The sequence below is a fragment of the Cherax quadricarinatus genome, unplaced genomic scaffold (assembly GCF_038502225.1).
Source record: "Cherax quadricarinatus isolate ZL_2023a unplaced genomic scaffold, ASM3850222v1 Contig85, whole genome shotgun sequence".
NCBI lineage: Eukaryota > Metazoa > Arthropoda > Malacostraca > Decapoda > Parastacidae > Cherax > Cherax quadricarinatus.
In genome coordinates this window covers 215653-269609 of record NW_027195111.1, presented here as the reverse complement: position 1 = coordinate 269609, position 53957 = coordinate 215653, and the positions used below count along the sequence as shown (strand labels likewise).

Below are 53957 nucleotides of genomic sequence, written 5' to 3'. Positions count from 1 at the left end.
GATTAGAGGAAGATTGAGGCAATCAGTCCCAACTGGTCGGTTCTCCGAACTATCTATCTAAATAATTTACTATAATCAATCTCACATAGACCTCTTATGACCTCTGAAATAATTGTTTAGTGCTACAGCTCATAGGATGAGTTGAAATATACAACAAATTAGCGTTTATAATAATTTTATTCGTTAAAAACAGCGCAGAAGGAGCGAAATAACGTGAAAAAATTTAGTAGTTTATACGGCGGCAGGTGTCAGTGGCCCTATATACCAACAACAATAACAACAGCATGGTCGATATACCACGTTATTTATCCTGAAAATAACCCTTGTAGAGGCTGTAGATCTTCAAGTACAGTGTTGCTACGATACTAGAAGTAGTTATCGTAGTCCAGGATAGTACTAGCAATGGTTAGTAGAGTACCCCTACGGGTGTACTACTTACTACCGCCCCGGTGGGTAAAGCTCCCGCTTCACACACGGAGGGCCCGGGTTCGATTCCCGGGAGGGTGGAAACATTTCGACACGTTTCCTTACACCTGTTGTCCTGTTCACCTAGCAGCAAATAGGTACCTGGGTGTTAGTCGACTGGTGTGAGTCGCATCCTGGGGGACAAGATTAAGGACCACAATGGAAATAAGTTAGACAGTCCTCGATGACGCACTGACTTTCTTGGGTTATCCTGGGTGGCTAACCCTCCGGGGTTAAAAATCCCAACGAAATCTTATCTTATCTTACTTCTACTACTACTTACTACTGCTACTACTACTACTTACTACCTTCATCCACCACCACCACCACCACCACCACCACCACCACTTCATACCACCACCACCACCACCACCACCACCACCTCACCACCACCACCACCTTCACTCACCCTCACCTACCACCACCACCACCACCACCCTATCACCACCACCACCACCACCTCCACCACTCACCACCACCACCACCACCACCACCACCTACCTCCACTTACCACCACCCACTCACCACCACCACCACCACCGCCACCACTTCACCACCACCACCACCTACCACCACCTACCTACCTCACCACCACTTCACCTCACCACCACACTCACCACCACCACTCATCATCCACCACCACCACCACCACCACCTACCACCACCACCACCACTCACCACCACCACCACCACCACCACCACCACCACCCCACCACCACCACCACCACCACCACCACCACCACCACCACCCCTCTACAACACCCAACCCCCACCACCACCACCACCACGCTACAACACCCAACCACCACCACCACTGCGGATATTTTTTCCCACAGTTTCAGTTGTCCGCAGTTTACTCTGGCCCAAAAATAACCCTTAATTTTGGTTAATAATGACCCCAGAGTGGAAAACTATTGATGGTGACACATCTTCAGAACCTAAGAGAAGTTGTGAAATGTTTTCTATCAGTTAAAAAGTGCTACTTCTCCATCTATTGTGCCTAATTTATCAAACTTTATCAAACTTAGCGATGCACTCATTTACCGACGCCTCGGACTTACAACGAGCACTCTAACCAGTATTTATGCCTAAACAATGTATATTAGAGCTGATTTCCTCAATTCTGTTTATTACAATATACAGAACACTACTGTATAAACATTTAAAAATATACCAGAAATGTTATAAATGGTACAAAGGTGACATTAAAACAATATCAAAGATGGTTGACACAAACTCACTACCATTATAGTATGATCCTCACTTAGCGATGAATTCGTTTAATGATGTGGTCTCAGGAATGGAACTCTTGTTAAGTGAGGAGAGGCTGTATATAGGATTCGCTCCGGAATGTATCACCCGGGGATATGAGGTAACTACTGTAATTGAAATAATGTGGATTTCAATGTAGTGCCAAATTAATTAATGCTAGTTTCCCCCAAACTTCTCAAACCTTGTACAAAGATTACATATACATAATGCAAAAAGTACAAATTTAAATAATGTGACCATTCCATGGGATCCATTATTCACACTAATTGAGACCTGGCTATGTACTGTTATTTTTTATTTTTCATTGTGGATATTTTTATTTGTTTGGTTTATTAAACCGGAGGATTAGTAATACAAGTGAACGTATTGAAGTCAGGATGTCACCAAGAATTACTTGGCTTACTGCCAGTAATATCCTTTAACAAATTAGAAAATAAAATGTGGGTCGTAAATTGTTCCACCTACATTTTAGTAATTTTTTTAATATTTATGTTTTTACAGGAAGAAGCAGTGGAGCTTACCCCTGAAGAGCTAGAGCTTCCTCCCTGCAAGTACGAATACCTCGACCATCCTGCAGACGTTCAGATCCACGCATGGGGTGACAGTCTGAGAGAAGCTTTCGAGCAAGCTGCTGTAGCTCTGTATGGCTACATGACCGAGATTGATAAAGTGGATATTACTGGCCGGCAGGAAATTGAGGCAGATGGACATGACATAGAAAGCCTACTGTACAACTTCCTCGATGAGTGCTTATATGTATTTTCTGCCGAGGAATTTTTCGTAGCACGTAAAGTGGTTGTCACGGAATTCGATAAGGAGGCTTTCAGCATCAAAGCCACATTATATGGAGAAGAATTCAGCCTGGAGAAACACCCGCAGGGTACCGAAGTTAAGGCCATAACCTATGCCAGCATGCAGGTGTACGACAGTGGACAGCAACACGAACTCTTTGTTATTATTGATATCTAACTGTGTAAAAAAAATTACATAACGATTCCTCACAGATTTCGGAAGTTTACCTATGTTTATTTTGATTGTGGGTACAATATTATTTTTTCTTGTTTCCCAATAATTATTTTTTCCAATTTTTAATCAGTACAATAATCATTTACATCAAGCAAAAAAGTACTTAAAATTAATATTTGAAAACAAATCTTAATATAAAAATGGACATAAAAGGTAGCTGTGTATATGTATTTTCTAAATTCTCATCTAATACATCATTTTACGTACTATATAATAATATTTCCATACAAACCGTAAAAGTAGAATACAGTGCCTACATTTTTATGTATTAAAAGTTTTCCCTTTAAAGTCTTCAGTCATATTGGGAACACTGATTCCCTTTAGATCAATTTTTTCTTGTAAAAGTAAATTTTTTTATATGCAATAAATTTGTTCTCATGTGGAAGTTTCTTCCCTTTAGGCCAAGTTACTAAACCTGTGCAAAAAATTTTTCATGTGATATGTATTATCAAAATTTTTTCAAAACATCTTGACAGGTGGCAGATTTACAAACCATATTGACAGGTGGCAGATTTACAAACCATATTGACAGGTGGCAGATTTACAAACCATATTGATAGGCAGAAGATTTACAAAACATTTTAACTGGGGGTAGAGTGATTTATATGTTTCTGCACTGTTGTTAATATATCCAAGTTAGTCAGTGTTAAGTAAAAGGAGAAGTGTACGACTATTGCAGCATTTTACTGTGACAAACTTCCTGGAGAGTGAAACGTTGCCACAAATAAAATGGCGCAATAGTTGCATTTGTGTCTTTTTACCAGACGTATTGTTGGCAATTCTACCGAAAGTTTTTCTTATTACATTTAGTAATATATACAGGAGAAGGGGTTGCTAGCACCTTTCTCCCAGCATTGTAGGTGCCTCTTACGACATGCATGGCTTACTGAGGCAGAAATCATGTACTTAACAATGATTGATGATTGAGTATAGAGGACTTGATTCCTGGAGATGGGAAGTACAGCGCCGGCACTCTGAAGGAGCGGTGTTAAAGTTGCAGTTTTATAACTGTAGTGTAAGTGTGTCTCTGGCAAGACAGTGATGGAGTGAATGATGATGAAAGTTTTCCTTTATCTGGCAACCCTTCCTTGGTGGGAAATGGCTATGTTAATAATAATAAAAATAGAGCTAATTCTCCACCAACCATTGTGCCATATACTCATCAAGGGACAGCCATGGGGCCGGACTGCTCTGTCGTTGTACTGTGTTCTTTCCTTACACACAGTGTTCACCTCCCTCTTTCTCTCCCTCTCACTGAGCATCATGTTATGGGTGGAGTTCTTCTCTTTATCATTTCCTCCCTACCTATTGCAACCCTTTCTTGTAAACTTCATTGATTAATCCTAATGTTTATATGGTGTATCAGTTGACCAACCCCTGGAACCAACCTCAACTCTGGTTAACACAATCTAAGTTTCGGTTATCTAACCTAACCCACCTACTTCTTATCACTGCTACTATTTCAGTACATACATCTTTGTTTCCTTTCTGCAGTATACAAAATGTAGATTACATTTAATAAAATATTGTTAAGCATAAAAGAAAGCTGAATATGAGGATTATATTTGAATATTGGCAGTTTGGAGGGATATGTTGTGTATCTTTATACGTATATGCATCTAAACTGTTGTGTTCTGAGCACCTCTGCAAAAACAGTGATTATGTATTAGTGAGGTGAAAGTGTTGAATGATGATGAAAGTATTTTCTTTTTGGGGATTTTCTTTCTTTTTGGGTCACCCTGCCTCAGTAGGAGACGGCCGACTTGTTAACCCTTAAACGGTCCAAACAGATCGACGTTCAGATTCGTAGTGCTACAAAAGTAGATCTTTTTTTTACATATTTTCAAATATAACAAAAAAAATGTAGATAAAAGTTTTTTTACACATTTTCAAATGTAAAACAAAAAAGAAGATCTACATTTTTTTACATACTTTCAGATGTTGAAAAAACGTATGTATACGTTTGGACTGTTTACGGGTTAAAAAAAAATTGAGGAAATAATAGAGAACTACAGTAGGCCTACTGGCACGTCATGTAAAGTTGAAAGGCTAATAAGTAAGAATAATTGATGGTACAGGATGGCACTGTGTATATAGCATCTTTTTGGTGTTCTACATTTTCGTTGGCTTCAGACTGAGCCATTGTTCATTATGTTCCACCAGCCGGTGATTCACTGATGGATGGAACAATGGCTCAATTGAAAGCAAATGAAAACATGGAACACTAAAAAGAGGTTCTGTATATGTAGGTATCTCCTGCATTTGTCACAATATAACTTGAAGGCCTTATCGTGGTTGTTTACAAAAACGGGAGTGAACAATCACTGCAGTTTGAATAAAATGGTAATTCAGCAGTTTTTTGCTGATTAGTTTGTTGTGTTATTTGTTAATATTTTTTTAATGTTGAACATTCTTACCTTTCCCAATGCCTTGGCAACTATTGTGTGAGATAATGTGTGTATTTGCACTTTTTATTCATCATTGTTTGAGATGAAGTACTATATATTTTGTATACGAACACAAATTAATTTGTAATAAACAGTTGTCAGTGAATAAAAAGAAGGGTGGATGAGAGGCTTGAACCTCGGTCCGTAAATTGACAGTCCGATGCTTGACCGTTTAGGCTAACCCGAGCCTCTGTTTATTCGTTATTGGTTGTGATCACGATTATGAGAAGTCAAAATCATTTTTATTTTATGAGGCATTTACTGTATATTGCTACTACATGTACAGTGGACCCCCGCATAACAATTACCTCCGAATGTGACAGCAATGGTAGACAGCAACCACCCAGGGAAGTACTACCGTCCTGCCAGATGACTGTGAAACAAAAACCTGTAACTGTTTTGCATGATGGTAGGATTGCTGGTTTCTTTTTCTGTCTCATAAACACGCTAAGATAACAGGGATATCTTGCTACTCCTACTTACACTTTGGTCACACTTCACAGACACGCACATGCATATATATATATACATACATCTAGGTTTTTCTCCTTTTTCTAAATAGCTCTTGTTCTTTTTTATTTCTTCTATTGTCCATGGGGAAGTGGAAAAGAATCTTTCCTCCGTAAGCCATGCGTGTCGTATGAGGCGACTAAAATGCCGGGAGCAATGGGCTAGTAACCCCTTCTCCTGTATACAATTACTAAAAAAGAGAAGAAGAAAAACTTTATAAAACTGGGTTGCTTAAATGTGCGTGGATGTAGTGCGGATGACAAGAAACAGATGATTGCTGATGTTATGAATGAAAAGAAGTTGGATGTCCTGGCCCTAAGCCAAACAAAGCTGAAGGGGGTAGGAGAGTTTCAGTGGGGGGAAATAAATGGGATTAAATCTGGAGTATCTGAGAGAGTTAGAGCAAAGGAAGGGGTAGCAGTAATGTTAAATGATCAGTTATGGAAGGAGAAAAGAGAATATGAATGTGTAAATTCAAGAATTATGTGGATTAAAGTAAAGGTTGGATGCGAGAAGTGGGTCATAATAAGCGTGTATGCACCTGGAGAAGAGAGAAATGCAGAGGAGAGAGAGAGATTTTGGGAGATGTTAAGTGAATGTATAGGAGCCTTTGAACCAAGTGAGAGAGTAATTGTGGTAGGGGACTTGAATGCTAAAGTAGGAGAAACTTTTAGAGAGGGTGTGGTAGGTAAGTTTGGGGTGCCAGGTGTAAATGATAATGGGAGCCCTTTGATTGAACTTTGTATAGAAAGGGGTTTAGTTATAGGTAATACATATTTTAAGAAAAAGAGGATAAATAAGTATACACGATATGATGTAGGGCGAAATGACAGTAGTTTGTTGGATTATGTATTGGTAGATAAAAGACTGTTGAGTAGACTTCAGGATGTACATGTTTATAGAGGGGCCACAGATATATCAGATCACTTTCTAGTTGTAGCTACACTGAGAGTAAAAGGTAGATGGGATACAAGGAGAATAGAAGCATCAGGGAAGAGAGAGGTGAAGGTTTATAAACTAAAAGAGGAGGCAATTAGGGTAAGATATAAACAGCTATTGGAGGATAGATGGGCTAATGAGAGCATAGGCAATGGGGTCGAAGAGGTATGGGGTAGGCTTAAAAATGTAGTGTTAGAGTGTTCAGCAGAAGTTTGTGGTTACAGGAAAGTGGGTGCAGGAGGGAAGAGGAGCGATTGGTGGAATGATGATGTAAAGAGAGTAGTAAGGGAGAAAAAGTTAGCATATGAGAAGTTTTTACAAAGTAGAAGTGATGCAAGGAGGGAAGAGTATATGGAGAAAAAGAGAGAAGTTAAGAGAGTGGTGAAGCAATGTAAAAAGAGAGCAAATGAGAGAGTGGGTGAGATGTTATCAACAAATTTTGTTGAAAATAAGAAAAAGTTTTGGAGTGAGATTAACAAGTTAAGAAAGCCTAGAGAACAAATGGATTTGTCAGTTAAAAATAGGAGAGGAGAGTTATTAAATGGAGAGTTAGAGGTATTGGGAAGATGGAAGGAATATTTTGAGGAATTGTTAAATGTTGATGAAGATAGGGAAGCTGTGATTTCGTGTATAGGGCAAGGAGGAATAACATCTTGTAGGAGTGAGGAAGAGCCAGTTGTGAGTGTGGGGGAAGTTCGTGAGGCAGTAGGTAAAATGAAAGGGGGTAAGGCAGCCGGGATTGATGGGATAAAGATAGAAATGTTAAAAGCAGGTGGGGATATAGTTTTGGAGTGGTTGGTGCAATTATTTAATAAATGTATGGAAGAGGGTAAGGTACCTAGGGATTGGCAGAGAGCATGCATAGTTCCTTTGTATAAAGGCAAAGGGGATAAAAGAGAGTGCAAAAATTATAGGGGGATAAGTCTGTTGAGTGTACCTGGTAAAGTGTATGGTAGAGTTATAATTGAAAGAATTAAGAGTAAGACGGAGAATAGGATAGCAGATGAACAAGGAGGCTTTAGGAAAGGTAGGGGGTGTGTGGACCAGGTGTTTACAGTGAAACATATAAGTGAACAGTATTTAGATAAGGCTAAGGAGGTCTTTGTGGCATTTATGGATTTGGAAAAGGCGTATGACAGGGTGGATAGGGGGGCAATGTGGCAGATGTTGCAAGTGTATGGTGTAGGAGGTAGGTTACTGAAAGCAGTAAAGAGTTTTTACGAGGATAGTGAGGCTCAAGTTAGAGTATGTAGGAAAGAGGGAAATTTTTTCCCAGTAAAAGTAGGCCTTAGACAAGGATGTGTGATGTCACCGTGGTTGTTTAATATATTTATAGATGGGGTTGTAAGAGAAGTAAATGCGAGGGTCTTGGCAAGAGGCGTGGAGTTAAAAGATAAAGAATCACACACAAAGTGGGAGTTGTCACAGCTGCTCTTTGCTGATGACACTGTGCTCTTGGGAGATTCTGAAGAGAAGTTGCAGAGATTGGTGGATGAATTTGGTAGGGTGTGCAAAAGAAGAAAATTAAAGGTGAATACAGGAAAGAGTAAGGTTATGAGGATAACAAAAAGATTAGGTGATGAAAGATTGAATATCAGATTGGAGGGAGAGAGTATGGAGGAGGTGAACGTATTCAGATATTTGGGAGTGGACGTGTCAGCGGATGGGTCTATGAAAGATGAGGTGAATCATAGAATTGATGAGGGAAAAAGAGTGAGTGGTGCACTTAGGAGTCTGTGGAGACAAAGAACTTTGTCCTTGGAGGCAAAGAGGGGAATGTATGAGAGTATAGTTTTACCAACGCTCTTATATGGGTGTGAAGCGTGGGTGATGAATGTTGCAGCGAGGAGAAGGCTGGAGGCAGTGGAGATGTCATGTCTGAGGGCAATGTGTGGTGTGAATATAATGCAGAGAATTCGTAGTTTGGAAGTTAGGAGGAGGTGCGGGATTACCAAAACTGTTGTCCAGAGGGCTGAGGAAGGGTTGTTGAGGTGGTTCGGACATGTAGAGAGAATGGAGCGAAACAGAATGACTTCAAGAGTGTATCAGTCTGTAGTGGAAGGAAGGCGGGGTAGGGGTCGGCCTAGGAAGGGTTGGAGGGAGGGGGTAAAGGAGGTTTTGTGTGCGAGGGGCTTGGACTTCCAGCAGGCATGCGTGAGCGTGTTTGATAGGAGTGAATGGAGACAAATGGTTTTTAATACTTGACGTGCTGTTGGAGTGTGAGCAAAGTAACATTTATGAAGGGATTCAGGGAAACCGGCAGGCCGGACTTGAGTCCTGGAGATGGGAAGTACAGTGCCTGCACTCTGAAGGAGGGGTGTTAATGTTGCAGTTTAAAAACTGTAGTGTAAAGCACCCTTCTGGCAAGACAGTGATGGAGTGAATGATGGTGAAAGTTTTTCTTTTTCGGGCCACCCTGCCTTGGTGGGAATCGGCCGGTGTGATAATAAAAAAAAAAAAAAATTGTACGTGTATGTTTGGGGGTCTGAAATGGACTAATCTACTTGACAATATTCCTTATGGGAACAAATTCGGTCAGTACTGGCACCTGAACATACTTCTGGAGTGAAAAAATATCGTTAACCGGGGGTCCACTGTATATGGCTATACAGGCATACCTCATTAATACGGCGCTTGCTTTAGAGCGCTTTGCTAATGCGGCGCTTTTCAATTATATTCATGTTTATTATTTCCAGTGCTTGTCTTGTTCTTAAGATGATTTTGGCAATTTAAAAAAAAAATATTTCTGCATTGATAATGTAAACATGTTTTTAGGCTTTTATATGTACTGACAAGTGAAAAAAAAGACTGATTCGCTTTAAGGTAATATTAGCTTTATGGCGATGGTCAGGAACTTTACCTGCCATATTAGTGAGGTATTCCTGTATTCTCAAAATTAAGTAACACCACTAGAAACAAGTGCAGTTTAACCCCACTGAATTCAAATTCAATTTTTTTATTTCTCTGCAAATTTTACAATGTGTGACATATAAAATACAGTGGACCCCCGGTTTACGATATTATTTCATTCCAGAAGTATGTTCAGGTGCCAGTACTGACCGAATTTGTTCCCATAAGGAATATTGTGAAGTAGATTAGTCCATTTCAGACCCCCGAACATACACGTACAAACGCACTTACATAAATACACTTACATAATTGGTCGCATTGGGAGCTGATCGTAAACCGGGGGTCCACTGTATTGTTAAACACAAAGAATGCCACTAACATGCCTGAGCATTTCAGGCAAATGGTGACTTAAGTTGTGTTCTTATGTCTCGGTCACATTCTCCAGGTCCTGGCAAACATTACAAGGTAAAACATATATTCAAAATTGAGACATAGAAAGTGTAGAATAAAAGGATCTGTAACTCTGTCTTTCAGTGTCTACCTCATAATTTTCACTGACGGGTCTGTCACAGGTGTTTGTGACCTGACGTGGTGTTGGAGAATGAGCAAGGTAGCATTTATAGATGCAGGAGAAACTGGCTAGCCAGATATGAGGCCTAAAGACAGGAAGTACAGGTGGTTTTCGACTTACAATGGGGTTATGTTCCGACGAACCCAACGTAAATAAAAAATATCACGATTCGAATATGAATATATGCTAAATAAATAACTGTCACTGAATGAGTAACTACACAAATAATTACTGTAACAAAATACCAGTATTGAAAAGTCAATAAATGAATACATGTTATGGACTTGCCACCTTCACAGTGGGTAATTATCTTAAATTTCTTCATCAAAGCGATTGCTTCTGCACCATCGTAAATTCAGATATCATAAGCTGAGAATTATTATTATAATCAAAAAGAAGAGCTAAGCCACAAGGACTATACAGCCATAAGCTGAGAAGAACCTTTACAATGCTTGTACTCTAGTGTAACAACAGTGAAGTCGGAGAGTTGTCTGAACTGTAATATCAACATGCTTCTGACAAGACAATGATTTGGTGAATGATGGTGAATGCTTCTGCACTTTCTTTTTAGGCCACCGTACTTTTATGCGAGACAGTGTATTAAAAAAAAATTAAGTTATTTGATGGTCTGAGTCTTAGAAGTCACTTAAGAGATAAAATTTTGTTGGAGTTTTTAATCGGAAGGTTGTCCACCCAGGATAACCCAGGGTAAGGAGGGTTAGCCACCAGTATAACCCAGGGTAGGGAGGGTTATCCACCCAGGATAACCCAGGGTAGGGAGGGTTAGCCACCCAGGATAACCCAGGGTAGGGAGGGTTAGCCACCCAGTATAACCCAGGGTAGGGAGGGTTAGCCACCAGTATAACCCAGGGTAGGGAGGCTTATCCACCCAGGATAACCCAGGGTAGGGAGGGTTAGCCACCCAGGTTAGGGAGGGTTAGCCACCAGTATAACTCAGGGTAGGGAGGGTTATCCACCCAGGGTAGGGAGGGTTAGCCACCAGTATAACTCAGGGTAGGGAGGGTTAGCCACCCAGGATAACCCAGGGTAGGGAGGGTTAGCCACCCAGGATAACCCAGGGTAGGGAGGGTTAGCCACCCAGGATAACCCAGGGTAGGGAGGGTTAGCCACCCAGGATAACCCAGGGTAGGGAGTGTTAGCCACCCAGGATAACCCAGGGTAGGGAGGGTTAGCCACCCAGGATAACCCAGGGTAGGGAGGGTTAGCCACCCAGGGTAGGGGGGGTTAGCCACCCAAAGTAACCCAGGGTAGGGAGGGTTAGCCACCGGGATAACCCATGGTAGGGAGGGTTAGCCACCAGGATAACCCAGGGTAGGGAGGGTTAGCCACCCAGGATAACCCAGGGTAGGGGTGGATAACCCAGGGAAGAGAGGGTTAGCCACCCAGGATAACCCAAGGTAGGGAAGGTTAGCCTCACAGGAAAACCCAGGGTAGAGAGGGTTAACCACCCAGGAAAACCCAGGGTAGAGAAGGTTAGCCACCCATGATAACCCAGGGTACGGAAGGTTAGCCACCCAGGATAACCCAGGTAGGGTTTATCCTGGGTAATAGAGGGTTCATTACGGCACCAGGTCCAGTAGCCCTATAACAATCAGCAGTACCAGGCACCATAATAGAGGGTTCATTACGGCACCAGGTCCAGTAGCCCTATAACAATCAGCAGTACCAGGCACCATAATAGAGGGTTCATTACGGCACCAGGTCCAGTAGCCCTATAAACCCTAACACCCTGACGGACTGGGAGGTTCTGGTGTCTCATTCCCGGGTAAAAAAAAACAACAATATTTTATCAGTAATCTTCTTATATATTTACTTTCAGGGATATTTTAGCAGGTCAACTTTTAACTTGTTGTTTGTTGCACTGCAAGATGAAGCAGTTGAAGGTTGTTGCAAGAGAGTTGTTGCAGTAAATGTGTTTATTAACCTTAATCCACACCCAACATGCGCTGTACTCACCTAATTGTGGTTGCAGGGGTCGAATCATGGCTCCTGGTCCCGCCTCTTCACTGATCGCTACTATAGCCCGTGTGAGTTTAGCGCTCCCCATGATGGATAATTGTAATCCACACGATTTATTTTTGTTAGTCAATTGTGTTTTAAGGTTTAATTAACCTGAGGGAGCGCTAAACCAGTATGGAGTCATGCAGAACCTAGGGGTAATCGGGTTTGATCCGAGGAAGAGGATCAATATCCCTTTGTGTTATTCGCAGGGAAGCACTAAACCCATATGGGCCATATAACACATGGGGGTGTAATTGGGTTTGATCCGAGGAAGGGGACCAAAATCCCCTTTCTTCCCTGAGCATCAAGGAACCCCCCCCCCTCGAGGAATTTTTTTATGTAACAAAATTTTTGTAATTCCCGCCCTGGTGCCGGTGAGGGACTCTTGATCCCAGGAACTGGATCTGTCCATAAATTGAATCTCACAGCTTTTCGCTCTACAGGGGCGGTGTGACCCGTACGGGTTTACTGCTGCTTTCTCTTTTACATTTTTTATTCTTTCCCCCCTTCATTTTTCTCTTCTTTTACCTTTTCTTTTCCTTCTTATTCTTATTCTTTTTCCTTCTTATTCTTTTTCCTTCTTATTCTTTTTCCTTCTTATTCTTTTTCCTTCTTATTCTTTTTCCTCTTCTTTTCCTCCTCCCTCTCCTCATTTCTCCCTTCTTTCCTCATACAGGCTCTTGATCTGTGGAACTGGAGCTTCACTCCACTCACTGGCCATCATGTTGGCCAAGTGGACGAATGAATCGATCTTGTTCCTCAGGGGCGGACAAAATATCTTGGGGGATGGATCCCTGGCTGGTCGCAGTATTATAATTATGGGGGAGCGCTAAACCCATATGTATTATACAGCACCTGTAGGGGGGGATGGAAGGTATTTAGACTTAATTCAGGGAACTGGAGCACAGATCCAATTCCCTAGATCAAGAGCCCCTCACCAGCATCAAGGGACCTCCCTTGAGGTGCTGGCTGGTCGCAGTACAGACTCTCCTCACTTAGTGACATACTCATTTACCAATGACTCGGACTTATGACGGTCTCTCTGACCAGTATACATACCTAAATAATAATAATAATAATAATAATAATATCTTTATTTACTACAAGTACATGTTATACAGACCATAGCTGACATCAGTGACATACTATTACCTGGAGTTTACCTGGAGAGAGTTCCGGGGGTCAATGCCCCCGTGGCCCGGTCTGTGACCAGGCCTCCTGGTGGATCAAAGCCTGATCAACCAGGCTGTTACTGTTGGCTGCATGCAAACCAACGTACGAGCCACAGCCCGGCTGATCAGGAACTGACTTTAGGTGCTTGTCCGGTGCCAGCTTGAAGACTGAGTATTTCGGGCAAATTAGGTCAGTTTTTTCCCAGGATGCCACTCACACCAGTCGACTAACATCCAGGTACCCATTTTACTGATGGGTGAACAGGGACAACAGGCGGAAAGAAACACGCCCAATGATTTCCTCTATTCCGTTTATTACAATATACGTACAGTACATTACTGTATAAACATTTAAAAATATACTGTACCAGAAATGTTATGAATGGTACAAAGGTGACATTAAAACAATATCAAAGATGGTTTACACAAACCCACTACCATTATAGTACGATCCTCACTTAGCCCCCAAAACCCTCTCCAGGTAAACTTCAGGTAGCCACAAACTCGTTTACCCACGTGGTCTTAGGAACGTAACTCCGTCATTAAGTGAGGAGAGTCCGTATTGTTATTTGCTTTAAAACCCACTTGTTTCACGGCTGCTGTAATACTAACTAGAACAAGTGATTGGTTGGGAATGATTGGTTTAGAGAGAAACTTGTTGTTGTAAATAAAATAAAATACTGATAAGTTGAAGAATTAGATGAATGCAACATCTGTGTCTGAAGATTATGACACATGTACAACATCTGTCCGAACATTATGGCACATGTACAACATCTGTCCGAACATTATGGCACATGTACAACATCTGTCTGAACATTATGACACACGTACAACAGTTAGGTATCTTTATTGGTGAAACGTTTCACCTACGCAGTAGGCTTCTTCAGTCGAGTACAGAGGCAGCATTAGTAATGAAATAAAGATGATGTAATCAGTCCATCAACCTTGGAGAAAAAGTATATGAGGTAGTCAGCCCCTCAGCTTGTAGAAGAGTTCACCTCCGTGGAGCAATTTTGAATTTTTTTATTTAATATTTTTACTCATTTCTTTTAGGCCTAGTGCTCTGTTTCATTTAATAAATGATAGTGTAAACATATTTTTAGGTTTTTATATGCATTGGCAACTGAAAAAAAGCTGTGATTCGCTCTAAAGTGATATTTGCTTTACGGCGATGGTCTGGAACTTGACCTGCCATGTTAGTGAGGAATGCCTGTACTGGGACCTGAATTGTGTATAATATTCATAAAACACGAAGTCTTCAATTTCCAAACACATTGGGACCTTATGTATTGAAAATTAGACATGTGCAACATCTGGGTATCTTTATTGTAGATGTTTCGTCATCCAGTGGCTTTATCAGTACTAATTCTAGGACATAACTGGAAGACAGTAGGACAGTAGGACTATATACAAAAGATGAGGTAATCAGTCCCTCAGCCTTGGAGCTGGTGTGAAGAGCACCGTAGTCGTGAAGATTCTGGAGCAGTGACAAGAAGACTGGTGCTTATACAGTGGACCCCCGGTTAACGATATTTTTTCGCTCCAGAAGTATGTTCAGGTGCCAGTACTGACCGAATTTGTTCCCATAAGGAATATTGTGAAGTAGATTAGTCCATTTCAGACCCCCAAACATACACGCACAAAGGCACTTACATAAATACACTTACATAATTGGTCGCATTCGGAGGTGATTGTTATGCGGGGGTCCACTGTATACTGGTGTCAGGTGGAAAGGGACAGGTAGCAGACGAGGGCATGGTCACTGGTAGGCAAAACGTTTAAAATAAAGATACCCAGATGTTACTCATGTGTCTAACATCATATGAATGGTATTGTGTACCATTCATATACACCTGTATTGCACATAAGGATGATATTATACACAATAATGACATACACAATACAGAAGATTCTCAGCATGTTTGTAAGTCGAGGAGCTATTGTAGTAATAATAATAATAATAATAATAATAATAATAATAATAATAATAATATGCTATATAAATGTACATCTAATAGAATATATTATCCACAGGTTAATAGGGAATGCTCCGAGGCTGTGACATGCGGAAGTGTTGACATCCGTTGCCTGAATTAGTTAGTGCCTGAGAAGAAGCTACCCATTGTGTAAACAATTATACATTAGTCTGTGTAGTTGAATTGTCAGCGTGACGAACGATGGACGAGTATAATGGGCTGGAGAAAACTTTTGTTGAACACCACAAGGTTCAGCTAGAGTCGTCGGGTGTTCCTCGTTATTTCTGGCCAACTCTCTTAAGGAAGCTTCAGGGGCAAGTGAGTCTTTATTTCATGTATTTCATGAAGTTGTAGGTAGTTTTCAATGTAGAAAATTCAAAAACTTATTCAGGATGAACAGTAAATTGCCTTCTGTGATAATTTTTTGTTTTAGTCACATGGATAACTAAAGTATAATGAATGTAATCATTCTTTGCTTTAACCACATGAATAACTAAAGTACTATATTGAACACTTGCCATTGCTCACTAAAAACCCACATCGAGAAACACTCAGAATATTACTTGATCTGTGTATTTCAATCCCCTTCTGGTATCCTCTTCAAGTAAACTAACAAAATAAACAGTTTCCTTGTGTAGTATATAAAATATACTTTACATGTAATAAAATATTGTTAAGCACAAAGAAAGCCACCAAATTAAGATGAATATTTTTTGTTTCAGCATGATACAATGTACAAAGGTGAATGACATTCAGGTGTACATGCAGAAAGTCCCTTAATATGCAGAGTATTTCACGCAAACTCAAGACTTACTTAAGGCTCATAAGGCAATGAATAAGATAATGAATACAAGAGAATTGAATATCCTATTAGTACATGCTATATGGCTTTTATCGAGCAGCATTTCGGGCAGCTTAATCCTAATGCTTCCAGCCTGTTTAAGACTATTTAAGACCACTTTAGACTAGTAGTGTTGAGTGATTTGTACAGTCTGTTATGTAATAATGTTGGTAGAATTACCGACAATATGTAAAGTAAAAGGACACAAGTGCAACTAATGTGACATTTTATTGTGGCAACGTTTCTCTCTCCAGAAGCAAGAATCCTCCTGAAAACAGTAAACCCTGCCATCACATAGTCTCCTGTTATACTACACAAAGCACATTACAGAGAGTGAACACTGAAACAAGCTGCCTCTTTCCAGTCTATATTTGTCCAACCTAATTTTATGTTACCCAAGTAATAGCTTTTATATCCTTTTACTCATGTACGAATTAATTGCTCTACCATATTGTATTACTGCTACTACTACAACTTTTGTCACTACTACTACTACTACCACTAGTGAACATCGAAATTGTACCTCACAAGTATTGCACCTCACTCTGAGCCTTTATATACCCTCTGTGTCCATATACTGTTTGTATCGGCTTGACAAAGTTCCTGGAAAGCGAAACATTGCCACAATAAAATGTCACATTAGTTGCACTTGTGTCCTTTTACTTTACACAGTCTATTATACCAGTTTCCACAAACTTTTTTCTTAAGAGTAACCTGTGACTACAAAATCCATGAATATCACAAAATTCTCTCCATATATTGGAACTTGTTTCTGATTTTTGCTTATTTTGTTTCACGTGCCACATGTCTACGTGTATAATAACATTCATAAGAAAACCACATGAAAAGAAAAGATTTGAATATTGGAAATATCAATGGATAGTTTTAAATTTACTGGGTATACCTGGTATACTTGGAGTATACCTGTATATTTGGTATATGTGAAGTATACATGATGTATACCTGAAGTATACCGGGTATACCCAGGAAATTTAAAATTCCATTGGATTTCCATTTGTTTTTTTAACACAATGGTTGTCTCTGAGGCAGGGTGACCAGAAAAAAGAAACACTTTCACCATCATTCACACAATAGAGGATATATGACTTGTGTGTTCATGTTCACTATACGAGATTCATTGACCTTTGCATGATGGATCAATGATATGAGCAATGTTGCAACTACGGCATCAAATATATTTTTCAGGTTTATGATGCCGGAGAGTATTTCCAGCTGTGCCAGCTAACGTATGCTGATGGCGAGAATGACCAGAGTGATCCACTCTGGCAAGTTATTATTACGAAACCTGAAGGAATAATGGCCACCGATCCAGAAAAGTACGCATCATATCATTTATGTAGAAGCAGTGTATTATAATAACATACTGTAATAATAATAATATATCTTTATTTACTACAAGTACATGTACAGTACAAGGTATACAGACCATAGCTGACATTAGTGACATACTACATGTACTATACAGAAAGTCGCTTGTTGTGCTGAGCATTTCCCGCAAATTTGGTCAGCGTTGTCCCAGGATGCGACCCACACCAGTCCACTAACACCCAGGAGCTCATTTTATACTGATGGGTGAACAGGGACAGAAGGTGTTTTATGGAAACACATCCTAATGTTTTCCAGCCGTACCGGAGATTCTAACTCCGGACCTCAGTGTGTCAGCTGAGTGCATTAGCAATCGAGTACAATAAGTCCTCAACTTAAAAACACATTGGGGACCTTTTGAATTGTGTATAATAATTATATTATGCACAATAATGATATACACAATACAGAAGATTCTCAGTATATTTGTAAGTCAAGGACATACTATATTTGTGCATGTACTGGTGGTCCTTGACTTACAACGGGGTTATGTTTTGACAAATCCATCGTAAGTAAAAAATATCGTAAGTCGAACATGAATAAGCTATTCTAAATAAACAGGTAAATAATTACTGTCACTGAATAAGTAGTAAATAAATAATTACTGTAAATACCAGTACTGAAAAGTAAATACTGTAAATAAATACAAGTTTATTATATTAGCAGTTTGGAGGGATATGTTGTGTATCTTTATATGCTTCTAAACTGTTGTATTCTGAGCACCTCTGTAAAAACAGTGATTATGTGTGAGTGTGGTGAAAGTGTTGAATGATGATGATAGTATTTATGGACCCCCGGTTAACGATATTTTTTCACTCCAGAAGTATGTTCAGGTGCCAGTACTGACCGAATTTGTTCCCATAAGGAATATTGTGAAGTAGATTAGTCCATTTCAGGTCCCCAAACATACACGTACAAACGCACTTACATAAATACACTTACATAATTGGTCGCATTCGGAGGTGATCGTTATGCGGGGGTCCACTGTATTTTCTTTTTGGGGATTTTCTTTCTTTTTGGGTCACCCTGCCTCGGTGGGAGACGGCCGACTTGTTGAAAATAAAAAAAAACAGTTTAACCTATCAATAAATGGAGAGTATTGTACAGAACTGTACAGTACTGAATGTGCAAAACTGTTGCACCTAGGATTTATTTATCATATCATATTCATATTTGACATACGATATTTTCAACTTACAATGGGTTCATCAGAATATAACCTGATTGTAAGTCTGGGAACACCTGTAGCAAAGAGTATATTCCTTACAGTATATTCCTTTCTACTCCATTATATTCCTTACAGTATATTTCTTTCCAGTTTCATTATATTCCTTACAGTATAATCCTTTACAGTATATTCCTGACAGTATATTTCTTTACAGCATATTTCTGACAGTATATTCCTTTACAGCATATTCTTGATCGACCATGCTTGGACATACAGAGCAAATGAAGCCAGGCAATACTTGAAAGATATACCAGGCTTGCTGGAGAGGATGGTGGCTCTCATGGACATTCCACGTGAGGATAACGACCGAGAACAATTTATAGAGAAAGTTCTCCAAGAAATGTGGAAGTTTAACGGAACTTACAGCCTCGGTAAGTGTGTGTCGTGTTCTGTTGATCTTAGGGTTCAGGTTGCCTGCAATGGCTTGTAACCAGGGGCTTTCCATGTGTGCTGTCAAGTGTTATCCAGCTTGTGAATGGTTGGGTGATACTGACAAACTGTAAAAAGAACACCTGTGCACAGTTCAGGAAATTTATCATGGCAACGGCTTGCCACGACTGAAGAAGCAATTAATAATAGTACAATGTTGGTACAGTGATGGGTAACATTTTAAGTCTTCATACAGAAACCTCATAGTTATGCAGGGCATTTCAGCCACGCTTAGACCTAACTTAAAATTAAAAGGGCAGTAACTATTTGTGTATACAGCCTCTCCTCACTTAGCGATGTACTTGTTTACCGATGCCTCGGACTTATGACGGCCTTTCTGACCAGTTTGCATACCTAAATAATGTATATTAAAGCTGATTTCCTATATTCTGTTTATTACAATATGCTATTGCTCACCTACCTCTCTTTTTTGTACATTTAAAAATTCCTACTTAATAGCCTAAGTCTAGTTCTTCAGTTGTCTTTAAACATTAGTATTAGTCTGCCTGAGATGAACCACATGCTAGGTGACTTTCTTTTGTATACCTGGAGTACATCTGGAGAGAGTTTTGTGGGTCAGTGCCCCCATGGCTCGGTCTGAGACCAGGCCTTGTGATGGATCAGGGTCTGATCAACCAAGAAAGAATTATATTATTTGTATTTGAGGAGTTTAAGCTATTCTTCCCTTGTTTGGATCTCCAGGTGTTGTATGGCTTTTACAGGCTTAGTATTTCCCCATGAATATCTTTTTAATAATAATAATATTATATAGTAGTATTGGCATGCCTTTGGCAGGACAGTATGAAGTGAGTGACAATGAATGTGTTTCTTCTTTTTCGGGTCACCGCACCTCGATGGAAGAGCCGATATGTTAAAAAAGAAAAAAACAGTACCTTTGAGCAGCAGAGTCTTTTTGTGACATAAAACAGCGTTATCTATTAACTCCTTCATTCACAGAAATACCAGTTTTATCATTTCATCGATGCATAAAAAAAAAATACAGTGGACCCCTGGTTAACGATATTTTTTCACTCCAGAAGTATGTTCAGGTGCCAGTACTGACCGAATTTGTTCCCATAAGAAATATTGTGAAGTAGATTAGTCCATTTCAGACCCCCAAACATACACGTACAAACGCACTTACATAAATGCACTTACATAATTGGTCGCATTCAGAGGTGATCGTTATGCGGGGGTCCACTGCATTCTGCTTAACAGGAGTTTTCTACTTATTATTTTTTCAGAAATTCCTTCTATAGTATTTTAATTCGCAACATATATTTCAGTTGGCAAAACTGCCGAAGAACGTCTTCCAGTGTGGTACATCATGGATGAATTTGGCTCCCGTATTCAACACTGTGGGGAGCCAAACTTCCGTGTGATACCCTTCTTTTATACCCCACATCAGTGCTGCTACTCTCTCTTGTTTCCAATCCAGGTAAGACCAACATAAAATGTATAAAATTTGATGAATGAAAGAGAGATGGGTTATTCAATCCTGGATCCCTCAGACTTTCTAAGATCATAAATTTAGCTCATCTCCATGAATATTGCAATAATAATAATAATACCTGTCAAGTGAGTGTAAAACGAAAGTGTGTAATTGTTTTACATGATGGTAGAATTGCTGGCGTCTTTTTTCTGTCTCATAAACATTCAAGATTACAGATGCGTCTTGCTACTTCTATTTACACTTAGGTCACACTACACACACATGCACGAGCATATGTATAAACACCCCTCTGGGTTTTCTTTTACAGTGGACCCCCGCATAACGATCACCTCCGAATGCGACCAATTATGTAAGTGTATTTATGTAAGTGCGTTTGTACGTGTATGTTTGGGGGTCTGAAATGGACTAATCTACTTCACAATATTCCTTATGGGAACAAATTCGGTCAGTACTGGCACCTGAACATACTTCTGGAGTGAAAAAATATCGTTAACCGGGGGTCCACTGTATTTTCTTACTAGTTCTTGTTCTTGTTTATTTCATCTTATCTCCATGGGGAAGTGGAACAGAATTCTTCCTCCGTAAGTCATGCGTGTTGTAAGAGGCAACTAAAATGCTGGGAACAAGGGGCAACTAACTTCTTCTGTGTAAATTACTAAATGTAGTTTGGAGGGATATGTTGTGTATCTTTATACGTATATGCTTCTAAACTGTTGTGTTCTGAGCACCTCTGCAAAAACAGTGATTATGTGTGAGTGAGGTGAAAGTGTTGAATGATGATGAAAGTATTTTCTTTTTGGGGATTTTCTTTCTTTTTGGGTCACCCTGCCTCAGTGGGAGATGGCCGTGTGAGTGAGGTGAAAGTGTTGAATGATGATGAAAGTATTTTCTTTTTGGGGATTTTCTTTCTTTTTGGGTCACCCTGCCTCGGTGGGAGACGGCCGACTTGTTGAAAAAAAAAAAAAAACTTTATGAAAGCATTTCTTTTTTGGGATCACCCTGCCTCGGTGAGAGATGGCAAGCATGTTTAGAAAAAAGAAAGTCATGGAAAAGAAATATTAATCTTTTTCTCCAGGATGCAGAAGAGGGAGAGGAGGTGACGCGAAATTATGTTGAAACTCCTCCAGTCGATTCGTTGACTCGGGACGCCCAAATGCTTCCATGGTTTCCTGTTGACCTCACTCACGTTGACCCTCGGCAAACTGAACCACCGGAAGACTTCTATCAGGTACACTGCGGTATTCCCATCAGGAGTAAATCATTGGGGTTTTGTATAGTTCAATCCTTTTGTTACATTAAATATCTTGTCATTTTCTTTGTGATGAACTTTAAATGTGTATATTAACAAAAGCGTCTGGTCGCATAGATGTGAGTATTAATGTTGAATGTTTGGCTACAGTCAGGGCGTATGAATGAGAGTCTTCCTGATAATGACACCGAGGTTGCTGATCTGCCGGCGGATTATCCGCTCCGCGTCTATGCTGAATATGAGTACGTCCGAGATTATTTAACTGACGAACGTTTTGTTGTGGTGGATTCCAGAGAGGAAGCTGACATCTTATGGTTCATTGCACATTTTAAGGACTTCAGGTTAGTTTTCCCTTCACATTGTTGGTCTGTGTACTTTTATACTATTTTCTCTATACACCTGCCACACATCTTAAACACACCTGCCACACATCTTTAACACACCTGCCACACATCTTTAACACACCTGCCACACATCTTTAACACACCTGCCACACATCTTTAACACACACCTGCCACACATCTTTAACACACCTGCCACACATCTTTAACACACCTGCCACATGTCTTTAACACACACCTGCCATACATTTTTAACACACCTGCCACACATCTTTAACACACCTGCAACATGTCTTTAACACACACCTGCCATACATCTTTAACACACCTGCCACACATCTTTAACACACCTGCCACATGTCTTTAACACACACCTGCCACACATCTTTAACACACCTGCCACACATCTTTAACACACCTGCCACATGTCTTTAACACACACCTGCCACACATCTTTAACACACACCTGCCACACATCTTTAACACACCTGCCACACATCTTTAACACACCTGCCACATGTCTTTAACACACACCTGCCATACATCTTTAACACACACCTGCCATACATCTTTAACACACACCTGCCATACATCTTTAACACACCTGCCACACATCTTTAACACACCTGCCACATGTCTTTAACACACACCTGCCATACATCTTTAACACACACCTGCCATACATCTTTAACACACCTGCCACACATCTTTAACACACCTGCCACATGTCTTTAACACACACCTGCCATACATCTTTAACACACACCTGCCACACATCTTTAACACACACCTGCCACACATCTTTAACACACATCTGCCACATCTTTAACACACACTTGCCACACATCTTTAACACACATCTGCCACATCTTTAACACACATCTGCCACATCTTTAACACACACTTGCCACACATCTTTAACACACATCTGCCACATCTTTAACACACATCTGCCACATCTTTAACACACACCTGCCACACATCTTTAACACACACCTGCCACACATCTTTAACACACACTTGCCACACATCTTTAACACACACCTGCCACACATCTTTAACACACATCTGCCACATCTTTAACACACATCTGCCACATCTTTAACACACACTTGCCACACATCTTTAACACACACCTGCCACACATCTTTAACACACATCTGCCACATCTTTAACACACACTTGCCACACATCTGCCACACATCTTTAACACACATCTGCCACATCTTTAACACACACTTGCCACACATCTTTAACACACACCTGCCACACATCTTTAACACACATCTGCCACATCTTTAACACACACCTGCCACACATCTTTAACACACATCTGCCACATCTTTAACACACATCTGCCACATCTTTAACACACACTTGCCACACATCTTTAACACACATCTGCCACATCTTTAACACACACTTGCCACACATCTTTAACACACATCTGCCACATCTTTAACACACACCTGCCACACATCTTTAACACACACTTGCCACACATCTTTAACACACATCTGCCACATCTTTAACACACATCTGCCACATCTTTAACACACACCTCCCACACATCTTTAACACACACCTGCCACACATCTTTAACACACACCTGCCACACATCTTTAACACACACCTGCCACACATCTTTAACACACACCTGCCACACATCTTTAACACACACCTCCCACACATCTTTAACACACACCTGCCACACATCTTTAACACACACCTGCCACACATCTTTAACACACACCTCCCACACATCTTTAACACACACTTCCCACACATCTTTAACACACACCTCCCACACATCTTTAACACACACTTCCCACACATCTTTAACACACACCTCCCACACATCGTTAACACACACTTCCCATACATCTTTAACACACACCTCCCACACATCTTTAACACACACCTCCCACACATCTTTAACACACACCTCCCACACATCTTTAACACACACCTCCCACACATCGTTAACACACACCTCCCACACATCGTTAACACACACTTCCCATACATCTTTAATACACACCTCCCACACATCTTTAACACACACCTCCCACACATCGTTAACACACACTTCCCATACATCTTTAACACACACCTCCCACACATCTTTAACACACACCTCCCATACATCTTTAACACACACCTCCCACACATCTTTAACACACACCTCCCACACATCGTTAACACACACTTCCCATACATCTTTAATACACACCTCCCACACATCTTTAACACACACCTCCCACACATCGTTAACACACACTTCCCATACATCTTTAATACACACCTCCCACACATCTTTAACACACACCTCCCACACATCGTTAACACACACTTCCCATACATCTTTAATACACACCTCCCATACATCTTTAACACACACCTCCCACACATCTTTAACACACACCTCCCATACATCTTTAACACACACCTCCCACACATCTTTAACACACACCTCCCACACATCGTTAACACACACTTCCCATACATCTTTAATACACACCTCCCACACATCTTTAACACACACCTCCCACACATCTTTAACACACACCTCCCACACATCGTTAACACACACTTCCCATACATCTTTAACACACACCTCCCACACATCTTTAATACACGCCTCCCACACATCTTTAACACACACCTCCCACACATCTTTAACACACACCTCCCACACATCTTTAACACACACCTCCCACACATCTTTAACACACACCTGCCACACATCTTTAACACACACCTCCCACACATCTTTAACACACACCTCCCACACATCTTTAACACACACCTCCCACACATCGTTAACACACACTTCCCATACATCTTTAATACACACCTCCCACACATCTTTAATACACACCTCCCACACATCTTTAACACACACCTCCCACACATCGTTAACACACACTTCCCATACATCTTTAATACACATCTCCCACACATCTTTAACACACACCTCCCACACATCTTTAACACACACTTGCCACACATCTTTAACACACACCTCCCACACATCTTTAACACACACTTGCCACACATCTTTAACACACACCTGCCACACATCTTTAACACACACCTCCCACACATCGTTAACACACACTTCCCATACATCTTTAATACACACCTGCCACACACCTTTAACATACATCTCCTACACATCTTTAACACACACCTTCTACACATCTTTAACACACACCTTCTACACATCTTTAACACACATCTCCCACACATCTTACCACACATCTCACACACATCCTTCAACTTGATAAATCCCATTGTGTGGGCAAATCTTGTTGAAATAGTTATCCACTGTATCTGCTTGTCATTACTCCACCCTGTCTGTATTTACATACTTTTACAATTAAAGTCAATCTTCTTCTTTCAACACACCGGCCGTATCCCACCGAGGCGGGGTGGCCCAAAAAGAAAAACAAAAGTTTCTCTTTTTAAATTTAGTAATTTATACAGGGGAAGGGGTTACTAGCTCCTTGCTCCCGGCATTTTAGTCGCCTCTTACAACACGCATGGCTTACGGGGGAAGAATTCTGTTACACTTCCCCATGGAGATAAGAGGAAATAAACAAGAACAAGAACAAGAACTAGAAAGAAAATAGCAGAAAACCCAGAGGGGTGTGTGTATATATATGCTTGTACATGTGTAGTGTGACCTAAGTGTAAGCAGAAGTAGCAAGACGTACCTGAAATTAAAGTCAATCTATCATTATATAATTCTTGATGAAGGTGACAGCACTTTGTAGGTTTTTGTGTAAGCCATGCGTGTCGTAAGTGGCAACTAAAATGCCCGGAGAAAAGGGCTAGTAACCCCTTCTGTATAAATTACTAAATGTTTAACAAGAAAAATATATGAAGAAAGTGTTTCTTCTTTTTTGGGTCACCTTTACTCTGTGGAAGATGGCCAATGTGTTAAAAATTAAAAAAAAATTAAAGTATCCCTTACACTAATGTAGGTGATAGGTGTTAAATCCAGTAATAAAACTAAGCAGCCAACCAGGCCCAGTCTGGTTGATATCCTTAATAGTCACCTCACGAAGCATCAGTTTCCTCTCTGCTAAACACACATGCACAGACTTAATTCATCAGTCTTACTATAGCCATTAATGCCCTCCCTTAACCCTTTGACTGTCGTGGCCGTATATATACGACTTACGAGGTACCGTGTTTGACGTATATATATTCATAAATTCTAGCTGCTTCAAATCAAGCAGGAGAAAGCTGGTAGGCCCACATGTGAGAGAATGGAACTGTGTGGTCAGTGTGCACCATGTAAAAAAAATCCTGGAGCACGCAGTGCATAATGAGAAAAAAAAAATCTGACCGTTTTTTTAAATTAAAATGCTGACTTTGTAGTCTATTTTCATATAGTATTTATGGTTGCATTCTCGTTTTCTTGGTCTCATTTGATAGAATGGAAAACATATTATATAAATAGAGGTGATTTTGATTGATTTTACTATAAAAAAGACCTGGAAATGGAGCTCAAAGTAGGGGAAATGTTTGATTTTTGCCAATGTTCAAAAAGCAAACAAATGATGTCATTGTCCAATAAATGTCCAACTAGCCATTCTGATACGCAGTCATGAATGGGTTGATGTTATTTATACAATTATTACAGTATTGCAGTAGTCTGCATAATAGTAAATCTTCTATTTTTTGTTTGAATAAAAATTCAAAATAGAAAGCAAGAGTAATATCAGAGGGGCCTGGAGACATGACTGATGAACAAAGAAAATGTTATTTTAGAGCCAGGAATGTCTGCATTGTTCATTCTGGACCTTATTTTGAAATTGTCATATTTTTTAATTTTCGTGAAATTGGCCAAATTGCAAATTTCTGACCACATTATTGGGTAGTTGAAATCGGTAAATGGGCAGTTTCTTGTACTCAGTCGATAGAAAAAATGGAGTTCTAAAGAAATAGCTATGAGTTTGGTCAACTGGAACAACGTAATTAGCCGAAAATAGGGCTCAAAGTGGGCGAAATTGCCGATTTGTAAATATCGCCAAGGTCGCTAACTTCGCGAGAGCATAATTCCGTCAGTTTTCCATCAAATTTCGTTTTTTTGGTGTCATTACAATTGGGAAAAGATTCTCTATCATTTCATAAGAAAAAATAATTTTTTTTTTTTTTTTTTAAATTTTGCGACACCAGGAGACACCTCAGGATTGGGAGTTGCGACAGTCAAGGGGTTAAACTTTAGACCATGCTCTTTTAACCCTTTCAGGGTCTGTGCCGTAGATCTACGGCTTTACGTTGAGGGTCCAAACCGTAGATCTACGGCATGAGCTCAGCTCACTCTGATAAATTGTGAGCGGTAAATTTGGGCCTAGATATGAGAGAATACATCTGTGTGGTATGTGTGCGCCAAATAAAACAAATCCTGCAGCACACAGTGCATAATGAGACTGTAATTTTTTATTAAAACAGCGAATTTGCAGTGATTTTTCGTATGTTTTTTATAGTTCTATTTGTGATTTCTTGGTCTCATTTTATAGAATGGAAGATACATTACAGAAATAGAGATGATTTTGACTGGTTTTAGTACTGAATATGGCTTGAAACTGAGCTCAAAGTAGAGGAAATGTTAAATTTTTGCCAATATTCAAAAGTAAACAAATGACCTCACACGTCTTATACACGCCGGCTGGTGGGTATAATATACATTCACAAATGTGGTGATATTATTTATACAATTATTACAATATTGCATAACAGTAAATTTTCTATTTTTTTGGTTTGAATAAAAAAATCAAAATGGAATTCATTTGTAAAGCCTGAAAACATAACTAATGAACAGAGGAAATGTTAGTTTAGTACCAGGAATGTCTGCACTGTTTATTCTGAGCCCTATTTTGAAATTGGAATATTCTGAACTTTGCATTAAATTATCCAAATTCCCAATTTCCGATCACTTTATTTTGTAGTTGAAACAGTTGACTTGGTGATTTCTTGTGCTCAGTTGATTGAATAGAAGTAATACTAGTGAAATAGCTAAGAATTTGGTCGACTGGAATAATGTAATTGGCCTAAAATGGGAGTCAATGTCAGCAAAATTGCCGATGCGTAAATATCGCTGACACATCAAAATTCGCAAGAGCATAATTTCGTCAATTTTCCATCAAATTTCATACTTTTTGTTTTATTATCTTCAGAAAAAGATTCTCTACCATTTCATAAGAAAAAATAACAAAATTATTTTTTTGAAAATTCTTGGATACTGGTGCACACTTTGAAATTTGGCCTCTGGACCACTCGACTTATGACCGTGTTTTCTATGCCAAATTTTTTGGGAAATAAACAACTATTTGTGTTGTACACAGTGTTTATCCTAAACCTTACAGTATAAAATACAGTACTAACAGCATAAAAAGTAAAGTAAAACATGAAATACCAAAATAAAACAATAAAATAAAATCATTACAAAAATGTGATGTTGATATTCAGTAGTAAAGTTCGACTTACGTCCATTTCGATTTACGACCGGTTTGTCGGAACCGAACTCGGTCGTAAGTCGGATGGTACCTGTAGTTGCAAATTTGTGTCTGTTTAGACTTTGTAGTATCTTTATTATGAATTATTCATTAACCCTTTCAGGGTCCAAGGCCCAAATCTGGAGTCACGCACCAGTGTCCAAGAATTTTAAAAAAAAAAATTTGTTATTTTTTCTTATGAAATCGTAGAGAATCTTTTTGTGAAGGTAATAAAACAAAAAGTACAAAATTTGGTGGAAAATTGACGAAATTATGCTCTCGCGAATTTTGATGTGTCAGCGATATTTACGAATCGGTGATTTTGCCGACTTTGACTCCCATTTTAGGCCAATTACATTATTCCAATCAACCAAATTCTTAGCTATTTCACTAGTATTACTTCTATTCTATCGATTGAGCACAAGAAATCGCCAAGTCAACTGTTTCAACTACAAAATAAAGTGATCGGAAATTGTTAATTTGGCCAATTTAACACAAAGTTCAAAATATTCCAATTTCAAAATAGGGTCCAGAATGAACAATGTAGGCATTCCTGGCACTAAACTAACATTTCCTCTGTTCATTAGTTATGTTTTGTGGCTTTACAAATAAATTCCATTTTGATTTTTTATTCACATAATGAATTTTTATTCACACCAAAAAATAGAAGATTTACTGTTATGCAATACTGTAATAATTGTATAAATATCATCACCATATTTATGAATGTATATTAGACCCACCAGCTGACGTGTATTAGACGTGTGAGGTCGTTTGTTTACTCTTGAATATCGGCAAAAATTTAACATTTCTGCTACTTTGAGCTCAGTTTCAAGCCATTTCCAGTGCTAAAACCAATCAAAATCATCTCTATTTCTGTAATATGTCTTCCATTCTATCAAATGAGACCAAGAAATCGCAAATACAACTATAAAAAACATACGAAAAAACACTGCAAAGTTGCTGTTTTAATCGAAAAATCATGATTTCATTTTTTTCTCTCATTATACACAGTGTGCTGCAGGATCTGTTTTATGTGGTGCACACTTACCACATAGATGTATTCTCTTATATCTAGGCCCAAATGTACCACTCACAGTTTATCAGAGTGAGCTGAGCTCATGGCGTAGATCTACGGTTTGGACCCTGAATGTAAAGCCGTAGATCTACGGGACGGACCCTGAAAGGGTTAATTTCAGTTTTCTCCTGTATCTTCTGTTTTTAATTTGCAGTTATCTTAAGAGATTCAGGGCTATCTTTACCTTTGATATTCCTTTGATGAGTTGTGAGAGTCTTACTACTCTCAGAGCCTGGCCATGGGCCAGGCTGGTCTGGTGCTAGCCTGGCCAACCAGGTTGTTGCTGCTGGTGGCTTGCTGACCCACATATCCAACACAGCCTGGTTGATCTGGCTTGGTGGGTTAGTTGGACTCGAGTCCTGGAGGTGGGGTAAGTACCCTGAAGGAGGGAGGAGAAGGTTTCAGTTTAGAGGGTCATCTAAACTGTGATATCTGCATGCTTCTGGCAACACAGTGATCAAATGAATGATGGCAAACATGTTTCCTCTCTTTTTGGATCACGGCCTTGTCGTGTTAAAATATCCTAATCGTGCATATACGTACGTATTAAAGTTTATTTTGATATTTTTTTATGACATGATGTGCTGTTAGAGTGTGAGCAAAGTAAGATGAAGGGATTCAGGGAAACCGGTTAGTTGGACTTGAGTCCTGGAGGTGGGATGTATAATGCCTGCACTCTGAAGGAGGGGTGTTGATATATTGTAGTTTTTAACTGTAGTATCAACTTGTCTCTGGCAAGATGGTGATGGAGTGAGTGAAACTGAAAGTGTTTCTTCTTTTTTGGGTCGCCCTCCCTTGGTGGGTAATGACCAATGTGTTAATAACTATAAAATATTTTTTGCTGACTAAATATCTGACACACTAGTAAATTGCAGGAGCCTACGGGACAAACCTTCCTGTCGCATAAACCAGTACGCTTGCGAACACCTGATTACTGTCAAGGACCTACTGGCTGTTGTGTGTCGTCGCAGTGCTGATCTAAGTAAGGAAGAGGAGAATGAATTGAATGGTCCATCTTGGCTGCCTCTTACATACTGTCTCAAGAGGGAACTAGTCAAGTTCGCTTCATTGTTTCAGAGGAGAGAAAAAGCGTAAGTTCTGTTAATACAGTAGTCCCCCCCGTATCTGCGGGTGATATGTTCCAAGACCTACTGATGATATCCGAAGCCACTGATAGTAGCGAACCTTATACGTATATATAAGTCATTTTTCATTTACATACATCTTCTTCTTTCTTTCAACACACTGGCCGTATCCCACCGAGGCGGGGTGGCCCAAAAGAAAAAAACAAAGTTTCTCCTTTCAAATTTAGTAATACATGTATATACAGGAGAAGGGGTTACTAGCCCCTTGCTCCCGGCATTTTAGTCGCCTCTTACAACACGCATGGCCTACGGAGGAAGAATTCTGTTCCACTTCCCCATGGAGATAAGAGGAAATAAGCAAGAACAAGAACTAGAAAGAAAATAGAAGAAAACCCAGAGGGGTATGTATATGTATGCTTGTACATGTATGTGTAGTGTGACCTGAGTGTAAGTAGAAGTAGCAAGACGTACCTGAAATTTTGCATGTTCATGAGACAGAAAAAAGGACACCAGCAATCCTACCATCATGTAAAACAATTACAGGCTTTCGTTTTACACTCACTTGGCAGGACGGTAGTACCTCCCTGGGGGGTTGCTGTCTACCAACCTACTACCTAGGATTTACATACATACCTATGATAAATCTGAATTGATAAATTATGCTCAATAAATAGAGAATTATCACTTTTTTCATTGATGGGAAGCACTGCATGGCTTCTCTTAGACTTCGAAGACTTGCCAACATCACTTCTCTTGTGCTTTCGGGCCGTTGTTAAACAAAATTAAGGGTTAATTTTGGGTCACAGTAAATTGTGCAGATATGGGGGTTCTACCGTACCATACTTTCCCCTTATAATGGGGTGTTTTGATGCTGGCAAAGGGGTCTTAATTCAGCTGCCTTTGCCTACCTTGGATCAAGTGTGATTACCTCCCATTTCCTATGTGGCCATTATCAGCTTAATTAACACTTGTGAAAATAATAAGGATAATACACAAATAGCCTCAACATAGGAGAAAGAAATTTATGATGATGTTTGGGTCCAACTTGGACCATTAACTAGTCACACACAAGGTAATGGTCCAAATCAGACCCAGACATTATGAGTTCCTTTCTTCTATGTGCTGGTTATTTGTGTGTTGCTCCAATCATGGCATTGTGCCTTTTTGTTCGACACTGATAAGTGTAATAATTTAATAATTCCTTTTTTTTAATCTTAAATATTACTGTATATTTAAAAAGTGCATGTGAAATATAGAAAGAATATTACTTTGTAAAGATAGAATTAATTTTTTTTTTTCTTGGCATAGGGGAGAAGACAACTGTTGGATCATAAAGCCATGGAATCTAGCCCGTGGTCTGGACCACACAATTACAAATAATTTAAATCACATCATGCGCCTTCCCTCCACTGGACCAAAGGTGAGAGATAAATATTGTGGAAATGTGTCATTTTTCAAACAATAGAAATCTCCCTGTGGTGTGTAGATATGTACCTACTAGTTGGATGGATCTCATTGTGGCCAGCTGGAGGTGTGTAAATTACCCAACAGGATAACCCAGAAAGGTCAAACAAAGTGACTTATTTCCATTGGGATCCTTGCCATGGGTTCAAACACCACCTGTTCTTTGGTTCATTTATTATGCAGTGGTACCTCTGTATACAACCTTAATTAATTCCAGAAGGCTGTTCATGTGCTGATCTCTGTGAGTACCAAGCGAATTTGTTCTCATAAGGAGCAAATTCGTTCGGTACTTGAATGAATTTGTAGATTAGCCCTTTCAGGGTTTCCGACGTACGTACTAGTATGGCTTACACACAAGGGTTATTGACGTACTAGTACACCTAAATTTTAGCGCCTTCAAATCTAGTGAGAGAAAGCTGGTAGGCGCACATAAGAATGGGTCTATGTGGTCAGTGTGCACAGTATAAAAAAATCCTGCAGCACACAGTGCATAATAAGAAAAAAAAAACTCTGACCGTGTTTTTGGCTTAAAACAGCGACTTTGCAGTGTATTTTCGTATGGTATTTATGGTTGTATTATAGTTTTCCTGGTCTCATTTTATAGAATGGAAGACATATTACAGATATCAAGATGATTTTAATTGGCTTCATAATGAAAAGTACCTTGAAATTGTGCTCAAAGTAGCAGAAATGTTTGATTTTTACTAAAGTTCAAAAGTAAACAAATCATGCCAAGCGTCCAATCACGTCAACTGGTGAGTCTAATATTCTTTCACAAGTGTGCTGATATTATTTATACAATTTCTACACCATTTCTACACTAATGAAGTAGTCTGCATAACAGTAAATCTTCTATTTTGTGTGAGAATAAAAATTCAAAGTGGAAATCAAAGGAGATGTAAGAGGAGCCTGGCAACATGACTAATGAACAGAGAAAATGTTATTTTAGTGCCAGGAATGTCTGTCTGGTTTATTCTGGACCCTATTTGGAAATTGGCATCTTCTGAAATTTGTGTGAAATTGGCAAAATTGCTAATTTCTGACCACTTTATTGGATAGTTGAAATCAGTAAATGGGTGGTTTCTTGTACTCATTCGATAGACAAAATGGAGTTCTAGCGAAATAGATATGATTTTTTGTCGACTAGTACACTGGAATTGGCCAAAAATAGGGCTCAAAGTGGGCGAAATCGCCGATGTGTGTAAACATCGTCAAGACTGCTAACTTTGCAAGAGCATAATTCCATAAGTTTTCCATCAAATTTCATACTTTTTGTGTCATTATGATCGGGAAAAGATTATCTATCATTTCATAAGAAAAAATAATTTTTTTTTTTCCGAAAAATTTTCAACCCTGAGAACAAGTTTAGGAGAGGGCCTCTCGACCCTGAAAGGCTTAAGCTGTTTCAGACCCCCAAAAATACACTTACAAAAGCAATTACAAAAATACACTTACATAATTGTTCAAGTTGGGAGCTGGACATATACCGAGGTACCACTGTAATTCTATTCTTCTTTCAACAGACTGACCGTATCCCATTGAGGCGGGCGGCCCAAAGAGAAAAACGAAAGTTTATCTTTTTAAAATTAGTAATTTATACAGGAGAAGGGGTTACTAGCACCTTGCTCCTGACATTTTAGTTACCTCTTAAGAAACACAGCTTATGGAGGAAGAATTCTGTTATACTTTCCCATGGAGATAAGAGGAAATAAACAAGAACAAGAACCAGTAAGAAAATAGAAGGAAACCCAGAGCGGTGTGTATATACAGTGGACCCCCGCTTTACAATCAGCTCCCAATGCGACCAATTATGTAAGTGTATTTATGTAAGTGCGTTTGTATGTGTATGTTTGGGGGTCTGAAATGGACTAATCTAATTCACAATATTCCTTATGGGAACAAATTCGGTCAGTAATGGCACCTGAACATACTTCTGGAATGAAATAATATCGTAAACCGGGGGTCCACTGTATATGCTTGTACATGTATGTGTAGTGTGACCTATGTGTAAGTAGAAGTAACAAGATGTGCCTGAAATTTTGAATGTTTATTAGACAGAAAAAAGACACCAGCAATCCTACCATCATGTAAAACAATTACAAAAACCAGAATTATAAACATTAAATAGTTTTAGACAACACTAACCAACAAAATTTAATATTGTTATCCAGTTGAGAAGCCAAATTGATGGTTGTAATTGAACTTGGATGCACTGGGATTGTGGAGATAATACCAGCGGATAACTTTCCCCTATGGGGTGGAATTTTCTGCTGGGCTGCCTTATTGCCTTGCAGGAGGTTCCTTGATGCCAGTGATGGGCTCTTGATCTTAAGAATTAGATCTATGCTTCCTTTCTTTGGATCAATCTTTTATGTCACTTATTTTTTTTTATTTTTTGTTATCACACTGGCCGATTCCCACCAAGGCAGGGTGGCCCGAAAAAAAAAAACTTTCACCATCATTCACTCCATCACTGTCTTGCCAGAAGGGTGCTTTACACTACAGTTTTTAAACTGCAACATTAACACCCCTCCTTCAGAGTGCAGGCACTGTACTTCCCATCTCCAGGACTCAAGTCCGGCCTGCCGGTTTCCCTGAATCCCTTCATAAATGTTACTTTGCTCACACTCCAACAGCACGTCAAGTATTAAAAACCATTTGTCTCCATTCACTCCTATCAAACACGCTCACGCATGCCTGCTGGAAGTCGAAGCCCCTCGCACACAAAACCTCTTTACCCCCTCCCTCCAACCCTTCCTAGGCCGACCCCTACCCCGCCTTCCTTCCACTACAGACTGATACACTCTTGAAGTCATTCTGTTTCGCTCCATTCTCTCTACATGTCCGAACCACCTCAACAACCCTTCCTCAGCCCTCTGGACAACAGTTTTGGTAATCCCGCACCTCCTCCTAACTTCCAAACTACGAATTCTCTGCATTATATTCACACCACACATTGCCCTCAGACACGACATCTCCACTGCCTCCAGCCTTCTCCTCGCTGCAACATTCATCACCCACGCTTCACACCCATATAAGAGCGTTGGTAAAACTATACTCTCATACATTCCCCTCTTTGCCTCCAAGGACAAAGTTCTTTGTCTCCACAGACTCCTAAGTGCACCACTCACTCTTTTTCCCTCATCAATTCTATGATTCACCTCATCTTTCATAGACCCATCCGCTGACACGTCCACTCCCAAATATCTGAATACGTTCACCTCCTCCATACTCTCTCCCTCCAATCTGATATTCAATCTTTCATCACCTAATCTTTTTGTTATCCTCATAACCTTACTCTTTCCTGTATTCACCTTTAATTTTCTTCTTTTGCACACCCTACCAAATTCATCCACCAATCTCTGCAACTTCTCTTCAGAATCTCCCAAGAGCACAGTGTCATCAGCAAAGAGCAGCTGTGACAACTCCCACTTTGTGTGTGATTCTTTATCTTTTAACTCCACGCCTCTTGCCAAGACCCTCGCATTTACTTCTCTTACAACCCCATCTATAAATATATTAAACAACCACGGTGACATCACACATCCTTGTCTAAGGCCTACTTTTACTGGGAAAAAATTTCCCTCTTTCCTACATACTCTAACTTGAGCCTCACTATCCTCGTAAAAACTCTTCACTGCTTTCAGTAACCTACCTCCTACACCATACACTTGCAACATCTGCCACATTGCCCCCCTATCCACCCTGTCATACGCCTTTTCCAAATCCATAAATGCCACAAAGACCTCTTTAGCCTTATCTAAATACTGTTCACTTATATGTTTCACTGTAAACACCTGGTCCACACACCCCCTACCTTTCCTAAAGCCTCCTTGTTCATCTGCTGTCCTATTCTCCGTCTTACTCTTAATTCTTTCAATTATAACTCTACCATACACTTTACCAGGTACACTCAACAGACTTATCCCCCTATAATTTTTGCACTCTCTTTTGTCCCCTTTGCCTTTATACAAAGGAACTATGCATGCTCTCTGCCAATCCCTAGGTACCTTACCCTCTTCCATACATTTATTAAATAATTGCACCAACCACTCCAAAACTATATCCCCACCTGCTTTTAACATTTCTATCTTTATCCCATCAATCCCGGCTGCCTTACCCCCTTTCATTTTACCCACTGCCTCACGAACTTCCCCCACACTCACAACTGGCTCTTCCTCACTCCTACAAGATGTTATTCCTCCTTGCCCTATACACGAAATCACAGCTTCCCTATCTTCATCAACATTTAACAATTCCTCAAAATATTCCCTCCATCTTCCCAATACCTCTAACTCTCCATTTAATAACTCTCCTCTCCTATTTTTAACTGACAAATCCATTTGTTCTCTAGGCTTTCTTAACTTGTTAATCTCACTCCAAAACTTTTTCTTATTTTCAACAAAATTTGTTGATAACATCTCACCCACTCTCTCATTTGCTCTCTTTTTACATTGCTTCACCACTCTCTTAACTTCTCTATTTTTCTCCATATACTCTTCCCTCCTTGCATCACTTCTACTTTGTAAAAACTTCTCATATGCTAACTTTTTCTCCCTTACTACTCTCTTTACATCATCATTCCACCAATCGCTCCTCTTCCCTCCTGCACCCACTTTCCTGTAACCACAAACTTCTGCTGAACACTCTAACACTACATTTTTAAACCTACCCCATACCTCTTCGACCCCATTGCCTATGCTCTCATTAGCCCATCTATCCTCCAATAGCTGTTTATATCTTACCCTAACTGCCTCCTCTTTTAGTTTATAAACCTTCACCTCTCTCTTCCCTGATGCTTCTATTCTCCTTGTATCCCATCTACCTTTTACTCTCAGTGTAGCTACAACTAGAAAGTGATCTGATATATCTGTGGCCCCTCTATAAACATGTACATCCTGAAGTCTACTCAACAGTCTTTTATCTACCAATACATAATCCAACAAACTACTGTCATTTCGCCCTACATCATATCTTGTATACTTATTTATCCTCTTTTTCTTAAAATATGTATTACCTATAACTAAACCCCTTTCTATACAAAGTTCAATCAAAGGGCTCCCATTATCATTTACACCTGGCACCCCAAACTTACCTACCACACCCTCTCTAAAAGTTTCTCCTACTTTAGCATTCAAGTCCCCTACCACAATTACTCTCTCACTTGGTTCAAAGGCTCCTATACATTCACTTAACATCTCCCAAAATCTCTCTCTCTCCTCTGCATTCCTCTCTTCTCCAGGTGCATACACGCTTATTATGACCCACTTCTCGCATCCAACCTTTACTTTAATCCACATAATTCTTGAATTTACACATTCATATTCTCTTTTCTCCTTCCATAACTGATCATTTAACATTACTGCTACCCCTTCCTTTGCTCTAACTCTCTCAGATACTCCAGATTTAATCCCATTTATTTCCCCCCACTGAAACTCTCCTACCCCCTTCAGCTTTGTTTCGCTTAGGGCCAGGACATCCAACTTCTTTTCATTCATAACATCAGCAATCATCTGTTTCTTGTCATCCGCACTACATCCACGCACATTTAAGCAACCCAGTTTTATAAAATTTTTCTTCTTCTCTTTTTTAGTAATTGTATACAGGAGAAGGGGTTACTAGCCCATTGCTCCCGGCATTTTAGTCGCCTCATACGACACGCATGGCTTACGGAGGAAAGATTCTTTTCCACTTCCCCATGGACAATAGAAGAAATAAAAAAGAACAAGAGCTATTTAGAAAAAGGAGAAAAACCTAGATGTATGTATATATATATATGCATGTGCGTGTCTGTGAAGTGTGACCAAAGTGTAAGTAGGAGTAGCAAGATATCCCTGTTATCTTAGCGTGTTTATGAGACAGAAAAAGAAAACCAGCAATCCTACCATCATGCAAAACAGTTACAGGTTTTTGTTTCACAGTCATCTGGCAGGACGGTAGTACTTCCCTGGGTGGTTGCTGTCTACCAACCTACTACCTAGAATTATATTATATTATTTATGTCACTTATGGTTTTATATCATCCATGATTTTATGTCACCCATGGTTTTATGTCTCCCATAGGTTTATATCTCCTATGAGTTTATGTTTTCCATGGTTTGACGTCTCCAAATACCACTAATATTAACACTCGAACCTTGTGTTCATTATGTTCGGTACTCATGGGTTTTTATCTTCCAAATTTTACAGATCGCTCAGAAATACATCTCACGTCCAGTTTTGTTTTATAGAGAAGACATTGATGCTGAGGTAAAGTTTGACCTCCGTTACATAGTAATGCTGCTCAGTGTTAAACCTCTTAAGGTACGTCTATTTTAAGTCTAAAATGAAAATATAATAATATAATAATAATAATAATAATATTCTTCATTTCTACATGTACAAGGTATACAGACCATAGCTGACATTAATGACATACTACTATATAAAAAGCCCCTTGTTATGCAGAGTGTCTTGGGCAAACTTAAGACTAACTTAAGATTAATAAAGCAATAACAATGCTGTAATTTTACATGTGGTCATTAGGTGAGTTACAATGAATAGAAGAAAATTGAATATTCTGGCTGGTTTGTCAAAAGAAGATAAATACAATCTCTAAGGGTTTGTAAATTGCTTGTGTAATCTGACATTTTCTTGCAGGTGGCCGTATACAAGCGCTTCTGGATACGATTTGCTAATAAGGCTTTCGATCTGACCGAATTGGACAATTCCGAAAAACACTTCACAGTGAACAACTACAACGATTCGTTTCTTCTCCAGGTTGGTTGAAAATGCCTCATTTTTCCTGCTGGAATGTCTCTCGAGACATATTCTGTGTGCCTCTGGCAAGGCAGTGAGATAAGATAAGATAAGATAAGATTTCGTTCGGATTTTTAACCCCGGAGGGTTAGCCACCCAGGATAACCCAAGAAAGTCAGTGCGTCATCGAGGACTGTCTAACTTATTTCCATTGGGGTCCTTAATCTTGTCCCCCAGGATGCGACCCACACCAGTCGACTAACACCCAGATACCTATTTGCTGCTAGGTGAACAGGACAACAGGTGTAAGGAAACGTGTCGAAATGTTTCCACCCGCCGGGAATCGAACCCGGGCCCTCCGTGTGTGAAGCGGGAGCTTTAGTGTTTCTTCTTTTTGAGTCACCCTTACTTGGTGGGAGACAGCCAGTGTTTCAAAAAAAATCTGATCACAACACATTCTTGTGTGGTTGAGAAACTTTTTAAAGCACTGAGATAATGTAATAATAATTATTGTAATAATAATTATTAATACAATGTAATAATAATAATAATAATAATGGAACTGTAAATAATCTCAGATAACAGTAATCAGGGGAGGCAGGAATTTTTTTTGACCCTTCAATGGGAGTTCCTTAAGGCTGGTAAAGGGCTCTTCATCTGAGGAATTATTATTATTATTATAATCAAAAAGAAGCGCTAAGCTACAAGGGCTTTACAGCCCGATCTGAGGAATTGGAGCTGCCATTTTCTTAAATCTAGACTTCATTACCTCTCATTCTCTAAGAGCTACATGGCTACATGACCCCTACATGTTTAGTGCTTCTTTATGTCTTGGTATCATGAGAGGGATTAAACCATACCCCGGCCGGGATTGAACCCGCGGTCAGAGAGTCTCAAAACTCCAGCCGGGGTATGGTTTGTTTGCAATCGTGTCATTACGATTTCGTGAGTCATGAGAGGGATCAGTTGAGATAAATGTTATAAAATACCAACATGATGGAACAATAGCCACAAATGCGGTATTATGCTATAATTATTGACTGTGTTTCACACAGTGGGATTTATCAAGTCACAATTGATCTCTTTTGTGACTTGGTAAAATCCATTGTGTGGGCAAAACGTAGTCAGTATAGGATAGCATTATATAGTAGAACCTCCATATCAATGGATTTGCTTTCCGTGGTTTCAGTTATTCATGGTTTACAGTGGCCCAAAAGTAATCCTTAATTTTGGTTAATAACGGCCCCAGAGCACAAGAGTAGTGATGGTGACAGTTCTTCAAAGTCTAAGAGAAGCCAAGAAGTGCTTTACATCAGTGAAAAAGTGATAATTCTCAAGTTACTGTAAGTGATTTATCAATTAAGCTTTATCATAGATATGTATGTAAACGAAAAGCGACTTATATGTTGTGTTCGCTACTATCCACGGTAAGTCTTGGAACATATCCCCCGCGGATGGGGGGGATATTACTGTACTGTGTTTGTGCTTATTTTTCCTGAGTGATCAGTAAGGTCAGGAAATACAAGGAATGTTGCATTCAGAGGGGTAAGAGAATTGTGATGTCGACACTGTTTGGAAAGACAATGATTGAATGAATGATGGTGAATCTGTTTTCTTCTTTGGGTCCCCTGCTTTGGTAGGAGATGGCTGTTACATTAAAAAAAAAAAAGAAGAGTGCAAATCTTAAGAATAATGTTGACTGAAACTAGTGTATGTTTTTAACGTGGATTTCTTTTGCAGATGTACTGCCATGAATTTATTGACAAGTTTAATAGCCAGTATGCAGAGCAGCCGTGGGAGATTTCAGAAAAACAAATCTATAGCATGATTCTTCAAGTAAGATGATTACTGTTGACCTTTTGTGTAAAGGTGTTGTACCGCAGGTGGTCCTTGACTTACGATGGGGTTACATACCGACAAACGCTTCATAAGTCGAATATGAATGTGATATGCTAAATAAGTAAATAAATAATTACTGTAACTAAATACTGTACCAGTATTGAAAAGCAAATAAATGAATATAAGTTATGGACTTGCCACCTTCATGTTGGGTAATTATCTCAAGTTTCATATCCAAATTGCTTTTGCACCATCGTAAAGTCAAAATATTGTATGTCAGAAATCGTAAGTCGAGGAGCACCTGTATTATGGGAAATGGTTCACCAGGACTGAAGAAGCCACTGGTGGCAGAACATTTCTTCTGATAAATGCCCTGAACTGTACATAAGTGCCTTTTTCCCAAATCTTATTGGTACATATTACCAGACCATTTTTCAGAAGATAAGATAAGAGAGATTAAGATAAGATTTCGTTCGGATTTTTAACCCCGGAGGGTTAGCCACCCAGGATAACCCAAGAAAGTCAGTGCATCATCGAGGACTGTCTAACTTATTTCCATTGGGGTCCTTAATCTTGTCCCCCAGGATGCGACCCACACCAGTCGACTAATACCCAGGTACCTATTTGCTGCTAGGTGAACAGGACAACAGGTGTAAGGAAACGTGTCGAAATGTTTCCACCCGCCGGGAATCGAACCTGGGCCCTCCGTGTGTGAAGCGGAAGCTTTAGCCACCAGGCCACCAGGTACAAAGAAACATATAGTAGAGGTTAGGACTTAGACTCCACCAGATGTGCTCCCTGTTGAATCTACATGTTAGTCGAAGGATGTACTCCTGTAGCTAGGTAGTAGGTTGGTAGATATCAAACTTCCAGGTTGGTATTACCATCCTTTCATATGAGTGTGAATTGCAAGCCTGGTAAAAGTTTTGCACTCTGGCAGGACTGCTGGCCCTTTCTTTCTATCTTATGAATGATGTAAGATAACAGGTAAGTCTTACTGTCTCATGAACATATAAGTTAAGATGGTAAATCATACAGATAATTGCTCACATTTGATTTGTGTTTACTTTATTGTTCCTATATCTGTAAAATTTCTTTTCTGCCTTAGGAGGCCTAGTCTGGGACTTGTCTGCAGGGAAGATTATCTTGGAACTATTGATTGACATACAGTAACAGATAGCACTTCTGTAATTGCTTCTGTTAGAGGCACCATCTGTAACCCAATTGAACACCTTTCCCACAGCCCAGGAGCCTTAGCAGTAAATCTGTTCTTACCTCTCTCAAAGCCATATAGTCTATGACTCATAAATTTATGTATCTTATTCTTAATGTGTAATTGTTTTCTGTTGTGGGAGATAAAAGTCACGACACTACATACACCACACGGCCATTTTTAATTTCTTAAAGCCCTCCAGACATTTTGTATTCTTCTGATATCATCAACTTTCTCAGTATTCTTAACAGGCGACACTTCCAGGTATTTCAACCCTGTTCTCAACTTCCATTCTTACATGCCCACAGTTATACCGCCCAAAGTGGTATTGTAATTTTTTCTCCTCTGATTTGAATACTGTAATTGTATATTTTAGTGTATTGTGTACTAAGTACATAATACACTAAAATACTTTTATGTATTTAGATTTTGCAATGTAGTTCACTTGATTTTATACATTTAGATTTTACATTGTGGTTTAAAGTTCACCTGATTTTATACAAATTTTACAGTTATCAACTTATACAATATAAATTATTCCATCACCTATAATACAAAGTGACATACACAAAGTGTGGTAACAAAATTTGCTGTGGCTCCTGTGTTGGTGTACGTGTAGATAACAGAAACAACCTGGTTGAAAAGGTCCTGATCCACCACCAGTCCTGGTATCGGATCAGGCCATGGTGGTGTTGATCCCTGGAACACTCCAGGCATACCCCAGGTATACCACGGGTAAGCATGGGAATAAGATGGTTCTCGTATAAGTGATTTGTTGCTTTTTGACTTCTGCATTGTAGTTTGACACCATGAATCTTATTCCTAAGGAACACAAAGACACAATACCATGACTGGAACAATACACAAATAACCTGCACACAGAAAGAAACTTAAGGTGAAGTTTTGGTCCGATTTGAGCCAAAACACCGTAATAAAAGTTTCTCCTGTGTACGGGTTATTTGTGTAATCTTATTCCTATTTCTAACAATTAACAAAGTTTCTTCTATTTTTGCTGTACAAAATAAATATCTTTTTTATACAAGGAGGATACAAGGAGAATAGAAGCATCAGGGAAGAGAGAGGTGAAGGTTTATAAACTAAAAGAGGAGGCAGATAGGGTAAGATATAAACAGCTATTGGAGGATAGATGGGCTAATGAGAGCATAGGCAATGGGGTCGAAGAGGTATGGGGTAGGTTTAAAAATGTAGTGTTAGAGTGTTCAGCAGAAGTTTGTGGTTACAGGAAAGTGGGTGCGGGAGGGAAGAGGAGCGATTGGTGGAATGATGATGTAAAGAGAGTAGTAAGGGAGAAAAAGTTAGCATATGAGAAGTTTTTACAAAGTAGAAGTGATGCAAGGAGGGAAGAGTATATGGAGAAAAAGAGAGAGGTTAAGAGAGTGGTGAAGCAATGTAAAAAGAGAGCAAATGAGAGAGTGGGTGAGATGTTATCAACAAATTTTTTTGAAAATAAGAAGTTTTGGAGTGAGATTAACAAGTTAAGGAAGCCTAGAGAACAAATGGATTTGTCAGTTAAAAATAGGAGAGGAGAGTTATTAAATGGAGAGTTAGAGGTATTGGGAAGATGGAGGGAGTATTTTGAGGAATTGTTAAATGTTGATGAAGATAGGGAAGCTGTGATTTCGTGTATAGGGCAAGGAGGAATAACATCTTGTAGGAGTGAGGAAGAGCCAGTTGTGAGTGTGGGGGAAGTTCGTGAAGCAGTAGGTAAAATGAAAGGGGGTAAGGCAGCCAGGATTGATGGGATAAAGATAGAAATGTTAAAAGCAGGTGGGGATATAGTTTTGAAGTGGTTGGTGCAATTATTTAATAAATGTATGGAAGAGGGTAAGGTACCTAGGGATTGGCAGAGAGCATGCATAGTTCCTTTGTATAAAGGCAAAGGGGACAAAAGAGAGTGCAAAAATTATAGGGGGATAAGTCTGTTGAGTATACCTGGTAAAGTGTATGGTAGAGTTATTATTGAAAGAATTAAGAGTAAGACGGAGAATAGGATAGCAGATGAACAAGGAGGCTTTAGGAAAGGTAGGGGGTGTGTGGACCAGGTGTTTACAGTGAAACATATAAGTGAACAGTATTTAGATAAGGCTAAAGAGGTCTTTGTGGCATTTATGGATTTGGAAAAGGCGTATGACAGGGTGGATAGGGGGGCAATGTGGCAGATGTTGCAGGTGTATGGTGTAGGAGGTAGGTTACTGAAAGCAGTGAAGAGTTTTTACGAGGACAGTGAGGCTCAAGTTAGAGTATGTAGGAAAGAGGGAAATTATTTCCCAGTAAAAGTAGGCCTTAGACAAGGATGTGTGATGTCACCGTGGTTGTTTAATATATTTATAGATGGGGTTGTAAGAGAAGTAAATGCGAGGGTCTTGGCAAGAGGCGTGGAGTTAAAAGATAAAGAATCACACAAAGTGGGAGTTGTAACAGTTGCTCTTTGCTGATGACACTGTGCTCTTGGGAGATTCTGAAGAGAAGTTGCAGAGATTGGTGGATGAATTTGGTAGGGTGTGCAAAAGAAGAAAATTAAAAGTGAATACAGGAAAGAGTAAGGTTATGAGGATAAAAAGATTAGGTGATGAAAGATTGGATATCAGATTGGAGGGAGAGAGTATGGAGGAGGTGAATGTATTCAGATATTTGGGAGTGGACGTGTCAGCGGATGGGTCTATGAAAGATGAGGTGAATCCTAGAATTGATGAGGGGAAAAGGGTGAGTTGTGCACTTAGGAGTCTGTGGAGACAAAGAACTTTGTCCTTGGAGGCAAAGAGGGAAATGTATGAGAGTATAGTTTTACCAACGTTCTTATATGGGTGTGAAGCATGGGTGATGAATGTTGCAGCAAGGAGAAGGCTGGAGGCAGTGGAGATGTCATGTCTGAGGGCAATGTGTGGTGTGAATATAATGCAGAGAATTCGTAGTTTGGAAGTTAGGAGGAGGTGCGGGATTACCAAAACTGTTGTCCAGAGGGCTGAGGAAGGGTTGTTGAGGTGGTTCGGATATGTAGAGAGAATGGAGTGAAACAGAGTGACTTCAAGAGTGTATCAGTCTGTAGTGGAAGGAAGGCGGGGTAGGGGTCGGCCTAGGAAAGGTTGGAGGGAGGGGGTAAAGGAGGTTTTGTGTGCAAGGGGCTTGGACTTCCAGCAGGCATGCGTGAGCATGTTTGATAGGTGTGAATGGAGACAAATGGTTTTTAATACTTGACGTGCTGTTGGAGTGTGAGCAAAGTAACATTTATGAAGGGGTTCAGGGAAACCGGCAGGCCGGACTTGAGTCCTGGAGATGGGAAGTACAGTGCCTGCACTCTGAAGGAGGGGTGTTAATGTTGCAGTTTAAAAACTGTAGTGTAAAGCACCCTTCTGGCAAGACAGTGATGGAGTGAATGATGGTGAAAGTTTTTCTTTTTCGGGCCACCCTGCCTTGGTGGGAATCGGCCAGTGTGATAAAAAAAAAAATATGTTTTTCTCCTTTTTCTAAATAGCTCTTGTTCTTCTTTATTTCTTCTATTGTCCATGGGGAAGTGGAAAAGAATCTTTCCTCCGTAAGCCATGTGTGTCGTATGAGGCGACTAAAATGCCGGGAGCAATGGGCTAGTAACCCCTTCTCCTGTAGACATTTACTAAAAAAGAGAAGAAGAAAAACTTTACAAAACTGGGATGCTTGAATGTGTGTGGATGTAGTGCGGATGACAAGAAACAGATGATTGCTGATGTTATGAATGAAAAGAAGTTGGATGTCCTGGCCCTAAGCGAAACAAAGCTGAAGGGGGTAGGGGAGTTTCGGTGGGGGGAAATAAATGGGATTAAATCTGGAGTATCTGAGAGAGTTAGAGCAAAGGAAGGGGTAGCAGTAATATTGAAGGATCAGTTATGGAAGGAGTAAAGAGAATATGAATGTGTAAATTCAAGAATTATGTGGATTAAAGTAAAGGTTGGATGCGAAAAGTGGGTCATAATAAGCATGTATGCACCTGGAGAAGAGAGGAATGTAGAGGAGTGGGAGAGATTTTGGGAGATGTAAAGTGAATGTATAGGAGCCTTTGAACCAAGTGAGAGAGTAATTGTGGTAGGGGACCTGAATGCTAAAGTAGGAGAAACTTTTAGAGAGGGTGTGGCAGGTAAGTTTGGGGTGCCATGTGTAAATGATAATGGGAGCCCTTTGATTGACCTTTGTATAGAAAGGGGTTTAGTTATAGGTAATACATATTTTAAGAAAAAGAGGATAAATAAGTATACAAGATATGATGTAGGGCAAAATGACAGTAGTTTGTTGGATTATGTATTGGTAGATAAAAGACTGTTGAGTAGACTTCAGGATGTACATGTTTATAGAGGGGCCACAGATATATCAGATCACTTTCTAGTTGTAGCTACACTGAGAGTAAAAGGTAGATGGGATACAAGGAGAATAGAAGCATCAGGGAAGAGAGAGGTGAAGGTTTATAAACTAAAAGAGGAGGCAGTTAGGGTAAGATATAAACAGCTATTGGAGGATAGATGGGCTAATGAGAGCATAGGCAATGGGGTCGAAGAGGTATGGGGTAGGTTTAAGTAGGAGTAGCAAGATATCCCTGTTATCTAGCATGTTTATGAGACAGAAAAAGAAACCAGTAATCCTACCATCATGCAAAACAGTTACAGGTTTCTGTTTCACAGTCATCTGGCAGGACGGTAGTACTTCCCTGGGTGGCTGCTGTCTACCAACCTACTACCTAATATCTGTACAAACTAATTTATACCTACACCAAGTGCAGTGCAATATTAGAGATACTGTACTGTGTACACAATAATACATACGCTGTACTGTGTTGTATATATGAACACCTTGTGTATGATACCTTGTATACGATACCTCGTATACGATACCTTGTATACGATACCTTGTATACGATACCTCGTATACGATACCTTGTATACGATACCTCGTATACGATACCTTGTATACGATACCTTGTATACGATACCTTGTATACGATACCTCGTATACGATACCTTGTATACGATACCTCGTATACGATACCTTGTATACGATACCTCGTATACGATACCTTGTATACGATACCTCGTATACGATACCTTGTATACAATACCTTGTATACGATACCTCGTATACGATACCTTGTATACGATACCTTGTATACGATACCTTGTATACGATACCTTGTATACGATACCTTGTATACGATACCTCGTATACGATACCTTGTATACGATACCTTGTATACGATACCTTGTATACGATACCTCGTATACGATACCTCGTATACGATACCTTGTATACGATACCTTGTATACGATACCTTGTATACGATACCTTGTATACGATACCTTGTATACGATACCTTGTATACGATACCTTGTATATGATACCTCGTATACGATACCTTGTATACGATACCTTGTATACGATACCTTGTATACGATACCTCGTATACGATACCTTGTATACGATACCTTGTATACGATACCTTGTATACGATACCTTGTATACGATACCTTGTATACGATACCTCGTATACGATACCTCGTATACGATACCTTGTATACGATACCTTGTATACGATACCTTGTATACGATACCTTGTATACGATACCTTGTATACGATACCTTGTATATGATACCTCGTATACGATACCTTGTATACGATACCTCGTATACGATACCTTGTATACGATACCTCGTATACGATACCTTGTATACGATACCTTGTATACGATACCTTGTATACGATACCTTGTATACGATACCTTGTATACGATACCTTGTATACGATACCTTGTATACGATACCTCGTATACGATACCTTGTATACAATACCTTGTATACAATACTTTAGATGTGATACCTTGTTTACAATACCTTGTATACGACACCTTGTATACAGTACCTTGTATATGATACCTTGTATATGACACCTTGTATATGACACCTTTTATACAATACCTTGTAGTGTGACCCCTTAATGATGGTATGTTTTGTTGGCAGGTATTCAAGGCAGCAACAATGTATGACCATCCTAGAGGCATCCCTCATAACCCACAGTGTAAAGGATTTTACGGCTTTGATGTTATGCTGGAGTGGACAAACAAAGAGGGTGAGCTTAATGATCTCTCGTACTGTTGCATGAATGATAGTGTAATACTTTTGTTGTTGCATTTGTAAGATCTGCATTGTAACATGCAAAAAATTATTATGCTTTGTAAAATACATAGTTGTTAGGGAGTTGGTAAGTACAGTAGTTTGTATTTGTTTGAACACATCGGTCATTTCCCAGCAAAGCTGGGTAACCCAAAAAAGAAGAAACACTTTCATCATCATTCACTCTATCATTGTCTTGTCTCCACAGTGATAGAGCGAATGATAATGAGTGTTTTTTTTTTTTTTAGGTCACCCTGCCTTGGTGGGATATGGCTGGTGCATTGAAAGGTAATAGTTAACTGCATAAGAAATCCAGCTTAACTGAAGATTATTAAATCAGTTTGAAGTATTAATGTATACTTTTAAAATTGTACTATTGTGCATTTAGGTACCTCTCCTTTTGTGCATTTCAAAATTCTGCTTAATAATCTGCATCTAGTTCTTAAGTAGTCTTTAAGCATTATTATTAGTCTTCCTGAAATGTACCGCATGTTAGTGGTTTTCTTTGGTGCTTAACAATATTATATAACATGTAAACTACACTACCTGTATACTGCAGAAAAGAAATAAAGTACACCTACCATCCGACTTACGACCTGCTCGACTTACGACCATGTTTTTTATGCCAAATTTTTGGGAAATAAACAAGTATTTGTGTTGTACACAGTGTTTATCCTAAACCTTACAGTATAAAATACAGTACTAACAACATAAAAAGTAAAGTAAAACATGAAATACCAAAATAAAACAATAAAATAAAGTCATTACAAAAATGTTTTGTTGATATTCAGTAGTAAAGTTCGACTTACGACCATTTCGACTTACGACCAGTTTCTCGGAACCGAACTCGGTTGTAAGTCGGATGGTAGGTGTATTTGTATTTAGTACAGTAATAGTGTCCTCATTTTTTTTTATTTTTTTTTTTTTTGTCAGGAAAAGAAGTGATGTGCCCACAACTTCTGGAGATCAACTTTAATTCTGACTGTAAACGAGCCTGCGAATATTACCCAGAGTTCTTCAACGATATTTTCTCGGTGATGTTTTTGGACGAAACCGAGGGACATAACGTTGTTGTTCTCTCGTGAGTGTAGTGGTAGTCCTTCAGTCACCAGGGTAGCATTATACGGACACTCCTAACTTAATGACCTACCTGTTGAACGACCACACAGACTTACAAGCAACTCTCCGACCAGTCAGTTGAAGTGAGAGATATTGAAGAATTATTGGAATATGTCAAGGGAGAGCTAACTAATGAAGATTTAATAGAGTTGGAAGCACAGCAGCAGCACTTGGAAGAGGAAAGAATGGAAGAAGTACAGAACGGAACTCTGTTGTTAAGTGAGGAGTGCCTATACAGTATTTTATTATAATTTTAATGGAAATTTCTTTTACGAGCACCATCAGCATTTTGTTTACACGGTGTATCGCTTGTGTGAACTAATTTTTTTTTGGGTGAGTCTGAATTATAGAAAATTATTGAAAATTTGCAATTGGAGACAAAATAATAATTGATAATGACAGAAACTTCTAATTGAAATACTGTATATGATTTTTCCTTCAGAAATTTGTAATTGAAATAGATCATTTTCTCTTATTCAGAAATTTCTGAATAGGTTAAAACACGAGATTATTCTCAGTCCTTAATTTTGAAAAACATGCTCTCTTGTTTGAGACTAATTCTGCACAGTAGAAAGTTCAATAATTAAAATATGGAATTTTTTTTTGGAAGTTCAGATATTTTAGTTTCCAAGAATACTCTAAATTTGAAATTTTATTCTCTGAATTTAGAAGAAATTTATATATGTTAATTTGAAATGAAGTTAAATATTGTATTTCAATTTTTTTTAAAATTTTACTCTAATAAGCATTCAATGTATTTATTGGGAGATAATATAATAATTTGTAAGGTATTAGGTTGCATTACCTGTGTAATGTAGCCTTGGACCTAGGTACAGAAATAGGTATCCTGGTATCAGATGACAAGTACACTGTGACCTCCACCCGCAGCTCTATATTTCTGAGTCATCTGTATACAATATTGTATTATATAAAATGTAATAAATTATTTCTCTATTATAGAGTCCAGTGCACTGTTTAGTGTGTATTAGTATGTATGTGTGAAATTTACGATGAGATGAAGTAATTCACATGTAGGGTCCCATGTGGGTTGAGAGAGTAGTATCTCTTGTAGTGGATTGAGGATCGAGCCTTTGCTACTCGTGTTGAATGATTCGTGTTGGTAGGGGGTAGCGCCAACATGGGGCCAGGGGGGCTGAAGTCCCCCCAAAATTCCACAGTCCCCTTTCCCCCAAATAAAAATAATACTGCCTCAATACAAGACGTCTAGCTGCCTTTTCCAACCAGACTGCCAACCCTTAGTCCCTTCTATATGAAACTCTTGGAGGTGCCGTTGCATGTGAGTTTTGTTTACAATGTTAGTGCAGTCCACATTCAGATATATACATACATTGCTGCTTTGTTCCTCAGGTTTTTATACAGTATATCAAATAAAATGATGATTTTACCAGTTATGAAAGTTTTGCAATTGCCCAGCATGCAATTTTTTTTTAGTTACAATATTAATGTAATTCAGATTCAGATATATACATTGCTACTTGTTTTCTCAGGTTTTTATAAAACATATAAATTAAACGTGTTCTTTTAGAGGTTAATTGCAAGAAATTTGTTATATGCTTAATTAAAAACATTACAATATATATATAATGGTTTGTTTTTATGTGTAAATCCTTAAGATCTATTATCAGATACCACTATATAGAAAGTTTGTGTATAGGTACTTCTCACTTAACGACCTACCTGTTCAACGACCACTTGGACTTGCCACCAGCTTTCCGACCAGTATGCAAGCGTGTGTAATGTATATTACAGGTGATTTCCTCTATTTTGTTTATTACAGTAAACAGTACACTACTATATAAACACTTAAATATATACTAAAAATGTTACCAATGGTGCATAAGTGACATTAAAAGGATATATAAAGATGGTTGACACAAACCCACTATGAGTATAGTATGCTTCTCGCTTATTGGCCAGTTCGTTTAACGACCTAGTCGTAGGAACGGAACTCAGTCATTAAGCGAGGAGTGCTTGTGTAGTTCTATGTTAATTTATGTACAGGTGTAAAGTCGGATTTTTAACCCCTTGATTGGGGGGGGGCCTTGATGCTGGTGATCCATGGAAATGGAGTATCTCTCCCTATCTTTGTATCAGTTCCCTAGGCCCTGTGTGACTTACAGGTTTAGTGCTTACCCCTGAATAATATGTCAGTTACAACGTTATCCTCTGTTAGGTTATGAAGATGGTTAGTAAATTTTTTTTTTCCTGTCACTAGGAAAGGTCTCAGGGAGGTTCTTTGATACCAATGAGGGGTTTTTGATCCAAGGAGTTAAACCTGACCTCCTCCTCCTCTTGAAATTAAACCCAATTGCCTCTCGTTCCCCCAGGCATTGTATGACCCCTACAAGTTTAGTGCTTCCAACTATCAATATTATAATAATAATCTTATTTTTTCAACAAGCTGGCAATATCCGACTGAGGCGGGCGACCCAAATGGAAAAACAAAAGTTTCTCCTTTTAAATTTAGTAATACAGTGGACCCCCGCATAACGATCACCTCCGAATGCGACCAATTATGTAAGTGTATTTATGTAAGTGCGTTTGTACGTGTATGTTTGGGGGTCTGAAATGGACTAATCTAATTCACAATATTTCTTATGGGAACAAATTCGGTCAGTACTGGCACCTGAACATACTTCTGGAGTGAAAAAATATCGTTAACTGGGGGTCCACTGTATATACAGGAGAAGGGGTTACTAGCCCCTTGCTCCCTATAATAATAATATCTAGGGGAAAAGCAGTTATGATTGCAGTACTTTCAATCACCAGGGTTGCAACTTATGTCTGCCTTACTCATGAATGAAGAATATAATATTCAACCAGGATAGCTAAACTGACACTGAATAACTATGAACTTACCCTTCAGTGTACACAGCAGATTAGTCAACAAGAAAACTCAAACCCACACTACAGCAATACAGTAACTACTGGTGCTACAGCTACCCAGCAAAATAATGCACTTCACAAACACTCAGTAAAATACTGAGGTTGGCAGCCATCTTACAAAATAATGCTGTTGCCAGATAGTTAATAGAATAGTTTGTTATGCACCCCATACCCATCCTGTGGGTATTAGTTGAAAGATAGATACAAAATGGGTCTGGGGACTGTACCCCAACATTACAGAGGTGTCCTCCTTGATGTTGGTGAGGGGCTCTTGATTTAGGGAATTGGATCTGTGCTCCAGTTCCCCGAATTAAGCCTGAATGCCTTCCACTTCCCCCCCCCCAAGGCGCTGTATAATCCTCCGGGTTTAGCCCTTCCCCCTTGATTATAATAATAATACAGAGGTGTCCAGGGACTGTAACTCAACATTACAGTACCACATAATGGGTCCAGGAACTGTACCTCAACATTATAGACACACATAATGGGTCCAGGGACTGGGCCACATAATTTCGATAGCTCAACAGTTACAAGGAAGCCAGCCAAAGCTGGGAAGTGATGTGGTGCACTTGTGGAGAAAACTTTGGCAGAACTAAAAATAAAAGTGCTATACAATACTGACAGATTTACCTGGAGTTCATTATCTTTGTAACTTGTTCAAATAACAAAACTTTGGGGCCCAGTCCCTGGACCCATTGTGCACCTCTGTAATCCTTTGACTACAGGTTGATAAATAAGTCACGTGCAACAGTTAGGTATCTTTACTCTGATGTGTTTCGCCTACACAGTAGACTTCTTCAATCGAGTCGAGTTAGCAGAGGAGGTAGAAATGTGATGAGGATGTCGTTAGTACATCACCCTTGGAGATGTAGTTCTGAGGTGGTCATTTCCTCAGCCTGGAGAAGAGTTTGGCTCCATAGTCTGGATTGTATGTTGGAGTCTCGCCCAGGGTGAAACCTACCCTCCAACACCAGTGTTGGAGCATTGCCCAGGGTGGAACTTACCATCCAACACTACAAGTCTTGGAGACAGTGTTGGAGCCTTGCATAGGGTGGAACCTACCCTCCAACACCAGTGTCAGAAACTGTTGGAGCTTTGCCCAGGGTGGAACCTACCCTCCAACACCACCAGTGTTGTAGCCTCACCTAGGGTGGAACCTACCCTCCAACACCAGATAGTGTTGGAGCCTCGGCCAGGGTGGAACCTACCCTCCAACACCACCATTGTTGGAGACAGTGTTGGAGCCTTGCCCAGGGTGGAACATACCCCCCAACACCACCAGATAGTGTTGGCGACAATGTTGGAGCCTCGCCCAGGGTGGAACCTACCCTCCAATGCCAGACAGTGTTGGAGCCTTGCCCAGGGTGGAACCTACCGTCTAACACCACCAGTGTTGGAGCCTAGCCCAGGGTGGAACCTACCCTCCACCAGTGTTGGAGAGAGTGTTGGAGCCTTGCCCAGGGTATAACCTACCCTCCAACACCACCAGACAGTATTGGAGCCTCGCCCAGGGTGGAACTTACCCACCAACACCACCAGACAGTGTTGGAGACATTGTTGGAGCCTCTACCAGGGTGGAACCTACCCTCCAACACCAGATAGAGTAGGATACAGTGTTGGAGCCTCGCCCAGGGTGGAATCTACCCTCCAACGCCAGTGTTGGAGCCTTGCCCAG

At 39.6% G+C, this 53957-nt stretch overlaps 2 protein-coding genes across 2 annotated transcripts; both read left to right on the top strand.

Moving 5' to 3' along the window:
* The first annotated feature begins 266 nt into the window (after positions 1-266).
* Positions 267-2778, top strand: Archease (protein archease). The gene is made up of 2 exons (XM_053799676.2): positions 267-405; positions 2239-2778. The coding sequence occupies exons 1-2, from the start codon at positions 403-405 to the stop codon at positions 2704-2706; spliced, it is 471 nt and encodes a 156-aa protein (XP_053655651.1). The 5' UTR covers positions 267-402; the 3' UTR covers positions 2707-2778.
* Positions 2779-11755: 8977 nt separating this feature from the next.
* Positions 11756-49532, top strand: TTLL12 (Tubulin tyrosine ligase-like 12). Its single transcript, XM_070080029.1, has 14 exons — positions 11756-11866; positions 15312-15571; positions 17301-17431; positions 18892-19079; positions 20424-20575; positions 21666-21818; positions 21990-22180; positions 30643-30858; positions 32161-32272; positions 38506-38619; positions 38956-39075; positions 40795-40890; positions 48104-48212; positions 49190-49532. The coding sequence occupies exons 2-14, from the start codon at positions 15455-15457 to the stop codon at positions 49339-49341; spliced, it is 1851 nt and encodes a 616-aa protein (XP_069936130.1). The 5' UTR covers positions 11756-11866; positions 15312-15454; the 3' UTR covers positions 49342-49532.
* The last annotated feature ends 4425 nt before the right edge of the window (positions 49533-53957 follow it).

Excerpts from the sequence above, each read along its gene's own strand:
- TTLL12 (XM_070080029.1), top strand. The coding sequence starts at position 15,455 with ATGGACGAGTATAATGGGCTGGAGAAAACTTTTGTTGAACACCACAAG. Across the intron at positions 32,273-38,505 it reads TTCCCTCCACTGGACCAAAG|ATCGCTCAGAAATACATCTC; the intron begins GTGAGAGATAAA and ends CAAATTTTACAG. Across the intron at positions 39,076-40,794 it reads ACGATTCGTTTCTTCTCCAG|ATGTACTGCCATGAATTTAT; the intron begins GTTGGTTGAAAA and ends TTTCTTTTGCAG.